Below are 72,089 nucleotides of genomic sequence, written 5' to 3'. Positions count from 1 at the left end.
CATTGGCAAGAAAAAGTATGTGAACCCTTTGGAATTACCTGGACTTCTGCATAAATTGGTCATAAAATGTAATCTGAACTTCATCTAGGTCACAACAATAGACAAACAAAGTCTGCTTAAACTAATAACACACAAACAATTATACGTTTTCATGTCTTTATTGAACACACCAAGTAAACATTCACAGTGTAGGGCAAAAAAAGTATGTGAACCCTTGGATTTAATAACTGGTTGACCCTCCTTTGGCAGCAATAACCTCAACCAAATGTTTTCTGTAGTTGCGGATCAGACCTTGCACAACGGTCAAAAATAATTTTGGACCATTCCTCTTTACTAAACTGTTTCAGTTCAGCAATATTCTTGGGATGTCTGGTGTGAACTGCTCTCTTGAGGTCATGCCACAGCATTTCAATCGGGTTGAGGTCAGGGCTGACTGGGCCACTCCAGAAAGTGTAGTTTCTTCTGTTGAAGCCATTCTGTTGTTGATTTAGTTCTGTGTTTTGGGTCGTTGTCCTGTTGCATCACCCAACTTCTGTTGAGCTTCAATTGGCATACAGATAGCCAAACATTCTCCTGCAAAATGTCTTGATAAACTTGGGAATTCATTTTTCCGTCGATGACAGCAAAGCAGCCCCAGACCATGATAGTCCCTCCACCAGACTTTACAGTTGGGATGAGGTTTTGATGTTGGTGTGCTGTGCCTTTTTTATGCACACATAGTGTTGCGTGTTCCTTCCAAACAACTCAACTGTAGTTTAATCTGTCCACAGAATAGTTTGCCAGTAGCGCTGTGGAACATCCAGGTGCACTTTTGCAAATTTCAGACAGTGCAGCAATGTTTTTTATTTGGACAGCAGTGGCTTCTTCCGGGGTGTCCTCCCATGAACACCATTTTTGTTTAGTGCTTTACGTATCGTAGACTCGTCAACAGAAATGTTAGCATGTTCCAGAGATTTCTGTAAGTCTTTAGCTGACACTAGGATTCTTCTTAGCCTCATTCAGCATTCTGCACAGTGCTCTTGCAGTCATCTTTGCAGGATGGCCACTCCTAGAGAGTAGCAACAGTGCTGAACTTTCTCCATTCATAGACAATTTGTCTTACCGTGGACTGATGAACATCAAGGCTTTTAGAGATACTTTTGTAACCCTTTCCAGCTTTATGCAAGTTAACAATTCTTAATCTTAGGTATTCTGAGATCTATTTTGTTCTAGGCATGGTTCACATCAGGCAATGCTTCTTGTGAATAGCAAACTCAAGTTTTGTGAGTGTTTTTTTATAGTGCAAAGCAGCTCTAACCAACATCTCCAATCTCGTTTCATTGATTGGACTCCAGGTTAGCTGACTCCTGACTCCAATTAGCTTTTGGAGAAGTAATTTGCCTAGGAGTTCACATACTTTTTCCAACCTAAATGATGTATTCAATATAGACAAGAAAAATACAATCATTTGTGTTTTATTCGTTTAAGCTTGGATATTATTGTGACTTAGATGAAGATCAAATTTGATGACCAATTGATGCAGAAATCCAGGTAATTCCAAAGGGTTCACATGCTTTTCTTGCCACTGTACAGCAGAACCTGATGAACAACTAGGGAAATTGGCCATGTTTTGTTGTCCTAGCAGATCTGAGATGAGAAGGTTCTATGTAGTATATCCCTCTGTCCTTCGACTCTTGTTGGATGTAGTTTTCCGGTTTATCAGGTCCCAGGCTCCCATGAATGTTACAACTATTTATTTACCATTTAATTACAATTAGCTTTTTGCTTTGCCTGGATTGTTTCATCAAAACAATCCAAGCAATGTTCACATGGTCTATGCACCCACAGAGGCAGAGCTGCTGCTGGTGGCAGTCACTGAGGGGCAGAGCAGTAAGTAACAGAACAGCTTGTATTGAATAATATATTTTTGAAACAGGAAAATGTACACATTTACTGTACTTTTATGAGCATTTAAAACATAATCCATGAATTATATAATATGTATATTATATATATATATATATATATATATATATATATATATATATATATATATATATATATATATATATATATATATAATTATTTTTTGGAGGGGGGCAATCACAAGTGTGTCGCCGCCCCTAATGCCCTTATGGGCAGGCCGACGCTGACACCAACACAGTCATGAGGAGAGAACGACAATGCTTCTTCACCCTCAGGAGGCTTAAAAGATTTGGCCTTGTCCCTCAGATCCTGAAAAAGATCTACAGTCGCAGCATTAAGAGATCTGGAGTGGCTGCATCACCACTTGATATGACAACTGCTTGGCATGAGACCTGCAAGGTGCTACAGAGGGTAGTGCGTATGGCCCAGTACATCACAGGCGCCGGACTCTCTACTATCCAGAACCACTATACCAGCCATGTCAGAGAAAGGCCCTAGAAATTGTCATAGACTCCCGCCACCCAAGTCATAGACTGTTCTCTCTGCTACTAAATGGCAAGTGGTACCAATGCACCAAGTCTGGAACAAACAAGACCCTGAACAGCTTCTACCCCAAGCCATAACACTGCTTAACCCAATTAACCCAATAGCTACCAGTACTATCTGCGTTTAGCATATTTTCACTAGCTTTTTTGACTCATCACATACACTGTGTAACAGTATAATTTTTAAACCGTCCCCTCGCCCATACCCGGGCGCGAACCAGGGACCTTCTGCACACATCAACAACTGACGCCTACGAAGCGTCGTTACCCATCGCTCCACAAAAGCCGCGGCCCTTGCAGAGCAAGGGGAACTACTACTTCAAGGTCTCAGAGCACTGATTGAAACGCTATTTAGCGCCCACGCTAACTAAGCTAGCCGTTTCACATCCGTTACACTCACCCCCCTTTTGACCTTCCTCCTTTTTCCGCAGCAACTAGTAATCCGGGTCAACAGCATCAATGTAACAGTATAATTTTAGACCGTCCCCTCGCCCATACCCGGGCGCGAACTAGGGACCTTCTGCACACATCAACAGTCACCCTCGAAGCATCGTTACCCATCGCTCCACAAAAGCCGCGGCCCTTGCAGAGCAAGGGGAACTACTACTTCAAGGTCTCAGAGCAAGTGACGTCACTGATTGAAACGCTATTTAGCGCCCACGCTAACTAAGCTAGCCGTTTCACATCCGTTACAACTGCTGCTACTGTTCATTATCTGTTACTCTATCCCTAGTTATATGTACATATCTACCTCAATTACCTTTGCACATTGACTCAGTACTGGTACCCCATGTATTTTCCCAACTCATTGTGTATTTATTATACATTTTATTATTACATGTTTTATTTTCTTTCTTGCTGCATTGTTAGGAAGGGCCTTAAGTAAGCATTTCACTGTTAGTGTACACCTGTTGTTTACAAAGCATGTGAATAATAGCTGGTTGAGAGAATGCCAAGATTGTGCAAAGCTGTCATCAAGGCAAAGCGTGGATACTTTGAAGAGTCTCAAAAAAAAAAAAAATATTGGGTTACTACATGATTCCATATTATTTCATAGTTTTGATGTAATCACTATTATTCTATGATGTAGAAAGTAAAAATAGTAAAAAATAGTAAAAATAAAGAAAAACCCTTGAATTAGTAGGTTTGTCGCAACTTTTGACTGGTCTGTACCTTTAAACCTAACTTTGCGGTGATAATTAATGGCTGGTGTCATTTTTGTTTTGTTTTTGCTCTTCCCCAAATATCATTTTCTGAGTTTTTAAAATTGTGTAGTGTATGCAGTGAATGAGCTTCAATCCCCCCCCCCCCCCCCTCCCCTGACGTCACTGGATATACAGTATGTGAAGTATGTGACTGTATGACTGTTCTGTAGTATCAACGTAGACAGGTGTAAGTCATCTTTAGTGTTTACGACAAAGCTCCGCCAGCAAATGATGTCATTGTGGCCTAATTGAATTAATGAATGATGTCTGTTAGATTGGATTTCAGCATGAGTTCAGCCTATAAAAATGTAAATTGTTAATTTCTCAGCAGGACAAACGCTGCTCTAAAACAATAAACTCCTCATCATTGGAAATGTATACTGAACAAAAATATAGAAGCAACATGCAATCATTTCAAAGATTTACTGAGTGACAGTTCATATCAAGACATCAGTCAATTGAAAGAAATTCATTAGGCCCTAATCTATGGATTTCACAACTGGGAATACAGATATGCATCTGTTGGTCACAAATACCAACAACAACAAAAAAGTAGGAGCATGGATCCGAAAACCAGTCAGTATCTGTTGTGACAACCATTTGTCTCATGCAGCGCGACAGATCTCCTTCACATTGAGTTGATAAGGCTGTTGATTGTGTAATGTTGTCCCACTCCTCTTCAATGGCCTTGAGAAGCTGCTGGATATTGGCGAAAACTGGAACACACCGTCGTACACATCGATCCAGAGCATCCCAAACATGCTCAATGGGTGACATGTCTGGTGAGTATGCAGGCCATGGAAGAAATGGGACATTTGCAATTTACAGGAATTGTGTACAGAACCATGCGACATGGGGTTGTGCCGTATCATGCTGAAACATGAGGTGAGGGCGGTGGATAAATGGCACGACAACGGGCCTCAGGATCTCGTCACAGTACCTCTGTGCATTCAAATTGCCATCGATAAAATGCAATTGTGTTTGTTGTCCGTATGCCCGCCCATACCATAAACGCACCGTCATCCATGAGGAACTATGTTCACAACGTTGAAATCCGGAAACCGCACACCTACACGACTTCATGCACGCTGTTTGCCATCTGCCTGGTAGTGACGGCATACAGCGTTTCTGGCAGCGTCATTCAGAAACCGGGATTAATCTGTGAAGAGCACACTTCTCCAGCGTGCCAGTGGCCATCGAAGGTGAGCCTTTGCCCACTGAAGTTGGTTACAACGCCGAACTGGTGAGGACGACGAACACGCAGATGAGCTTCCCTGAGACGGTTCTGACAGTTTGTGCAGACATTCATCGGGTGTGAAAACCCACAGTTTAATCAGCTGTCGGGGTCGCTGTTCTCAGACGATCCCACAAGTGAATAAGCCAGATGTGGAGTTCCTGGTCTGGCGTAATTACACGTGGTCTGCTGTTGTGAGGCTGGTTGGACATACTGCCAAATTTTCTAAAATGATGTTAGAGGCTGATTGTGTTAGAGAAATTAACATAAAATTATCTGGCATCAGCTCCGTGGACATTCCTTCAGTTAGCATACCAATTGCACACTCCTGTGGCATTGTGACAAAAACGGCACATTTTACAGCGGCCTTTTATTGTCGCCAGCGCAAAGTGCACCCGTGTAATGATTAAGCAGTTTCTTGATATGCCACATCCGCCAGGTAGAGAAATGCTCATTAACAGGGATGTAAACAAATGTGTGCACAATATTTCAGAGAAGTATGTTTTTTGTGGGTATGGACATTTTCTGGGATCTTTTACTTCAGCCCATGAAACATGAGACCAACAACTTTACGTGTTTATATTTTTGTTTGGTGTAGAAACAACTCATGATACTGGTGCTTTAGGACCCAGTAGGCTACAAATTGCTTAACGATGTCTAAATAGCTAATGGTTTTTCTTTTTCCTCCACGTTGACTGGATGATGAGGAACCACTGATCTAGTATACACATTATGATCACTTCCAATAACCAATAACTGAAGTTAACAGTCGCAGTTGTACTCTTTGCTGATTAATTTGACATAATGGGAAAATAATGCTGTTACCTCTATACATTTTTTACTTGTCTAAACATGTTTTTTCACTGGAAGGCAAGCAAAACAAAAAGCAAGCAGACTCAAGACAAATATAAAGATTAAAGCAGAAATAATCATCAGAAGGTTCTGGCACATTCATAGTTTATTAGTAGGTAGAAGGACCATGAAATGAGGTGTCAGTCATCAGTGTCTCAGTGATGTGCCTTTACTGCCTCTGCCCAAGGACCTGTAACTCTGTCGACAATTATTACAAAACCATTAGCAGTGCTACCCATGTCTGGACATGTGGAGGGAGACTAATGTGTTGCTGTGATGAAAGAGGGATCCTTTTTAAGGGGCATACTAGTAAGGAGTGTCGGCGAGAGGTGATGAAAAATACTAGATGTGAGACAGTGAGTAAAGGTTGTGTGTGTGTGCGTATTTGTGTTATGTGTTGCATGTGTATGTGTGTGTGTGTGTGGGGGGGGGGGGGGCAGTATACACTGCCTTCAGAAAGTATTCATACGTCTTGACTTATTCAACATGTTGTGTTGCAGCCTGATTTTTTTTTTATCTCACTCAATCTCCCATAAAGACAAAGTGAAAAGATGTTTTTAGAAATGTATGCACATTTATTGAAAATGAAATACAGAAATATGTCCTTTACATACTGTAAATATTAACATCCCTGAGTTAGTGGGCTTTTAGCATGAATGTTTGATTCTAATCATGAACAACTTTAGCATTAACCCTTTAACCTAACTCCTAAACTTAACCCTAATCCCTAGCCTTGCTAACGTTAGCCAGCTAGCTAACATTAGGCACCTAGCTAGAATCCGCTAGAATACATTTTGACATTCGTAACATATAATAAGAATTGTAATTCGTAAGATATCATACGAAATGGGTGATGGACCTCCACAAATTAATACTTACCATGCGAAACATAACATATCATACCAAATGAAATGCCTCGGATTTCCGTACAGAATAACTTGAAATGCTCTGAGACCAGGTTTGTGATACAAGTCAGTATTCAATGTCTGGGGGCATTGGGAGACGATGTGGAAACAAGCCACTAGGGGCAACAGTGAGTGTTGTTACCTTAAAGTAGGTCTCGGTTTTGCTAGGGCATAAACATCTACCTCTGATTCCAAAGAAGCTCAAATCCAGCAATAGAAAGTTGTTTTAATGTTTTTGTTTTAAGCCTATCCAAAACCTTAACCCTTACCTTAACCATTCAGAGTTAATGCCTAACCTTAAGAATGTGGAGTTGGAGTTAATGCCTGAACTTAACCCTAAGCTTAAAAATGTGATGTTTGAGAAACATAGATGATGTTGGGATACAGAGATGAGGCAGTCATTCAAAAATCATGTTACACACAAATTTTGCACACAGACTTATCACATGACTTGTTAAAAGCTGATTTTTACTCCTGAACTCATTTAGGCTTGCCATAACAAAGGAGTTGAATACTTATTGACTCAAAACATTTCAGTTTTATATTTTTATTAATTTGTAAACATTTCTAAAACATAATTCCACTTTTGACATTTTGGGGAATTGTGTGTAGGCCAATGACTATTAATCTCAATTTAATCATTTTAAATTCAGTCTGTAACACAATATACTTTCTGTTCTATGTTATTCTGGTACTAACTCGTTTGAGTAAATGTGAAGCTCCAGTTCATTTGCTTGTATTCAGAGTCTTTCTTATTACATAAATAAGTACTAAGTGTTAAGACACCACACTTTCTGAAGGCACTGTATGTCTAGGTGTCTTTTGGCTTATCTCTGGGTGCATATAATTGCACAACATCCATGTGATGCTGCTTGGGATGGTGGGTTGTGTTAGCAGTACAGTTGGGGTCCTCTATCATCACAGAACATAGGGAGGAGCTGTTCAATTGACATCCACATAGTGATCCCATGGAGGGTTTGACATGAGTTGTGAATTTAGGTGGACCACACTGCTGAATCAGCCAGCCCTGTGACGGCATGACGGGTGGATGCCCTCTTAGACCATGGTGGACAATGGATTCAGGAAACGCTATTCTAGTTGGATAAGAAGCACTTCATCTTGATTGGGTGGTGGTCATAATAGTTATATTGGCTGACGTCACCAAGAGGGACTAACATAATAAAGTCATTGTTATCATTGAGTTAAATTGCACACATTGTTTGACATTGTTAAGTAGGCTTGTTTGAAAGATTTAAATAGCATTGTAAGAAAATGTTCTGTTGGGATTGTGAACGCCATTTTACTGTATTTAAAAGTTCAAACATCGTAAAGTATACATTCACAGAAATGTTGTATTGGGTTTGACGTATTGAACAAATCTGCCCAAAGGCTGACTTTATTAAGAGAATGCATTAATAGAGCCAACTTTTCATCTAATAAAAACTAGCCGTCTAGACAACTTCATTGTTGCAACTGTTTCTGTCAAGCTAAATGTTGGACTTTCACATCTGTCTTTATTTTCACATGGTTTTTCACTGTCTATCACTGTGTGGTTTCCACATTTGCTGGGTGTTTCTCAATATCCTCACATGAGTCTTTCCAAGACTCTATAATACATTTATTATCATATTTTCTCCATGGTTAACCATATATACTTTATTAATTCCTTCAGATATTGTTCAATAAACAGTCAAAGACATAAACATGTATCAATTTCTTATGGTCAGAATCTTTGCAAAAACCATGAAATGCTCTCAACAGCTAAGCCTTGGCAAAACCATGAAATGCTCTCAACAGCTAAGCCTTGGCAAAACCATGAAATGCTCTCAACAGCTAAGCCTTGGCAAAACCATGAAATGCTCTCAACAGCTAAGCCTTGGCAAAACCATGAAATGCTCTCAACAGCTAAGCCTTGGCAAAACCATGAAATGCTCTCAACAGCTAAGCCTTGGCAAAACCATGAAATGCTCTCAACAGCTAAGCCTTGGCAAAACCATGAAATGCTCTCAACAGCTAAGCCTTGGCAAAACCATGAAATGCTCTCAACAGCTAAGCCTTGGCAAAACCATGAAATGCTCTCAACAGCTAAGCCTTGGCAAAACCATGAAATGCTCTCAACAGCTAAGCCTTGGCAAAACCATGAAATGCTCTCAACAGCTAAGCCTTGGCAAAACCATGAAATGCTCTCAACAGCTAAGCCTTGGCAAAACCATGAAATGCTCTCAACAGCTAAGCCTTGGCAAAACCATGAAATGCTCTCAACAGCTAAGCCTTGGCAAAACCATGAAATGCTCTCAACAGCTAAGCCTTGGCAAAACCATGAAATGCTCTCAACAGCTAAGCCTTGGCAAAACCATGAAATGCTCTCAACAGCTAAGCCTCGGCAAAACCATGAAATGCTCTCAACAGCTAAGCCTTGGCAAAACCATGAAATGCTCTCAACAGCTAAGCCTTGGCAAAACCATGAAATGCTCTCAACAGCTAAGCCTTGGCAAAACCATGAAATGCTCTCAACAGCTAAGCCTTGGCAAAACACACATGGAGTAATACAGCTCTTCTATGAACAAATATATATTTGTTCAAATTGAAATAAAACAAACTACAATACTTACACGGAGAAAGGATAAAAGCCTTTTTTATACAACCATCAAACACAGCTATTGTGCCAAATGTCAAACCATCCACCAGAATACTTAACATAAGATGGCTGAATGATAACTTTTTAGTCTCAACAGACCAAAAATGTTTTCAGTCAAAGTGTGGCAGTGTCCAGTCTTGTAGGCTGTGACCAGTAAGGGTGATGTTTTCTTCTGGGCCTTTTCCACAGGGATAGGTTTGCCCTCATCTTTGATAGTTAACCCAGGGTGATCCCATCCCCAGGGCCCATCCAGTTCCCACCTCCCAGGCCCTGCTTCTCATTACGGCCTGTCCACTGATGTGACCACAGTACATGAACCTCAGTCATGCCTCCACAACCAACACCAAACCAACATGGATTTAACATACAGTATGAAGATTTTATTTCCAAAATGCTACAGTATATCCACCAATTTTTCACATTTGTGTGAAATGAATGCTTATGGGTTCCTTCATGTGTGTGTGTGTACATTTTTGCTGTTCTCAGATGTGTTATTCATAGATGTTATATGTGTATAATAACATTTAAAAGAAATTGCAATAGGATGTTTCAAATGTCAAATGCAAATGTTTTACAGACAAATGTCATATTACTGTATTGATACAAATGTATAATTTGTACATATCTATATGAAAAATATAGTCATTTGTCACATTTGATGTGTGTAAAACTTAGCAGTACTACCTACTTATTGTTTGGAGAGTGAGGCAGATGGATATATATATAGCATTTTGCAAAAAAACATTATTATTTGTCTCTCTTAAATGAAATTTCTAACAAATACATGTCTATCATTGAACAACCACACCAATCTCTTTCATAAGTTCTTTAAACAATTAAAGCTCCTTTACCAACATTTCTGTAAATGGATATATAGCATTTTGGAATGAAACTCTTCAATATACTGTAAAGTCTATTTTGTAGCTTCACCGCCACAAAAGGAAAAATAAATAGTAGTGGGTTGTTCTGATTCCCTGTTTTGTTTTGAAACTGATATCTGCAGAGGAAAACAAGCAGCGAGAGCCAGTCCCAAGACGTTATATTCTCATGACATCTCTAACTACATTATTACTTGACACTTGAAGCTTTGTATGGGTATATTGCTTCCCAATTGAATTTAAGGCTTCGTGTAAATGAGAAGAATATATTACTGCAATGACAATACCTAGCCTTTGTCTGTTTAATTGTTTACTTGTCAGTTTTGTGTGTGTGTGGGTTTTGAATGGGAGTGAATTGTCCCCACAAGGTCAACTGTACAAGACTGTGTGTGTGTGTGTGTGTGTGTGTGTGTGTGTGTGTGTGTGTGTGTGTGTGTGTGTGTGTGTGTGTGTGTGCTCGCGCGCTTGTGCATGTGCATGCACGTGCGCGTGTGTGTGTCTGTATGGATGTGTTTAACTATTCCAGAAGTCCACACAATAATTATGACCAAACAAACATTTGACCAACTGGGGAAATGTTGTTTGATCCCACAAGGTCAAATGCTATTTCTAGACGGTTTAAGGCTAAGGTTTTAATTAGTTTTAGGGTTAGCATTAGGTTTAAGGTTAAGGTTAGGGTTAGGAGCTATGGTTAGTTTTAGGGTTTAGGATTAGGAGCTAGGGTTAGGATGAGGTTAGGGTTGATGTTGTGTTCTGGGGTAAGGGTTAGGTTTAAGGTTAGGGAAAATAGGATTTTGAATGGGACTGAATTTTGTGTCCCCACAAGGTTAGTTGATAAGACATCAAATCAAAGTTTATTTGTCACGTGCGCCAAATACAACCTTACAGTGAAATGCTTACTTACAGGCTCTAACCAACAGTGCAATTTTTAAGTAAAAAAAAAAGGTATTGGGTGAACAATAGATAAGTAAATAAATAAAAACAGTAAAAAAGACAGTGAAAAATAACAGTAGCGAGGCTATATACAGTAGCGAGGCTATACACAGGCACCGGTTAGTCAGGCTGATTGAGGTAATATGTGCATGTAGGTATGGTTAAAGTGACTATGTATATATTATAAACAGAGAGTAGTAGTAGCGTAAAAGAGGGGTTGGCGGATGGTGGGTGGCGGGTGGCGGGATACAATGCAGATAGTCCGGGTAGCCAATGTGCCGGGGCACCGGTTAGTCGGGCTATTTGAAGTAGTATGTACATGAATGTATAGTTAAAGTGACTAAGCATATATGATGAACAGAGCGTAGCATCAGCGTAAAAGAGGGGTTGGGGGGTGGCACACAATGCAAATAGTCCAGGTAGCCATTTGATTACCTGTTAAGGAGTCTTATGGCTTGGGGGTAAAAACTGTTGAGAAGCCATTTGGTCCTAGACTAGTAGAGAGAACAGTCTATGACTGGGGTGGCTGGGGTCTTTGACAATTTTTAGGGCCTTCCTCTGACACCGCCTGGTGTAAAGGTCCTGGATGGCAGGCAGCTTAGCCCCGTACTGGCCCGTACGCACTACCCTCTGTAGTGCCTTGCACTGTACTGGCCGAGCAGTTGCCGTACCAGGCAGTGATGCAACCAGTCAGGATGCTCTCGATGGTGCAGCTGTAGAACCTTTTAAGGATCGGAGGACCCATGCCAAAACTTTTAGTTTCATGAGGGGGAATGGGCTTTGTTGTGCCCTCTTCATGACTGTCTTGGTGTGTTTGGACCATTCTTGTTTGTTGCTAATGTGGACACCAAGGAACTTCAAGCTCTCAACCTGCTCCACTACATCCCCATCAATGAGAATGGGGGTGCTCGGCCCTCCTTTTCCTGTAGTCCACAATCATCTCCTTAGTCTTGCTTCCGTTGAGGTCTCGTCGTTGACGGTGATTAGGCCTACCACTGCTGTGTCGTCTGCAAACTTAATGATGGTGTTGGAGTCGTGCCTGGCCACGCAGTCGTGGGTGAGTACAGGAAGGGACTGAGCACGCACCCCTGAGGGGCTCCAGTGTTGAGGATCAGCGTGGCAGATGTGTTGCTACCTACCCGTCAGGAAGTCCAGGATCCAGTTGCAGAGGGAGGTGTTTAGTACCAGGATCCTTAGCTTAGTGATGAGCTTTGAGGGCACTATGGTGTTGAACGCTGAGCTGTAGTCAATGAATAGCATTCTCACGTAGGTGTTCCTTTTGTACAGGTGGGAAAGGGCAGTGTGGAGTGCAATAGAGATTGCATCATCTGTGGATCTGTTTGGGTGGTATGCAACTTGGAGTGGGTCTGGGGTTTCTGGGATAATGGTGTTGATGTGAGCCAATACCAGCCTTTCAAAGCACTTCATGGCTACGGACGTGAGTGCTACGGGTCTGTAGTCATTTAGGACGGTTGACTTAGTGTTCTTAGGCACAGGGACTATGGTGGTCTGCTTGAAACATGTTGGTATTACAGACTCAATCAGGGACATGTTGAAAATGTCAGTGCAGACACCTGCCAGTTGGTCAGCACATGCCCGGAGCACACGTCCTGGTAATCCGTCTGGCCCCGCAGCCTTATGAAGGTTGACCTGTTTAAAGATCTTACTCACGTCGTCTATGGAGAGCATGATCACACAGTCGTCCGGAACAGCTGATGCTCTAATGCATGCCTCAGTGTTGCTTGCCTCGAAGCGAGCATAGAAGTGATTTAGCTCGTCTGGTAGGCTCGTGTCACTGGGCAGCTCATGGCTGTGCTTCCCTTTGTAGTCTGTAATAGTTTGCAAGCCCTGCCGCATAAGACGAGCATTGGAGCCGGTGTAGTACAATTCAATCTTAGCCCTGTATTGACTCTTTGCTTGTTTGATGGTTCGTCGGAAGGTACAGCAGGATTTCTTATAAAACTTCCAGCTTAGAGTCCTGCACCTTGAAAGCGGCAGCTCTACCCTTTAGCTCAGTGTGAATTTTGCCTGTAATCCATGGCTTCTGGTTGGGGTATGGATGTACAGTCTCTCTGGGGACGACATCATCGATGCACTTATTGATGAAGCCAGTGACTGATGTGGTGTACTCCCCAATGTTCCGGGATTATTCTGATGGCATGTTCCAATCTGTGATAGCAAAACAGTCCTGTAGTTTAGCATCTGCTTCATCTAACCACCTTTTTATAGACCGAGTCACTGGTGCTTCCTGCTTTAGTTTTTGCTTGTAAGTAGGAATCAGGAGGATAGTATTGTGGTCAGATTTACCAAATGGAGGGTGAGGGAGAGCTTTGTACGCATCTCTGTGTGGAGTACAGGTGATCTACATTTTTTCCCCTCTGGTTGCACATTTAACATGTTGATAGAAATGAGGTAGAACTGATTTAAGTTTCCCTGCAATAAAGTCTCCGGCCACTAGGAGCGCCGCCTCTGGGTGAGCGGTTTCCTGTTTGCTTATTTCCTTATACAGCTTACTGAGTGCGGTCTTAGTGCCAGCATCCGTCTGTGGTGGTAAACAAACAGCCACGATAAGTATAGACGAGAACTCTCTTGGCAAATAGTGTGGTCTGCAGTTTATCATAAGATACTCTACTTCAGGCGAGCAAAATCTAGAGACTTCCTTAGATTTCGTGCATCAGCCATTGTTTACAAATATGCACAGACTCCCCCCCCCCGGAGTGTACTGTTGTATCTAGCCGGTGCAGCTTATATCCCGCTAGCTGAATATCCATGTCGTCATTCAGCCACGATTCCATGAAACATAAGATGTTACAGTTTTGATGTCCCGTTGGTAGGATATTCGTGATCGTACCTTGTGTAATTTATTGTCCAATGATTGCACGTTTGCGAGTAATATTGACGGTAACTGCAGCTTTCCCACTCGCCTTCTGCGGATCCTCACGAGGCACCCCGCTCTGTGTCCTCTGTACCTGCGCCTCTTCCTCTTGCCAATAACTGGGTTGTTGGCCTTGCCGGGTGTTAGCATATATCCTGTGCGTTCTGCTTGTTGAAGAAATAATCTTTGTCCAATCCGAGGTGAGTGATCGCCGTCCTGATATCCAGAAGTTATTTTTTTGCAGTAAGATACGGTGGCAGAAACATTACGTACAAAATAAGTTACAAATGACGCAAAAAACCCACATAATAACACAATTGGTTGGGCGCCCGTAAAACTGCTGCTATTTCTTCCTGCGCCATTTTAGCTAATGTGTATGCATTAGTGTGTGTGTATGTGTGTGTGTGTGTGTGTGGGGGGGGGGGGGGGGGGGGGGATAGATAAATCCCAAATGGAAACATTTCAAAGAAACACATCCAGATCTGATGTTGATCATAATATATTTGAAATTATAAACTGGATGGTTCGAGCCCTGAATGCTGGTTGGCTGAAAGCCGTTGTATATCAGATCATATACCATGGGTATGACAAAACAGTTCTTTTTTACTGCTCTAATTATGTTGGAAACCAGTTTATAATAGCATTAAGGCACCTCGGGGGATTGTGATATACCACAGCTAAGGGCTGTGTCCTAGCACTCTGTGTTGCGTTGTGCCTAAGACCAGCCCTTAGCCATGGTATCGTGGCAATATACCACACACCCTCGTGCCTTATTGCTTAAATACTGTATATATTGTAACCACTTTTCTCTCAATTACCTGGAGAGGGAAATCAGCAGTGTAGTTTGATCGTACCACTCACTGAAATGTGACCATATGATTTCAACATATTGTTTATGACTGTATATCAAATTCATACAATCAAATATAAAAGTAACCCTTATTTTTCACTACCTTGGCACAGCTAAGAAAGTTCCTCTGTTCCACCCACTGCTCACTGTATTATCAAAGTATAACATTCACATTGTAGTTGTCTAGTTCTGCATCAACCTTATAACATTTCATTGAAGACAATGGTAATCAACACAATACAAACCACTGCATTAACATAAACATGCTATAATATTGTGTCTCATGAAATGACATTTTATGGATATTAGATAGGCCTAGGATATTAGATAGATTTAGAGAACAAGATTTAGAGAACAAACAAACCATGGATGTACTAAAGACATCTGAGTAACAAGTTGCACAGTAAAAAAAAAAACAGCAAGCTCCAAAAATACCCAGCTAACAATTGTCCTGGCTTGTCTCGTTGTTGACCACACCATATTGTGATCTCTGAAAAGCAGCTGAAAAGAAGCCAGCACAACAGTGGTTAAAAGCCGGATCACAGCTGAGGCCAAGGCACTCCAGTCACATACAGACTCAGCCGGTGAGATGGACAGATGAGATGCAACGGTTAGATATTAGAGTAGGAGAGAGCAGGATATGGCTGGGCTGCAGATGAGGCTTGGCAGATAGGGGCAGGCAGCTCCAGGGAGAATAGGCCAGCAGTACCATGCAGGTGGCTGGCTGGTGGCCCTCAGATGGGCCTGCCGCCAGCCTTGCCCTGGGCCCCATCCCGGGCTGCCTGCTCTCTATTCAGCCCTTTGTGTTACTGTGGGGCAAGCCAGACAAATCCATGTCTCATCATCATCACACACTGTGATAGCAGTGACTCAGCGTCAATATCCCCTGTCACCTGAATCAATAGTGATGACTGAATCACACAATGCACGTGTGCGCACACACACCCACAAAACACACACTCATCTCACCTATTAAACCCAACTAGGCCCACCTTCTGAAAAGTAAAATAGCTTAATCTGAAATGAGAATAATTCTTATTAGAATAAAGATGAAAATAATTCTTAGAACTACTTTGAAGATGTTTCTTTGAGATCTAGTCATGCTTGTCAAAATAGTAATCATCAAATTAAAGATGAAAGGTAAGTATTACTCAAATGTTTGTAGTTTTCAGTAATGACACTATGACTTATTCTTGTCATACTGTATATTCCAACAATAGTTGACTTAACCTGCCACAAGGAAAGTGAAATAACGACCAATCACATGTCAATGTCACATTTCTGAAGTTGGTAATGCAGTAAGGCAGGAGAATGTAATTCTCTAGCAGGATGCTGCTGATACAGTCTTCATGAAACAGTCAATTTGTGGTGAAGTATTTGTGGTGAAAGTGTCTAAGCTATAGATTAGGGTTTGATTATTTTCTGTCTTGTCTGTCTGTATGTTATTTCTGCGGTCAACCTGCAGTGGGCCAAGTTTATCTCTGCCAGGCCAATACTGCCCCCTGGAACCCACTCACTGTACTGCAATCATGGTCAAAATTGAATTGTAGGTTGACTTGGAAACACTAATAAAGAATGTCCAGAAAGTGTAAATATTTTGTAAGCCTTTTGTAGTAATCTCTCCGAAATCATTTTAGAAATAAGCACACATCTTAAAATGAAACCTGTTAACTTCTTACTGTAACAATTAATGTTGAGCCTCTGACTCATGACTTTGTCTAAGTGCTGGTGATGGTTTTCATGTCTTGATAATGTCATAATCTCCCATTATCTGAAACTATTACTACAGTGTTTCATTTGGCTTTGTTCATCACCATATTATATAATACCAATATGCATGGCTCAGTACGTTGATGTACTGCCATTTGTGTCTAATGTTGAGGCCAATATTGATTTTAAACTAAGAATGGTGATAAATCCCTGAAGGCTACCACATCCCTTCAGCTATCGAGGGTATTGATTCCAAGTAATACTTCAAAATACAATTATGGTGAAACATATGTGTTTAGTAATAAAGAAATAAGTATTGTTGCATACTTACCTATACATTGCAAGAGACATTTATTCCCAAAAATCATCAGTACAGACTCATTGGCTGCTTCAACCTTACAAACCTGTGTTACATTTATCATTTTTAAATGTCGTAAAGCTGCATTATGTAAGTTTTTGGGGCAACCACCAAATTCACGTAGAAATGTGTGTTATAGTTCTGTCATTCTCATTGAAAGCAAGTCTAAGACGCAGTAGATCTATTGTATGTATTTCTATGCTTCCCTTTCTTCAGGTTGGTTTTTGCGTCTTTTACTTTCGGTTTTGTACACCAGCCTCAAACAGATTAAAATACAATACTTTTGGTTATTGAAAATATATTTTAGGTTTAGATGGTACAATGATTCTCTACACGATGCTTGTTTTGTCACATAAACTCAAATTAGGCGATCCTATAGAATTTTAGCAACTAGGACAGGGATTTCTGCATATTTCACCATTCATCTAGTGGAATGATATAAATAACTAGATATTAATTCCATAAAGGGACACCCTGAGAGATGGCCACATCTGAAGTATTAGTTCTGTTTTATGCCCCTCAATTTTCCTGTAATGCTTGGGGCACCTTTATTGGCATTCTGGTGATATTCTAGTCAGACAATGATGTCTTATGACCCCTGAGACCCAACAAACAGTGCATCCAAAAGTGTGATTTAGAGAAAAATAAAGGCAGACCGAGCTCACCGGGATTCACATCCCAGACAATAAGAAGCTGAAACAGAGGAGGAGAGAAATCCCCCTTCAGCTGTAGGCCTGGTCGGATCCCCATGCTAAATTCCTGAGCCGTCTGGAGGAGCCCCCAGGGCTGGCAGGCTGGCAGGGTGCGTTGTGGGAGTCTGTCCTGTTTCTGTAAGCCCAGGCAGGGGGTACAGGGAAGCTTTTGGGGATCATTTGATAACTTGTGCATTTTTGACCCCCTCACGCTCCCACTGTCTCTACTACATGGGAGCTTGTCTGGGTGAGATGGAGCCACCAGCAGGCCTTCAGTCTATCTTAAACATTCATGCCAGTGCTAATTCACTAACCTGTCATGCCTGGGTCTCTAAATAAACACAGAGCCTATAATGTTAGCCATTGTGTGTCAACCTCCAATGTGCAGTGAAGACAAAGTTCATGACAAGGTCATGATGGTGTACTTTAATACTGCTCAGGTCTTGATCATCCAAACTTATTTTGAGAGGGAAGGTACACCGAGACCATTAGCCTAGGGCAAAGACAAGGCTGGTACAGATACTTTCTGAGACTGTCCGAGTGCTGCTCGCACTTTCATGTACAGTATGAGACCTGTCTGAACAGGTTTTCAGATCTACGTTTGTACCAAATAAAAAAAGTATTACAAGCCTGAAGGAGAGGGTGTGTGTTTAAAACTAATCTAAAGTTCCATCAAGTTACACACTGAAATGTAGTATCATTTAAAACACAGACTAGAGGCAGATGTGTCTTTTTGTGAGGGGGAGAAATAGTTCTGGCCTGATGGAAACCAAATCCTGTGCATTGCTGTTTCAGCAGATATATCAAACAACTGCAGAGAACCGTTTATATGAGCGGAACTCACCAAACCTTTGGCAATTGTTCCATTTCTTTGATGTTCCAACAGTTTCTGCATTACAATAAATAAACAGTCACGGGAGAGAGATTACAGACCAAAATGGCTGCTACAGGGAGGAAGCTTGTATGAATCTAGTGAATGTTAATGATTCACTTTCACTTGCATGTAGATATAAGACTCAGCAATGTTTGTATTGTACATTGTCCTGTCTGTCATACTACATGTTATCATATGATGTTCCAGGGGGAGAGTTACTGCAGCCGTAGCTCTGACTGGCTCTCTGTGTGTGTGACCAGTTCTGAAAGGGGGCGGCTCTGGCGGCTATCCATTATCAGTAACAGGTCAGAGTTGCACAATGGGGGCACTTGTTAGATCTGTCGGGGATGCACTGCGGTAGGCACAGGGGTCACTTTGATCTCCATGTATATGTTCACCGGAGTGTGCCATGTCAGAAAACTGATCCACTCTAGACATTTCCCTCCCGTAACCATCTCAGAATCAATCTCTCTCAGACAACATTAAAAAAAGGAAAAAAGAAATCTGCTAATTACTAAATGTAGCCTTGAACTGACTATTTCTCCGAGAAGTAGCCTGCAATCAATGTCATGCCACCAACCTTGGGAGATCTAATGTTTTGTATTCTTCTTTGTACAGTATGTCTTAATTAAATCAAAGGAAAGTGAGTTAGATAAAAGGATGTGTGTGTGTGTGTGTGTGTGTTTCAGATGGGAGACTGCCCTGCCAATGTTTGTGGGCCTGAGTGCTCATGGTTGGTGTGTTCACTTTAAAGGGCTCAGTGAACTGTGAGGACCTGGGACATGAGAAAGTGCCGCCCAGCTGGTCCCGGGACACGGGTTCACCCAGAGAATGTGAGCCACCGGGGAACAGGGCTGAGCCTGGCTCCCACAACCCTCCAATCCACAAGTCAACAGGTCCTTTTGAACCTCCCTATGTTTTTGCTTGCTTGCCAGTGGGAAACAGAGTTCTGGTATGGTTGCTTTAAGTACACATTACACTCAACCATTCTCCTGCAGTGGTCAGTTTTTGTGCTATTTACAAAAAGTATTTTAGAGAAGATATTAGGAACAAGTAGTGTCATTAATGATCATTGATTGGTTGATTAATTCATTGGCTGATTGATTGGTCATAGTCCTGCCAGTTCATATTGAATCTGCTGTACAATAGTAATTGAATGTTGGAATAAGAGATTTGTTTAGCAAACCATTTCTCAACTTACAGTAAATGTAGTTATCATAATAAGCGTTTAAACTTTTAAAATATATTTTCAGACAAGGTGTTTAAAGTTTGAAGTAACACTATTCCTCCAGGATCATATCAATCCCAAGAGAAGCACTGTACAGACAGTGTTATGTCCCAGTCACTGTCTGACTCAAGCTGAGTATCTGTATCAGGTTATAATGTTTGCTGTTTTAACGTGAGGATCTGTCTTCTTTTCTCTCTTTGTGTCTTTTCTCTTTAGGACAGCAAGGCACACAGAGCCCGAGGGCCAACTTCCAAGCTGGGATCTTTGGAAGTTTCCAGACAACCATCCGCCCCCGAGGACCCTGCCGTTACTCTGGGTGAGGTTTGACGGATGTCAATTAAAGCAGTTTTTAAATATTTAAGCAACAAACTTTACAAGTCCTCCCTTGGGTGCAGTAATAGGGTAATGCATCCGCAGCACTACCCAGAGCAGCTGAATGGCAGGCAGCGTGGATAGTTGTGGGGCATCATGGCTAGGATTACAGTGTGAATTAAAGCTGACACTAAGAAGCGCTCCCCACAATGACCTGCAGAAACCAGTAGACAAAAGGTTTTATTATAGTGCAGGACAAAAGGGAGGTTACTGGAGATACCTGAGCCCACGCCTAGTCAGCGTGTCTGCTAGAGGAGGAATGCCTGGTGCTGCTGGACCACCACACACACACCATCCATTCTGCCAGAGGTTTAAATGATCTGATATCATAACATGTGATCACACAGAAAAGTCAACCATGATCTGTGCCAGTGTCATACTGTAATGACCTAGTGGCCAGTGCCCTGTCTTTTTTAAAACCTTTATTTAACTAGGCAAGTCAGTTAAGAACAAATTCTTATTTACAATGACGGCCTAGGAACAGTGGGTTAACTGCCTTGTTCAGGGGCAGAACGGCAGATTTTTTTTTTTTGATCTAGCAACCTTTCAGTTACTAGTTCAACACTCTAACCACTAGGCTACCTGCCACCCCAGTGAAGAAGTATGGTGTGAAGAAGTGTGAAAAAGTATGATGCTAATATATGCCTATTTTGGTGTCAAGAGGTTAGAACAATATAAAATATATCTATTATCTCTATTAGAGGTCGACCGATTAATCGGAATGGCCGATTAATTAGGGCCGATCTCAAGTTGTCATAACAATCGGAGATATTATAGTATTTTTGGGCACCGATTTTGCCAATTATTTATTTTTTAAATATATTGTTTTGATACCTTTATTTAACTAGGCAAGTCAGTTAAGAACACATTCTTATTTTCAATGACGGCCCAGGAACGGTGGGTTAACTGCCTTGTTCAGGGGCAGAACGACAGATTTTCACCTTGTCAGCTCGGGGGATCGAATCTTGCAACCTTACAGTTAACTAGTCCAACACTCTAACCACCTGCCTCTCATTGCACTCCACGAGGAGCCTGCCTGTTACGCGAATGCAGTAGAAGCCAAGGTAAGTTGCTAGCTAGCATTAAACTTATCTTATAAAAAACAATCAATCATAATCACTAGTTATAATTACACATGGTTGATGATATTACTCATTTATCTAGCGTGTCCTGCGTTGCATATAATCGATGCAACGCTGGGGGATGATTTAACAAAAGCGCATTTACGAAAAAAAGCACAATCGTTGGTTGACTGTACCTAACCATAAACACCAATGCCTTTCTTAAAATCAATATATGTCACGCCCTGACCATAGTTTACTTTGTATTTTCTATGTTTTGATTGGTCAGGGTGTGATCTGAGTGGGTATTCTATGTTTCATGTCTTGTTTGTCTATTTCTATGTTCAGCCTGATATGGTTCTCAGTCAGAGGCAGGTGTTCGTCATTGTCTCTGATTGGGAACCATATTTAGGTAGCCTGGGTTTCACTGTGTGTTTGTGGGTGATTGTTCCTGTCTATGTGTTTTTCACCAGATAGGCTGTTTTAGGTTTTCGTTACGTTCATCACGTTCTTTATTTTTGTAGTGTTTGCATTGATTCGTGTTTTACGTTTGTTCATTAAAACATGGATCGCAATCTACATGCTGCATTTTGGTCCGACTCTCCTTCACATATAGAAAACCGTTACAGAATCACCCACCACAAAAAGACCAAGCAGCGTGTCAACGGGCAGGAGCAGCGCGAGGAGACGCGCAATAAGGATTTCTGGACATGGGAGGAAATCCTCGACGGGAGAGGACCCTGGGCTAAACCAGGGGAGTGTAGCCGCCCAAAGGTGCAGCAGGAGAAGAGGCAACAGGAGCAGCCCAAAGAGGAGGTATGGACATGGGAGGACGAATTAGAAGGAAGAGGACCCTGGGCTCAGCCAGGAGAATATCTCCGCCCCAAAGAAGAACTGGAGGCGGCGAAAGCGGAGAGGCGCAGATATGAGGAGGCAGCACGACGTAGCGGATGGAAGCCTGAGAGGCAGCCCCAAAAATTTATTGGGGGGGGGGCTAACAGGGAGTATGGCTACGCCAGGTAGGAGACCTGGGCAGACTCCCTGTGCTTACCGGGGGGCTAGAGAGACCGGACAGGCACCGTGTTATGCAGTGGTGCGCACGGTGTCTCCAGTGCGGGTGCATAGCCCGGTGCGGTATATTCCAGCTCCGCGTGTCGGCCGGGCTAGATTGAGCGTCGAGCCTAATGCCATGAAGCCGGCTCTACGCAGCTGGTCCCCAGTGCGTCTCCTTGGGCCGGCTTACATGGCACCAGCCTTGCGCTCGGTGTCTCCGGTTCGCCTGCATAGCCCAGTGCTGGCTATTCCACCTCGCCGCACTGGCAGGGCGACCGTGAGCATTCAACCAGGTAAGGTTGGGCAGGCTCGGTGCTCAAGAGCTCCAGTGCGCCTGCACGGTCCGGTTTTTCCAGTACCACCTCCACACCCCAGCCCTCCGGTAGCAGCTCCCCGCACCAGGCTTCCTGTGCGTGTCCTCGGCCCAGTACCACCAGTGCCAGCACCACGCATCAGGCCTACAGTGCGCCTCGCCTGTCCAGCGCTGTCGGAGCCCTCCTCCTCTCCAGCGCTGTTGGAGTCTCCCGCCTGTTTAGCGCTGTTAGAGCCTTCCTTCTCTACAGCGCTGCCGGAGTCTCCCGCCTGTTCAGAACTGCCAGTTAGCATAGAGCTGCCAGTTAGCATAGAGCTGCCAGTTAGCATAGAGCTGCCAGTTAGCATAGAGCTGCCAGTTAGCAAGGAGCTGCCAGTCTGCAAGGAGCTGCCAGTCTGCAAGGAGCTTCCAGTCTGCATGGAGCTGCCAGTCTGCATAGAGCTGCCAGTCTGCATGGAGCTGCCAGTCTGCAAGGAGCCGCCAGAGCTGCCTGTCTGCAGGATGCCGCCAAAGCTGCCAGTCTGCAAGGAGCCGCCAGAGCTGCCAGTCTGCAAGGAGCCACCAGAGCTGCCAGTCTGCAAGGAGCCGCCAGAGCTGCCAGTTAGCATGGAGCAGCCAGGGCCGCCAGTCAGCATGGAGCAGCCAGGGCCGCCAGTCAGCATGGAGCAGCCAGGGCCGCCAGTCAGCATGGAGCAGCCAGTCAGCATGGAGCAGCCAGAGCAGCCAGTCAGCATGGAGCAGCCAGAGCTGCCAGTCAGCATGGAGCAGCCAGTCAGCATGGAGCAGCCAGAGCTGCCAGTCAGCATGGAGCAGCCAGTCAGCATGAAGCAGCCAGAGCTACCAGTCATCATGGAGCAGCCAGTCAGCATGGAGCAGCCAGATCTGCCAGTCGACCAGACTCTTCCAGATCTGCCAGTCGCCCAGACTCTTCCAGATCTGCCAGTCGCCCAGACTCTTCCAGATCTGCCAGTCGTCCAGACTCTTCCAGATCTGCCAGTCGTCCAGACTCTTCCAGATCTGCCAGTCGTCCAGACTCTTCCAGATCTGCCAGTCGTCCAGACTCTTCCAGATCTGCCAGTCGTCCAGACTCTTCCAGATCTGCCAGTCGTCCAGACTCTTCCAGATCTGCCAGTCGTCCAGACTCTTCCAGATCTGCCAGTCGTCCAGACTCTTCCAGATCTGCCAGTCGACCAGACTCTTCCAGATCTGCCAGTCGTCCAGACTCTTCCAGATCTGCCAGTCGTCCAGATTCTCCCAGATCTGCCAGTCGACCAGATTCTCCCAGATCCGCCAGTCGACCAGATTCTCCCAGATCCGCCAGTCGACCAGATTCTCCCAGATCCGCCAGTCGACCAGATTCTCCCAGATCCGCCAGTCGACCAGATTCTCCCAGATCCGCCAGTCGACCAGATTCTTCCAGATCTGCTAGTCGACCAGGATCTGCTGAAACCGCCAGCCAGCCAGGTTCTGGTAGTTTCTACTACCTGCCTGGGCTTCTTCTCAGTGCTGAGCTTCTTCTCAGTGCTGAGCTTCCTCTCAGTGCTGAGCTACCCATCTGTCCCGAGTTACCTCTGTCCCGAGCTGTCCCTCTGTCCCATGTTATCATTGTGGTGGGTAACCTATTTAGGGACGTTTAGGAGGGGGATTAAAACTGTCATGGAGTGGGGTCCACGTCCAGCGCCAGAGCCGCCACCGCGGACAGATGCCCACCCAGACCCTCCCCTATAGGTTCAGGTTTTGCGGCCGGAGTCCGCACCTTGGGGGGGGGGGGGGGTACTGTCACGCCCTGACCATAGTTTACTTTGTATTTTCTATGTTTTGATTGGTCAGGGTGTGATCTGAGTGGGTATTCTATGTTTCATGTCTTGTTTGTCTATTTCTATGTTCAGCCTGATATGGTTCTCAGTCAGAGGCAGGTGTTCGTCATTGTCTCTGATTGGGAACCATATTTAGGTAGCCTGGGTTTCACTGTGTGTTTGTGGGTGATTGTTCCTGTCTATGTGTTTTTCACCAGATAGGCTGTTTTAGGTTTTCGTTACGTTCATCACGTTCTTTATTTTTGTAGTGTTTGCATTGATTCGTGTTTTACGTTTGTTCATTAAAACATGGATCGCAATCTACATGCTGCATTTTGGTCCGACTCTCCTTCACATATAGAAAACCGTTACAATATACAGAAGTATATGTTTTTAAACCTGCATATTTAGCTAAAAGAAATCCAGGTTGGCAGGCAATATTAACCAGGTGAAATTGTGTCATTTCTCTTGCGTTCATTGCACGCAGAGTCAGGGTATATGCAACAGTTTGGGCAACCTGGCTCATTGCGAACTAATTTGCCAGAATTTTACATAATTATGACATAACATTGAAGGTTGTGCAATGTAACAAGAATATTTAGACTTAGGGATGCCACCCATTAGATAAAATACCGAACGGTTCCGTATTTCACTGAAATAATAAACGTTTTGTTTTCGAAATGATAGTTTCCGGATTCGACCATATTAATGACCAAAGGCTCGTATTTCTGTTATGTTATAATTAAGTCTATGATTTGATAGAGAAGTCTGACTGAGCGATGGTAGGCAGCAGCAGGCTCGTAAGCATTCATTCAAACAGCACTTTTGTCCGTTTTACCAGCAGCTCTTCGCAAGCACAGCGCTGTTTATGACTTCAAGCCTATCAGCCTAATGGCTGGTGTAACCGATGTGAAATGGCTAGCTAGTTAGCTGGGTGTGCGCTAATAGCGTTTCAAACGTAACTCGCTCAGAGACTTGTAGTTATTCCCCTTGCTCTGCAAGGGCCGCAGCTTTTGTGGAGCGACAGGTAACGCTGCTTCGAGTGTGGCTGTTGTCGATGTGTTCCTGGTTTGAGCCCAGGTAGGGGCGAGGAGAGGGACGGAAGCTATACTGTTACACTGGCAATACTATAGTGCCTATCAGAACATCCAATAGTCAAAGGTATATGAAATACAAATGGTATAGAGAGAAATAGTCCTATAAATACTATAACTACAACCTAAAACCTCTTACCTTGGAATATTGAAGTCTCATGTTAAAAGGAACCAACAACTTTCATATGTTCTCATGTTCTGAGCAAGGAACTCAAACTTTAGCTTTTTTACATGGCATATATTGCACTTTTACTCCTCCAACACTTTGTTTTTGCATTATTTGAACCAAATTGAACATGATTCATTATTTATTTGAGGCAAAATTATTTTTTATTGATGTATTATATTAAGTTAAAATAAGTGTTCATTCAGTATTGTTGTAATTGTCATTATTACAAATAAACAAATAATCGTCCGATTAATCGGTATCGACTTTTTGGTCCTCCAATAATCGGTATCGGCATTGAAAAATCATAATTGGTCGACCTCTACTTTCATATATATATCTATCTATCTATCTCTGCATCTCTCTCCCTTCCTCATGTAGATACCATTTGCAAATTCCAGGAGAGTTTATCCAATCTCTCTCCATCTGCTGTCACCATGGTCCTCAGTAGGCTTTCACTTCCACCCTAATCCTCCACTTCATCTGAGAGTCAGGATGACACGCCTGGTCCTTCTCCTCTCCATTTCTCTGTCTGCCCTGCTGTCCCCACCCTCTCTCTCCCCGGCATCCAGCCAACCTCAGTCCAGGGACGAGGCAGGTGACAAATTGGTCACCTGAGATGCCCACATGACAGAAAATATTATATCATTAGTTTGAATCAAAAGATCTCCAAAAGTATTTTTTGAGTTCTTAAAATTAACTCAATTTTACTTAAAGGATTTCCCAAAATGTGATAGGCTGTCACAAGCATAGAATTAGGGATTATAATAATTTAATAGGATCTCTATGGTCACAAGACTATCGCAAACACAGAGATCCTACAAATCACAGAGTTCTACATGTAATTGTATGTTCACAAAGACACCATAAATTCAACATTTCACTGCTTGTACTTGATGCTGGCTGTGTCGTCATGCCAAAACCACATTATGAGGACAGCTGGGTGATTTTTAATAGAGCCCTATGGAGGGAGAGGATTACAGGAGTGTAGAGGCCACTGGAGGGATCAACAAACAACAAGTTTAATAATACATAAGGTCTTGCAGTGGTCAGAAAGTGTCAGGTGCCAATACCAATCTTGTCACTTATCCACCTTTACTTAGATTAGAGCTATATACAGCCATTATTTATAGCTATCCCTATTGATTTTGGACAATTGTTCTCATAGATTTTTCCCTTTGTCCCAGTTGAATGGTTATTAATAATTGATATGAACTATTGGCATCCCTGTTCACACATGCAGCTGCATACAGTATGTATTGCCATATTCGATGTAGCCCTATATACTGTAAGCTGGAAATAAAAGTCCAACAAGTCTAAGTCAAATTGTATTAACTTGGTATAGACTTTCTTGTGTCATTGATTCCAACGTAGCTCTGTCTATTTTTCCAATGCTGGCCACTTGCTTACCGAGATATTTTATTGCAAAGTACTGCAGGCGCCCCCAATTTAGGTTCAACCTGATGGTAATGGTACAGACTGAGGGGAACCGACTGTTATTGAAAAGATAAGGGGCTATGAAATCACATCCAGGAAGATACATGGTGCGGAGACAGTGGAATGTGCATCCTATCTTTAAGACATCAGGTCTTACTGACAGAGAGAGGTCTCATACAGTCAAGCAATGCACATCATTCCAGTTTAAGATACACTCCTGTGCAATATACATCACATCAAGACCCCACCTACTATTAAAGCTTGAAGTACATGCTGCCTTTGGGATGTTTCAAAGTCTTCAGTGGGAAGTTGTTACGTTGGGAATAGAAATAACAGGCCAGGGGAAATAACATGCCATCTGTCAAAACAGAAAGGGTTTAGTGTGAGGATGGCTTGCGGCAAAGCGCTAACTAGCATTTTTTTTGTCTCACTAAAGATACATCTAATGTGGAAGCCTTGAAATAAATACAGGCCCAAGAAGTTGTTCATTGGTTTAATATTTTCTGATTTCTTGTTTCATACTCATATATATACACACACACACGCACATACATACATACAATAATACGTATATATTTATTTTAACCTTTATTTAACTAGGGAAGTAAGTTAAGAAAAAAATATTTTTACAAAGACAGCCTAAGAACATTGGGTTAACGGCCTTGTTCAGGGGCAGAACGGCAGATGTTTACCTTGTCAGCTCGGGGATTCAATCTAGCAACCTTCTGGTTGCTGGCCCAATGCTCTAACCACTCTGATACCTGCTGTAACGGTTCTCCTCATCATCTGAGGAAGAGTAGTCAAGATCGGACCAATGCGCAGCGTGGTATGTGTCTATGTTAATATTTAATAAATTAACTGAACACTGAATAACAACAAGAGTGAAACGAAACAGTCCTGTAAGGTGCAAACACAAAAAACAGAAAACAACTACCCACAAATCAAGTGGAAAAAACAGGCTACCTAGGTATGATTCTCAATCAGGGACAACGATTGACAGCTGGCTCTGATTGAGAACCATCCCATGCCGAACACAGAGAATCCCAAATTATAGAAAAAAGAACATAGACAACCCACCCAACTCACGCCCTGACCATACTAAAACAAAGACATAATAAAATAACTAAGGTCAGAACGTGACACCTGCTGCCCCATATATACTATATGAATATGTTTTATTTATTTATTTTTTGTGTACTTGTTTGATATTTTACTGCATTGTTAGGAGCTAGTAACATAAGCATTTAGCTGCACCCGCTATAACATCTGCTAAACTGTGTACTTGACCAATAAACTTTGATTTGATTTGATATCAATTAACAACAGGTGCATCAAGCCTCAGAAGCCCACAACACATTTTGGAGTATATTCAGTACTGTAGATGTGACTCAAATTGTATTGCTTGGTTTATCCGTGTTGGATCGGACTCAAGGTAAGACACAGTGTGTCTCTCTGGGTTGGATTGATAGCAGATGGTTATACTGTACATGTGCTTTCCAACAAGGTAAGAGCTACACTGAACAGGGGCCGTTACAATCTACTGATTTATTCATGTCGCTTGGTGCGCTGTCAGCCTCTTTATCCTATGCAATTAATGATATTTTGTGTATAACTTATTTTCGTTTTCTCCTGAACATTTGATCCTGCAGGGCAAAGCAGCTGTGGTTTGTGTCAGGTGAAAACGGCTCTGCTTGAAAATGTTTGTAACAACTGAACTCTAATCAATATTTTGTTCCCTCATCCTGTAGCTTTAAATCCTCATTGTGGTTTGTGTGTGTACACAGGTGATATAACTTCTTGATATTTCTAGCAGAGAGAGTCAATGTCTGTCATTGCCATTGTCAGTCCAGTCTGACCAACCCTGATAGGAAACCAGCGGAGCTCAAACGTCTCCAGTCTCCCACGATGAACATGGAGGTTAACTTTGACCCACAAACAGAGTGGGTAGGGGTCCTTGTCTAATTTAATTACTTTCTTAATCACACTCCCACATTGTAAATATTGTTCTGAACTTCTCCCCCTCAGTGTCTTTAGTTCATCGACTTTATTAAACACAGTACACATGATTTTACCTCAACTTTGACTTTGCAAAATAATAAGATTAATTCATTTAATTTCAGGATATAAAGTATAACTGTATTACACCAGATTAGGCTTTCAAATAACTTCTTGTTAACTATAAATAACGATTGAATTGGTTCCTTCTTTTTTGGAATAATGGACAAATTATTAGATGTTTAGTTTCAGCTTTCTGGCATCGCCACCTGATGGTATAGAAAAATATAACATAGACTGAATAGAAGGGAGGGGCTGTGAGTCAGTATGTCTGAACATGGGGCAGAGTAAAGGCTTCGGTCTACAGTACAAAACACTTGCTGTTTTGGGGCCTGGGATATATTCTATGTTGAGAAGGCCTAAGGATATGTATCCAATTATGGAGACCCTGTGAGGGCATACAGTTAATCAGTACAGTGTAATCTATAGAAATGATCTAGGTTAGATATGAAATGTGGAGATGTATTCAAATTATGTAGACAACACTACGATCATTTACAAAGAAAAATCATAAACGTTTGTTGTCTGTCACGAATGGATACAATTGAATAAATGAATAAAATTATATTTAAACTTCCTCAATACTTTCCAGTGGATATTTTGTCTCAAATTTTAAGCAGCGAAGGATCAACACCACATACAATCGGCAGAGTAAAGTCAATATCATTTTTTATTCAACATACTTAGATTAGATTATTTGATTGTTATGTTTGGGACTGATACTTCAACATCTCCTGGACCTCATTCGGATACTTAGATTATTATTATTATTAGCTATGTGATTGCCATGGTGCCTTGAGGTCACCTAGGCAGAGAGCTGCTGTGCATTTTGTAAATATTTGTAATAATTAATTGTTTTATAGCATTTTCCATTACATACTTTTTGTTTTAGGAATGAACTATTAGCTTATTATTAGAGTCTAAATAGTTTGAATCCAGCATTTTCAAGACTGAAGTTAGCAGTTGATTTTTGGCTAGCTAGCTAGCTAATGTTGGTTGGCTAGAAGGCAATGTTTTGATTGGATTACACCAACTACTATGTTGAGGATGGAAAGAAGCCAGAAGGCGGAGGTTGTAAATAGATTATAGATGACCATTAATTATTATTTATTTGTTTTACCCTTATTTTACCAGGTAAGTTGACAGAGATCACATTCTCATGTACAGCAACGACCTGGGGAATAGTTACAGGGGAGAGGAGGGGGGATGAATGAGCCAATTGTAAGCTGGGGATGATTAGGTGGCCATGATGGTATGAAGGCCAGATTGGGAATTTAGCCAGGACACCGGGTTAACACCCCTACTCTTACAATAAGTGCCATGGGATCTTTAATGACCACAGAGAGCCAGGACACCCATTTAATGTCCCATCCGAAAAACCCACTCTGCGCAGAGCAATGTCCCCAATCCCTGCCCTTAGGCATTGTGATATTTTTTTTAGACCAGAGGAAAGGGTGCTGTAGTGTGCTTTCTGGCCCTTGTGACTGCATTAGCATCACTCAAGTGGGTGCTGCATTTTGGTAGTAGTGAAGACTAACTAGCTAATTTAGTGGCTAGTGTGGAACTTTATCGTCATCTGAGTCTTACTACGAAGCCACAGACGGCGTGAATGGCAAGACACCATAATTACAAAGCGTGTTGACTGCTGCTCCCAGCTCTCCCCTTGACTACCTCCTTCCTCCACTAACCTAACTCAAGCTATGAACTTTCTCAACCATCAGTCTCTTGACCGTCAATCAACTCATGATGATTAATGACGTTGTTTTTAAATTGCTTGTTTTGTTGTTGTTGTTGCTTTAGAGCACTTTGAGATGTCTTTATGTAAGGAATAGCACTATATATGTTGAATAAATTACGATGATAATTATTATTATTACATTCAAAATATTTCAATCACCTTTCATGGCAGAGTATCTTAATTTACATTATCCTTGTAGAGGGTAGTATGAGCATAATACGATCAAGGCAAATGTTTTTGTATACCTTCAGAGCATACTGTATTCCTTCAGTCCACGGCTGATTCCAATCTGGAGTTTCAAAAAATTTATGGCCACCATTGACCCTCATTGCTTTGCTGGCTTCTTCGAGAGAACCTGCCTTAGGGTGTGTGCCAAACGCTTACACATTTAAAGAGGTGATGAGGAAACTACCCAGAGGAGTCAAGAAACACATCAGTTCTAGCACAATACGTCTTCTTTCTTTATTCCATTCAACCTCACCATTTGAACCAATTCTCTTCCCCTTGAGCACTCACTGCCAGACATTTTAACCTGTTCTTGTGTTGGGGGACTTATGTAGTCATGAGTCAGTGGCCACTTAAAGTGATGCTCCAGAACTTTTGTTTAATTTCAGCCAATAGTTTTGAAAGTGGTGCTTGCGAGCCAAAATGTGTCCCCATTTTTTGTGTACTACATCATCGAATTGTGTACTACGTCTTCCAGTTTGTACAATATGTTACACATTTGTTGTGCTTAAGATCCCGGACTGCATATTTAACTAATGGCGAGGATAATGTTTATGGAAGGACTGGGGGAAATTATTTCAGTGAGAACTGGGCATTCTGTCTAAAATTTCACTAAAGCCTCCACTTACGAATGGAAATCACAAATTTGTCAAAGCAAGCTGCATATAATGAGGTGAAACAGAACAAATCCTCCAGGGTGGCAGTCAACAGATTGTCCTGCGGTTCTATGAGGTGTGAACGACTAGCAGCCTGTTCTTGGCAGAAGAGTTGAATCACAGTATATGAGAATGATACCTTGTTGGAAACTGCATCATGGATATCATGTTTGCCATGTGAGCGTGAAGCATACTGTAGCTCTGCTTATGGCTGCTAGAGAGAGCCTGGGGTGGGGGTGGGGGGTGGGGGTGGGGGATGAATTTTCTGGCAGGGATTTTGCTGCAAGCAGAACACCTGCATGCTTGGTGGGCTCTTTTGATGGCTCTGAACTTGGGGTGAGGGTAAGTACAACACTGTATCTCCTTCGTCAAATCTGTCTGAATGTCACATAACTCTATCGCACCTGACATGCACTTTCAGGGAGGGAGGAGAGAACAGACATGCCTCTGTGGGATCAATCACTAGCTCATTACAACCCATTACAAGCCTTTAAAAAGAAATGGACTGACAGAGGAAGCAAAAACCATAGATAGCGCTATAGTGTTGTGTAGCCTATATTGTAAAAGTTCAACAAGTGCTCTGTATGAGGACTTATGAACCAGGCGAAGAGAAGAACTGCAATGTTATAGATGGCCCAGGCCTCTAGATATAATGTCAAATAGGAACTACAACAAAAATAACTGTGCTGATAAACATTACATGTGTGACATTGTAATTATGAATGCCTTTCTCTACCATTCTGTTGAAAGTGTCCTTTTCATTTTCTGTCTGATAATGTTTAGCTTTTTGCTGTCTCAGAATCTGGCGAGTGAGAGATCACCCTCCCATGATCCATCACCCACTCCCTCTCTCATTCCGATAACATGACAACACCTCCACATTGAAGTCATAGGTCAGGGGTCAATGCAATAAAGTGGTCACCCTGGTTCACACACTATGGAGAGTGGATGGAATGCTACCCTGCAGAGGCTCCCTCTGTGTTAGCATTGACCAGCACAACATGACTCCTAACATGGCTTTCTTTCTGAACGTCTGTAGGTTAACACAGCCTACTGGCTGGACCATCTACAGGAGGCCATGCTCCCCTGTAAGGGGGAGATGATTTTCTCTGCCTGCAGGTACTAGAGAGAGAGAGCACTGTCTGGTCCTCCCTCGGCTGACTTTCTACAGCTCCAATATTACTGCCCCGGACCTCTGCATGGCCCCTGGTCTGTAAATCCCTCCTCTGAGTCTGCAGGCCGGTGCCAGATTGGGTTCCAGGCCCCCTCTCTCTCCCTGTACTGACCCAGCCCATAAACAGGGGGCTTTCATGAGAGATCACAGGTGCTTATTTACAAAATGGCAATTTTCTTCTTCCATAATTCCATGTTACTGCATTACCAGATCTTATCACTAGGCAAGTATCATATTCCTGAGGTTTTAGACTTTAATGAAAGATGCTTTGCCTCCGGCTGTTGGAGGCTAAAGCAACAAGCCCAGGATTCCCGCTGGTCTTTGTCAGGGAATACCAGAGGCAGACAGAAGGCAGGTCTGGGGTCAGGGACAAGTATAGAGATTTAAGAGGGAATGCTGTGTAGCAAAACATTTAAGGTGATGTGTCCATAGCCAACCAATCATGTATCTCTATTTCAATTTCAGCCCATTAATGTTTAATTTACACTTGTTGTTTTACTTGTAAGATCGATGACATTGTTTGCCAGTTTCACTAAATTGTCCATACTATAGTGTCTATAATTTGTTAACTATCTGATGGATATTTGTATTTTATGTTACTTTTAGTGTTAATTGTAATACAATATTGTAACAGAAAATGTTGTTATGGAACATTATTTTAAACATTTATAATTTCCTTAAGACTTTGGTAACAAAGAGGAAGCCTGTCATTTCTGTAAATCTGGAACACTCCAATTAGTATGATATGTTCCGTTTCTTATAGAATGTATAAGGAACATGAAGCCGATTGAGAGAATGCCAAGAGTGTGCAAAGCTGTCATTGAGGCAAAGGGTGGCTATTTGAAGAATCTCAAATATAAAATATATTTTGATTTATTTATCACTTTTTTGATTACTACATGAGTCCATATGTGGTATTTCATAGTTTTGACGTCGTCAGTATTATTCTACAATGTAGAAAACAGCATAAATAAAGAAAACCCTTGAATGAGTAGGCATTCTAAAACTTTTGACCAGTAGTGTATATAAAGTCGAAGTCGGACGTTTACATACACCTTAGCCAAATACATTTAAAGTCCGTTTTCACAATTCCTGACATTTAATCTTAGTAAAAAGTCCCTGTCTTAGGTCAGTTAGGATCACAACTTGATTTTAAGAATGTGAAATGTCAGAATAATAGTAGAGAGAATTATTTATTTCAGCTTTTATTTCTTTCATCACATTCCCAGTGGCTCAGAAGTTTGCAAACACTCAATTAGTATTTGTAGCATTGCCTTAAAATTATTTAAATTGGGTCAAACGTTTCAGGTAGCCTTCCACAAGCTTCCCACAATAAGTTGGGTGAATTTTGGCCCATTCCTCCTGACAGAGCTGGTGTAACTGAGTCAGGTTTGTAGGCCTCCTTGCTCGCATACGCTTTTTCAGTTCTGCCCACAAATTTTCTGTCGGATTGAGGTCAGGGCTTTGTGATGGCCACTCCAATACCTTGACTTTGTTGTCCTTAAGCCATTTTGCCATAACTTTGGAAGTATGCTTGGGGTCATTGTCCATTTGGAAGACCCATTTGCGACCAAGCTTTAACTTCCTGACTGATGCCTTGAGATGTTGCTTCAATATATTCACATAATTTTCCTGCCTCATTATGCCATCTATTTTGTGAAGTGCACATGATGCTGCCACCCCGTGCTTCACGGTTGGGATGGTGTTCTTCGGCTTGTAAGCCTAAACCTTTTTCCTCCAAAACATAACGATGGTCATTATGGTCAAAAAGTTATATTTTTGTTTCATCAGACAAGAGGACATTTTTCCAAAAAGTACGACCTTTGTCCCCATGTGCAGTTGCAAACCGGTTTTGGAGCAGTGGCTTCTTCCTTGCTGAGCGGCCTTTCAGGTTTTGTCGATATCGGACTCATTTTACTGTGGCTATAGATACTTTTGTACCTGTTCCTCCAGCATCTTCACAAGGTCCTTTGCTGTGGTTCTGGGATTGATTTGCACTTTTCACACCAAAGTACATTAATCTATAGGAGACAGAACGCATCTCATTCCTGAGTGGTATGACGGCTGCGTGGTCCCATAGTGTTTATACTGCGTGCTACTGTTTGTACAGATGAACGTGGTACCTTCAGGCATTTGGAAATTGCTCCCAAGGATGAACCAGCCTTGTGGAGGTTTACCATTTTCTTCTGAGGTCTTGGCTGATATCTTTTAATTTTCCCATGATGTCAAGCAAAGAGGCACTGAGTTTGAAGGTTGGCCTTGAAATACATCCACAGGAACACCTCCAATTGACTCAAATTATGTCAATTAGCCTATCAGAAGCTTCTAAAGCCATGACATAATTTTCTGGAATTTTCCAAGCTGTTTAAAGGCACAGTCAACTTATTGTATGTAAACCACTGGAATTTTGATACAGTGAATTATAAGTGAAATAATCTGTCTGTAAACAATTGATGGACAAATGACTTGTGTCATGCACAAAGTAGATGTCTTAACCGACTTTCCAAAACTATAGTTTGTTATCAAGAAATTTGTGGAGTGGTTGAAAAACGAGTTTTAATGACTCCAACCAAAGTGTATGTAAACTTCCCACTTCAACTGTATTTTCCTTTATTATTTTCCATTAACCCTACCAGCCCTAAGTCCTAATTGGAGAAAACTGATTGACAACAACACTTAGGCTTCTACTTCCAGCTTATTCATACTGTATACATATTACGGACACAAAGTATTTTACAATAGTTATTTTTAGTTTGTTTTAATCCCACCCTTGAGCTACACTCAACCCTCCCATCCGTTTTGGATTTCTATTTGCCAAATATTTTTGTATGAGCTGTGATTTTTCACAAATGTTCTGAACCTTTCTAATCTTTTTACAGATTGTAAATTAAAGACACAACTTTTAGCTAAAAGTAATATAATATTATTGATCCATTGACTATGACTTTTCAAATCACAGAACAGTGTTATTAGCAGAGTTAGCTCCAGGTAAATGTTGCAATTCTTCAGCAATTCCTGGACCTGCGACCAAAAACAAGCTACATATGGACAGTACCAAAACAATTGATCTGATGATTCCGTCTGTTCACAGCAAAATCTGCAGAGCTGGGATGGTTGTATCCCCTATATATATATATATATATATATATACATATATAATATTATATTGGTTGCAAGACATTTGTATAATAATTACAACTTAAAAAGTCTAGAATCCAGTGTTGTTTTGCATATCAGTTCATAAAGCATGTGCCTTGGAATCGGTACATTGAAAATCTCTTCCAAACTATTTTGCAATCTATATGGCACAGCTGTCCATTTTATGGTCCTTAAATGAAATTGGTATCCTTTTTATTTATCACAATTTCCTTTAACCAATTTTTTCTTTAATGCAGGGCCGACAGACAAGTCCCCTACTTTCCCCCCTTTCCACTTTCCTCTTCCATTTTTGTGGTAATGCTGCAATTAGTTGGTTGTAATTTTGAGTAGAGCAGGCATTTCCATATGTTTTTGTTAGCTGCATGTGTGACAACTCCATCAGTCCTATTTATGATATAATTTACAGACTATACTTATTTTCATACTGTGTATATATATATATATATAATGTTTTTTTAATCAATAATTATATTTCAATTTAAACATACTATTTGTTGTATAATTGTTTCAGTCTTTTCTGGTGGATTAAGCTAAAATCACAACCAATTTTCCATGGCTTGTTTTAAAAATAGAGATATTTGAGGGATTATTTCATTTTCAAATAACCGAAAGTGAGAGGTTGAAATCTGAATAAAAGGGAAAAAGGCTGTTCTTGAACACGGGGTGCGACATTCTTACTAATCTACTAGAGAACCCGTTCGGATTTAAGTATAACTTTTGTTTGACTGAAGCCTTTAGTGAGAGGTCAAATGCTTTAATATTTAATCATTTCTGCCCTACTAATTCATATTTATTATATAAATAGGCCTGTAAAAAAAATGTCTGGCTTGCCATTCCAAATAAAATGTAGTATTTTTTATCTCGTAATAATAATAAAAAACAGATCGCTAGGTGTAGACAAGGCCATAAGCAAATAGGTGAACTGGGATATGTCTACAGAGTTAATCATGGTGATTTTCCTTTCCATGGTAGAAATGTGTATTTCGGGATATGAATACAGAATATGTACACATCACAGTCCGACCATTTCATTGGTAAACTACACGGTAGTGATAAAGTTGTATTTTTTTGTGATCCAGTATGTAATATACTGTAGTACACTTATCATAATTTGGTTGTAATCCAGAGAGGGTAGGAAAAGTATCTAGATCCTCATTGAGGATGTGGAGGGATCCAAATTGTGTATTTAAAAGAAAACATGACTCATCAGTGTACAATGACATATTTGTTTTTAAGCCCTGGATTTCTAGCACTTTGATATTATTGTTGGATCTGATTTTAATAGCTAACATTTCGATGGCCAGAATAGATAGATATGCCGATAGTTGACAACCTTGTTTTACTCCTCTTGACAGTTGAATACTTTCTGAGAAGTAGCCCTTATTTACTATTTTACACCTAGGGTAACTATACGTAACTTTAACGCATTGTATAAGAGATTCTGCAAAATGTAAATATTCCAGGCATTAATATACACATTTCAGTCATACTTTATCAAAAGCCTTTAAACTTTACACTTTATACGTAATGCTTTCTCAAAAGATTTTTCACAGTGTCCTATTTTCCAGTACTTGCCTTAAATTATCTCCAATGTATCATCCATGTAAAAAATATGGTATGATTAGGATGAATAATAGTCAACTATACCTTTTTAATTCTATGTGTGATGCATTTTGCTACAATCTTTTGCATCACAACACTGAAGTGTAAGGGGTTTCCATTTTTTTTCAAAGAACAGGATCTTTATATTTACCACTTGTTTCCTGTTTCAGTAATAATGAAATCAGATCTTCTTGTTGAGTATCTGATAATTGACCATTTTTATAAGAGTGGTTAAAACATGCTAATAATGCTCCTCTGTGTACATCAAAAAAGGTTTGTTATACCTCAACTGTTATGCTATCCAGCCCTGGAGTTTTCTAAGGCTTAAAGGCTTTAATTGCATCAACAAGTTCCTCCTCTGTAATTTGGCCTTCACATGAGTCTTCCTGTACAGCTGTTAATTTTACATTATTAATATAAAAAAAATCCATACAATTAGTTTTGGTTAGTGGAGACGGAGGAGACTGAAACGAAAACATGTGCTGAGAGTACTTTGCTTCCTCTTTCAAAATATATTTTGGTGAGTCATGGGTGGTCACCAACATTTGTAATAAGTTTCAGTAAATTATTTTTGTTAGTATTTCTATGTTGAAGATTAAAATTAATTTGTTGCATTTTACCCATATTGCATCCAGCTCGCTTTATTTTTTATAATATATTACACTTGATCTTGAATAAGTTCCTCCATTTATTTTTGTTTTTCCTCTAACTTATTCTGAGCCTCTATGGGACAGTTTTTTACTGCTATCTATCTGTACTGTTAGTCCTTTTCCTTTGTTAAAATTGACTCTTTTGACCCAAATTGCTTTTGTTTTAGAAGTGACTATTGAATTGCATAGCCTCTAAAGGTACATTTAAAAGTGTTCCACATAATACAGGGATCTGCTGTACCTATGTCGGAAAAAGTAAGTTCTTCTGTCCCAGTTCAAAACCAATTATTATCCAATAGGCTTTGATACATTTCCAACATCCTTGCCCACGTGAAATGTCTGTAAGAGTAATGTATGTGCCTAATTATTTGATGGTCCGGTCGTATTCCGTCCCCAATCAATACTTTAAAAATGTTTTGGTGCCAGCGAGAGTGAAATAAAAAAAAACAGTCAATACGACTAGCTTGATTGAGCCACCGACATGTACAACGTATTCGCAAAGTATTCAGACTCCTTGACTTTTTCCACATTTTGTTACGTTAGGTTCTCCCATGTGGAGATGGGAGAACCTTCCAGAAGGACAACAATCTCTACAGCACTCCACCAATCAGACCTTTATGGTAAAGTGGCCAGGCGGAAGCCACTCCTCAATAAAAGGCACATGACAGACTGCTTGGAGTTTGCCAAAAGGCACCTAAAGGACTCTCAGACCATGAGAAACAAGATTCTCTGGTCTGATGAAACCAAGATTGAAATCTTTGGCCTGAATGCCAATTGTCACATCTGGAAGAAACCTGGCACCATCCCTACGGTAAAGCATGGTGGTGGCAGCATCATGCTGTGGGGATGTTTTTCTGCGGGAGGGACTGGGAGACTAGTCAGAATCGAGGGAAAGAGGAACAGAGCAAAGTACAGAGAGATCCTTGATGAAAACCTGCTCCAGAGCGCTCAGGACCCCTTAAAACCCATTTTTGCTTTGTCATAATGGGATATAGTGTGTAAATTGATGAGGGGAAAAAATGATTTAATCCTTTTTAGAATAAGGCGGTAACGTAACAAAATGTGGAAAAAGTGAAGGGGTCTGAATACTTTCCGAATGCACTGTATACTGTATCTCACTCGGTCAGGATATATAAGCCTCCATGTATCCACTAGTTCCAATATATGCATGATATTCGTGATTTCGAATGGTAAGTTACAAATTAGAATTTTACTAATTGCAGTTTGTACGATATGTTAAGAATTTACAAAACCTATATAATATGTTGCGAATTCCAATTTGTTTTGGCTAACATTAGCTAGGTGGCTAACGGTAATATTAGCTAGGTGGTTAACGTTAGCTAGGCTAGGGGTTAGGTTTAAAGGTTAAGGTTAGGTTTAAGGTTAGGTTCAGGAGTAAGGTTAAAGGGCTAAGGTTAGGGTTATGGTTGGGGGAAGGTTTAGCTACAGTGGCGGTCAGTGCAGTTTATGATGAGGGAGGACAATATTTTTTTCATGAGCAATACCTTATTTCTATTACAGCATGTTGGACGACTGTCATTCATATTCCATTCACCCAGTGCAATTTAACACCAATAGGTTTAGGCTACTACATGATACTTTATACCCATCATGAGGTTGCTACAACCTAGCCTATGAATGAAAGTTTACAACGTAGGTACACGCAGGTCGACAGAAAATTTTTAGATAACAGACAGTGACACATTCAATACTGCCTTGCACGCTCTTGCCTGCATCTAGCTTATTAGTCCAACAGTTGCAAACGAGAGTTTCTATTAGACAAATTCAGATGTTTTAATCGTATCGTTTGCTTCCAATTAAGAAATGTTTTTCAACAGAATAGGCATAATGAATACACCCCTGATCACGCATAAACACAGTTCACTGTCATAGCAGCTATGTTGTATTCCCTCTCACCTTTTCCCTTTGTTTGTGGACTTCAACGAACAACACAGCAGCTGTATGAGACCAGGTGAAAAAACCTTTCCAAGCCAAACCATGTCATAACTGCTACTGTACACACAGCCTACATTGTTGTCCCCATGTTAGCTAAAGTAATGTCCTAGTCAACATAGCTAATAGAGCTAATGTGCTAGTAAACCCGCCACAATCATGCAGTAACGTTACAGTGTAAAGTTAGTTAGCGGTTACACCAGCAGTCCCCGGTAGCAATAAATGAATAAATCCAAAAGCTTACCTTGACTTGGAAGAGTTCCAGTGTTGTTGGATAGTCATAGCCAGCTCCCTCTGTTTGAGCTGGGTGTTTGAGTGACTTAACTAGTCAGCTGCATTTGCTAGCTAAGTAAGTGAAACTGAAATAAAGAAATTATGAAATCTCTCTTTCTCTTGCTTCTCCTTCATTTTTGAATAAATTAATTTGTTGAAAACTTTTCAACTATTGTCTTTCTCTCTGAGTCAACTACTCACCACATTTTATGCACTGCAGTGCTAGCTACCTGTAGCTTATTATTTCAGTACTAGATTAATTCTAGATTAATTCTCTGATCCTTTGATTGGGTGGACAACATTGGAGGACGTCCTCTGGAAATTGTCATAATTGCTGTGTAAGTCTATGGAAGGGGGTGAGAACCAAGAACCTCCTAGGTTTTGTATTGAAGTCAAAGCACCAAGAGGAGGAAGGAAGCTCGCTGTCCTCCGGCTACACCATGGTGCTACCCTACAGAATGCTGTTGAGGCTATTGTAGACCTTCATTGCAAACAGTGTATTGTAATCAATTATTTGGTGATGTGAATATATTTAGCATAGTTTTATCTAAAAAGATAACCTCTTTAATGTTTTTACAATTTTTATATTTATTACAATTCACTGAGGAGGATGGTCCTCCTCTTCCTCCTCTGAGGAGCCTCCACTGGTTAGCTAACATGTTAAGTAGTTGCAAAGCAACTAAAAAGTAGTAAGTAGTTGCTAAGTTGCTAATTAGCTAACCTTTGGGTTGTTAGACATTCACATTATACACCCACCCATCCACCTTCTGTCTTATATAACAATACCAAACGTAACATATCATACTAATTTGAGTGTTTTACGTTTACTATGTTACGTCTTATCTATGAGACCAGACTGGTCATTTTTCCTACTTACATGTTTTGGGGGAGATGTAATTTCAGCCACTTAAGGATCATTAAAAAGAGATCATATTAAATATCACTTCTAGAGAGGGAGAGGGAAAGCGAGAGAGAAATAAAGAGGAGATTTCTTTGTCAGTCAATTCTGACTGACCCAATCCCCACAGCTCTGTGAAAGAGGGGGGAGTGAGGGTCGGGGTCAGCTTTCTGTAAATCTGCCGATGAAATGTTGACAAAACAGCCAATTTTCTGTAATTTCATCACAGCCTTCTTTCAACAGCCCAGTCACTCAGAACCCCTTCATTTTAAATAGCGACCTTTGACATGTATCTCATCCCTGACTTCTTTGGCCTGGCAGAAAGACGTAACAGTTGTGCCTTTCAGGTCAGGTGGATGCCGTTTAAGGCCCTGAATTCATAAAGGTTGCCTTTGTCTCTCTAGCCTGCTCTCCTGGGCTCGAGTAAGGATAAGAAATGTAGTTAATAGCTCAGGAGTGGCCTAATCATCAGCTGTCATTACTGCTCCAATATCAGCAGGGATGACAGACTTATCAATAACAAAGGCCCAGCTGAACCCTCCACCGGTCCGTCATCTTGATCTCTGCTCCACTAAGCAGGGCTTTCATTTGGGCTAAGCACCGGGCAGCACACCTCTCCTTCTCTTCATGGTGTGCCAGATATCACTCATCCCCACAGGTCTCTCTGTGTTCCCTTAAAACCCAGGCCATTATTTCCACAATGTGCCTTAATTTCTTAGGCAAATGCGATATGATACATCTGAAGAAGAAGCATTTAGAGTTTCATTATCATTTATATCCATCTAGTTACACTGAGACTAGTGTGCTGTATGTTTGTTCATCATTGGTAACTCAGAATTTCTGAACAAATTAAGATATCTAAGCTATTCACTTTCGTCAAAGGCACTTAAATATTTGATGGAACAGATAAAGCACAAAACAAAAGATGCAAATGCATGGTTTGTGGTTTTTGAATCATCATAATAATTTACCTATGTTATGAATCTTTAGTCTTGCCCAATGACAGGGAAAATGTACTGTGTGCTCTCTCACAACCTTTTACTTTCTGATATCAGCTACATCCTCCCCCAAAGCCTCAACATATTCAAGGAGTAAGCTGAGAGGGCCCGAGAGGTGCTCCCACACCTGGCCGAGCTGGCCCTTTCATTGACAGTCATGGTGAGGACCAGGCACTGACAGACTCAAACACCTGCTATTTGGAAATATGTTCTCCATCAGTGAGCTATAGCTTCTCTCTAGACTGAAGAACTAGGAGGCCATTGTTTCCCCCGAGTACTGACAGCCAAGGTATTTATGGACTCCTGTTACACGTAGAGAGCAATGTGTTTTTCATGTTATATTTACAAGGAGACAAATATAATGTCCTCCATTGATATTCAATCTTTTTAACCTGTCAAATTGTTCAAGTGTCAACAGTTTTCAATATGTTGTAGTTCAATCATGTTTGACATTGAAAATTAAAGTGACAGCCGTAAGACAACAATGATTTCCTTGTTCAGGGATTTTTGTTTTTGTCCTGAAACAAAGACAAGAACTGTGACATATGTTAATCTATGTTCTTTAGTCTGCACAGCAGAACAGTAGAGCTCCCTATTCCTTCACACTGTTACCTGAGATCTGGACTTTGAACAGATCCTAGCAAACTTTGCTCTCCAAAGCTTTAAGACGAGGGGGGTCATTGAGGAATTTGCTAAGTCACCTGAATAAAAAAACTAGTGAGTCACCTCAAAGATCCAAGCCACCCCACCTGGAGCCCCCTCCTGATTCTTGCCCTGCACGTCTCAAACCCAGTCCCATTAGCTTACTTACTTATTGGTCAAGTAAATGGCACTGCCCCTAACAAAGCCTGTTTCAAGAAAGATTACAACTTCAACAGAAAACCCCTTGATTAGGAGGATGTTTGAAATGTTATCAATACCATGATCACCCCTGCAGGTCAACAAAACCATTTGTCATCACCATACCTTGGCTGCACCTTCAGCTGTGTGTCAAGCTCTTGAAAAAGCAAATGACTGTTGAGAATAGAGGAGCATCTTGTTTAACAAGGAGCACGTGCAATGACAAAGCCATTCTGCTCCTTATGTCAATCACCCACCTGCAACCAGATTATGTCAGAAATTCACTAGAGCTGCCAAGCTGTAACTCACACAGAATGAGATAAAATACACACAGGATCACATTCAGCCCTCTCGTCCATAAATACAGCAGGCTAAGAAGCCCAGAGTCTACCGTAGTCTAAAAGAGTCATAAAGACAATACCTTTTCCATTTTTGCTTCATGGGAAGGATATACAGCTGAATATTGAAATATTATGATAATTACAAACGCAGGTTTGTGAACTATAGTTTGTTTATCATCAAAATCAAAAAGTGACAAACCTTGACAACAACATTCGATATGTTCCAAATTCAAGCATATAGTGCATAGCACACAAAGTGTATTCATGTTTTGAAAGATGTTAATTATGTGGTGGTAGGACACGTTTCTGAGTCCAAACTGACTCCAAATTGATGTCTTTATGTCTCTTTGATAAATTCCCATTGTGAGGCAAACCTGTGGGAGTTCTTACAGAAATATTTACTTTTGACAAATTAACATTTTATATACATAGATCCATACATATGCAAGATTTCAAACTCACCTCTTTGCATACATTCGTCCATATCCAAGTAGAGAAAAAATAAATGTAGTTTCTGTTTTTTGGATGAATGTATTTATTTTGTATTATGGTTCATATGTAAAAATGTATTTATTTTAGTGGAACACCATCTTAACCTGCAATATTGCTATATTGGATAATATCTGAAACACTATGTAATGCAGTAACTGTAATTGTAATTAATACTGGAAATTACTTTTGCATTTCAACATCAAATCTGGAGGGAGCTCCTCATCAATAATATTTCATACTATTGCATCGCTCTGAGATGCAGTGTCCTACTGTAAATCACAAAATAACCTTACACTCAACATCTACAAAACAAAGGGGATGATCGTGGACTTCAGGAAACAGCCGAGGGAGCACCCCCCCTATCCACATAGACGGGACAGTAGTGGAGAGGGTAGTATGTTTTAAGTTCCTCGGCATACACATCACGGACAAACTGAATTGGTCCACCCACACAGACAGCGTGGTGAAGAAGGCACAGCAGCGCCTCTTCAACCTCAGGAGGCTGAAGAAATTTGGCTTGTCACCAAAAGCACTCACAAACTTTTACAGATGCACAATCGAGAGCATCCTGTCGGGCTGTAATACCGCCTGGTACGGCAACTGCTACTTGCCCTCCAGGACACCTACATCACCCGATGTCACAGGAAGGCCATTAAGATCATCAAGGACAACAACCACTCGAGCCACTGCCTGTTCACCCCGCTATCATCCAGAAGGCGAGGTCAGTACAGGTGTATCAAAGCAGGGACCGAGAGACTGAAAAACAGCTTCTATCTCAAGGCCATCAGACTGTTAAAACCACTAACATTGAGTGGCTGCTGCCAACATACTGACTCAACTCCAGCCACTTTAATAATGGAAAAATGGATGTAAAAAATGAATCACTAGCCACTTTAAACAATGCCAATTAATATAATGTTTACAGACCCTACATTACTCATCTCATATGTATATACTGTACTCTATACTGCATCTTGCCATCTTTATGTAATACATGTATCACTAGCCACTTTAAACAATGGCACTTTTATATGTTTACATACCCTACATTCCTCATCTCATATGTATATACTGTACTCGATACCATCTACTGCATCTTGCCTATGTCGTTCTGTACCATCAATCATTCATATATTTTTATGTACATATTCTTCATCCCTTTACACTTGTGTGTATAAGGTAGTTGTTGTGAAATTGTTAGTTTAGATTACTCGTTGGTTATTACTGCATTGTCGGAACTAGAAGCACAAGCATTTCGCTACACTGACATTAATATCTGCTAACCATGTGTATGTGACAAATACAATCTGATTTGATTTGATTTGAGATTGTGGCAAAGTTCTACCGCAGACACATTAATGCATTACACATTCAATATCAACAACTGCTTTTCTATAACATTTTTAATCAGGACAACAGTTTTCAGCTGTGCTAAATTAGGGTTTTCTAATGATCAATTAGCCTTTTAAAATTATAAACTTGGATTAGCTAACATAATGTGTTTCCAGCTACAATAGTCATTTACAACATTAACAATGTCTACACTGTATTTCAGATCAATTTGATGTTATTTTAATGGACAAAAAATGTTGCTTTTCTTTCAAAAACAAGGACATTTTTAAGTGACCCCAAACTTTTGAACGGGAGTGTATATTGAAAGCAGGTGCATCCACATACGTTTTTGATCCTCTGCTGATTTTGTACATTTGCCCTCTGACATAGAAATAATCAGTTTATAATTTTAATGGTAGGTTTATTTGAACAGTGAGAGACAGAATCACAACAACAAAAAATCCAGAAAAACACATGGCAAAAATGTTCTAAATTGATTTGCATTTTAATGAGGGAAATAAGTATTTGACCCCTCTGCAAAACATGACTTAGTACTTGGTGGCAAAATCCTTGTTGGCAATCACAGAGGTCAGACGTTTCTTGTAGTTGGCCACCAGGTTTGCACACATCTCAGGAGGGATTTTGTCCCACTCCTCTTTGCAGAACTTCTCCAAGTCATTAAGTTTCGAGGCTGACGTTTAGCAACTCGAACCTTCAGCTCCATCCACAGATTTTCTATGGGATTAAGGTCTGGAGACTGGTTTGGCCACTCCAGGACCTTAATGTGCTTCTTCTTGAGCCACTCCTTTGTTGCCTTGGCCGTGTGTTTTGGGTCATTGTCATGTTGAAGTACCCACCCACCCTCAACCCATTTTCAATGCCCTGGCTGAGGGAAGGAGGTTCTCACCCAAGATTTGACGATACATGGCCCCGTCCATCGTCCCTTTGATGCGGTGAAGTTGTCCTGTCCCCTTAGCAGAAAAACACCCCCAAAGCATAATGTTTCCACCTGAATGTTTGACGGTGGGGATGGTGTTCTTGGGGTCGTAGGCAGCATTCCTCCTCCTCCAAACACGGCGAGTTGAGTTGATGCCAAAGAGCTCCAATTTGTTCTCATCTGACCACAACACTTTCACCCAGTTGTCCTCTGAATCATTCAGATGTTCATTGGCAAACTTCAGACGGGCATGTATATGTGCTTTCTTGAGCAGGGGGACCTTGCGGGTGCTGCAGGATTTCAGTCCTTCATGGCGTAGTGTGTTACCAATTGTTTTCTTGGTGACTATGGTCCCAGCTGCCTTGAGATCATTGACAAGATCTTCCCGTGTAGTTCTGGGCTGATTCCTCACCATTCTCATGATCATTGCAACTCCACAAGGTGAGATCTTGCATGGAGCCCCAGGCCGAGGGAGATTGACAGTTATTTAGTCTTTTTCCCATTTGCGAATAATCGCACCAACTGTTGTCACCTTCTCACCAAGCTGCTTGGAGATGGTCTTGTAGCCCATTCCAGCCTTGTGTAGGTCTACAATCTTGTCCCTGACATCCTTGGAGAGCTCTTTGGTCTTGGCCATGGTGGAAAGTTTGGAATCTGATTGATTGATTGCTTCTGTGGACAGGTGTCTTTTATACAGGTAACAAACTGGGATAAGGAGCACTCCCTTTAAGAGTGTGCTCCTAATCTCAGCTCGTTACCTGTATAAAAGACACCTGGGAGCCAGAAATAGTTCTGATTGAGAGGTGGTCAAATACTTATTTCCCTCAATAAAATGCAAATCAACATATAACATATGTTTTTCTGGATTATTTTGTTGTTATTCTGTCTCTCACTGTTCAAATAAACCTACCATTAAAACTATAGACGGATCATTTCTTTGTCAGTGGTTAAACGTACAAAATCAGCAGGGGATCAAATACTTTTTTCCCTCACTGTAAGTGTGGTTCTTGAGAGTTAAATGTGTGTGTGTCTGTGTGTCTGTGTGTCTGTGTGTCTGTGTGTCTGTGTGTCTGTGTGTCTGTCTGTCTGTCTGTCTGTCTGTCTGTCTGTCTGTCTGTCTGTCTGTCTGTCTGTCTGTCTGTCTGTCTGTCTGTCTGTCTGTCTGTCTGTCTGTCTGTCTGTCTGTCTGTCTGTCTGTGTGTGTGTGTGTGTGTGTGTGTGTGTGTGTGTGTGTGTGTGTGTGTGTGTGTGTGTGTGTGTGTGTGTGTGTGTGTGTGTGTGTGTGTCTCAGTCACCAAATCTCAACCCAATTGAACCCTTATGGGAGATTCTGGAGCAGTGCCTGAGAAAGCATTTTCCACCACCATCAACAAAACACCAAATTATGGAATTTCTTTGGGGAAAAAGGGGTCTCATCCCTCCAGTACAGTTCCAGACACTTGTAGAATTTATGCCAAGGCACATTGCAGTTGTTCTGGCTGCTCGTGGTGGCCCAACTCCCTATTAAAACACTTGATGTTGGTGTTTCCTTTAAATCAAATAAATGTTATTGGTTGTGTACACCGTTTAGCAGATGTTATAGTGAGTGCAGCGAAATGCTTATATTACTAACTCCTGACAATGCAGTAAAATGTTAAACAAATAAACAACTAGCAAAAAAATAAACACAAGAAATTTCAAAACAAAGTCAATTAACACTGTCATTTTGACTGTTACCTGTACAACACCACTCTCCAGTTGTTTCACACAATGTATGAATACCCTCCACCATTGATACATTTTTTTAACCTTTATTTAACTAGGCAGGTCAGTTAAGAACAAATTCTTATTTTCAATGAAGTCCTAGGGACAGAATGACTGATTTTACCTTGTCAGCTCAGGGATTCAATCTTGCAACCTATCAGTTACAAGTCCAATGCTCTAACCACTAGGCTACCTGCCACCCCATTAAAGGGGGAAAAAACTATTCATAATGTACACAAGCATTTCAGATACATTTTGTGCATGTACATTCAATTAAATATTTCAGTGTTGAGTTATTAACTAGTAATGTATTTTTTCTCACAGTTAATTTTAGAATAAAATGTACAGTAATTTTTTTGAATTAAAGTTATTGAGTGAGGCTATGAGTAATTGGCAGTAAAGGAAATAGTAAGGATAAATAGAGATAGTTGTTTTACTCAGCTTGATATTAAAACAAATGATAGGAAAGGTCACAAAACATATATTGTGGCATTACTGTAAGTTATATGTTTCTCTTTAACAAAAACATGCAAGTTCTTTGTTTCTGGCCATTTTGGGCCTGTAATCGAACCCACAAATGCTGATGCTCCAGATACTTAACTAGTCTAAAGAAGGCCAATTTTACTTATTTTTTTAATCAGGACAACAGTTTTCAGCTGTGCTAAATTAGGGTTTTCTAATGATCAATTAGCCTTTTAAAATTATAAACTTCGATTAGCTAACACAATGTGCCAGTGGAACTCAGGAGTGATGGTTGCTGATAATGGACCTCTGTACGTCGACGTAGATATTCCATAAAAAATGTCTACACTATATTTATAATCAATCCACCTGACAGGTGTGGCATATCAAGAAGCTGATTAAACAGCATGGTAATTACACACCTGCACCTTGTGCTGGTGACAAAAAAAGTCCACTCTAAAGTGTGCAGTTTCGTCACAATGCCACATATGTGTCACGTTTTGAGGGAGCTTGCAATTGGCATAATGACTGCAGGAATGTCCACCAGAGCTGTTGCCAGAGAATGTAATGTTAATTTCTCACCATAAGCCACCTCCAATGTCGTTTTAGGGAATTTGGCAGTACGTCCAACCGGCCTTACAACCGTAGACCACGTGTAACCACACCAGTTCAGGACCTCCACATCTTAAACTGTGGGATCGTCTGAGACCAGCCACCCGGACAGCTGATGAAACTGTGGGTTTGCACAAGCAAAGAATTTCTACACAAACTGTCAGAAACTGTCTCAAACTTTCTCAGGGAAGCTCATCTGAGTGCTTGTTGTCCTCACCAGGGTCTTGACCTGACTCCAGTTTGGTGTTGTAACCGATGCGTGGGCAAATGCTCGACTTTGATGGCCACTGGCACACTGGAGAAGTGTGCTCTTCAATGATTAATCCTGGCAGACAGCTGTACCATGCCCCATGGTGGCGGTGGATTTATGGTATGAGCAGACATAAATTACGGACAACAAACACAATTACATTTTATCATTAGCAAATTTTAATGCACAGAGATACCGTGACGAGACCTTGAGGTCCATTGTCATGCCATTCACCCGCGGCCATCACCTCATGTTTCAGCATGATAGTGCATGGCCCCATGTCGCAAGGATCTCTACACAATTCCTGAAAAATGAACATTTCCCAGTTCTTCCATGGCCTGCATACTCACCAGGCATGTCACCCATTGAGCATGTTTGGGATGCTCTGAATCAACGTGTAGGACAGGGTGTTCCAGTTCCTGCCAATATCCAGCAACTTTGCGCAGCCATGGAAGAGGAGCGGGACCAGTGGCCATTTTCGCATGTGCATCTTGGTGAGACAAACTCCCCCCCAATTGTTTTGATGCATTCCAGCAAAGCCACTACACAACACAACACTAAACAATGCATTATAATGGTGACAAACGGTGCACACAAACTGTTAGAACCTACATAAAGCTGTCCCAACAGCAGAACTTTATTTCCAGCACCATGAGGTGAATACTTACCACTATTACACCTGGCTATCAGCAGAGCCTTGTCTGGCATTCGAAACAGTTCATTCAGCCTCATTTAACATAACTGATATGGATAAGTTGCTTAAACAAATGTGGTTTCTAATGACAATTGAGATGTACAAACTATGGCATAAGGGGACGACGAGCGGATAAGAGGCAATCCGTAATTTTGATCAAGACATTAATGAGCGAGCTAGGACGGACGTAATAATATAACAACTTGTTAAGCACTTTTGAAATGTACAGCGACAGAATTCCGAACATGGGCCGTTCTTACAGTATTTTCCCTGTACACCAAGTCAGAAACGTAGGATAAATAAAGTTATGAGGGAGAAAGGGACCAAATTTTTAGGGTGAGGCACATCGGCTACTAAGAGCTTACCACACAACATACACTAAGTATAACTTTCTTAGCTACAGTCCACATATCTCCCTGGCATATTACATAATTTATGCAGCAACGTACAATACATTTTTGGACACATCTTGTTGTGTTGTGCTCACTTGAACAGGAAGGTGGCACGACGGTCCTTGTGGGAAAATGTTGTCTTCAAACTTTGTCATCCAAGTCTGGCATTCTATGGATGTATGGTGCTTTCAAGACAACTGGGAACTCAAAAAACAAAAAAAACAAGGTAGAATCATGACGTCAGTGATCTTCAGATTGGAGTTCTAGTAAGAGGCCCAAGTTCCCGACTTGGAATTCTGAGTTGGGTGACCGTCCAAAACATATTATCCCAGTTGGAGCTAGTTTTTTTCCGAGTTCCCAGTTGTTTTGAACGCGACAGAAGCCCTGATGACTGACAGCATGAATGTTTATAATTTAAGCTTGGAAAAGAGACCCATAAACCCAGACTTGGACCACACATCCGCTCCACTGAATAGCAGGCTAGTGATTGCTTTGCAATGATTGCAGGTAGAATTTGCGATTTCCAACTTGTTGTGTAATGTTTATTTATGTCCAATGGCCGATGAGCACCTATACGTTTTATCTATAATTTATTTTCATTTGACATGAATTGAAAAGGATTTGCCAGAAGATTGTCAGCGTGATGCATGATGATGACTGCTTGTCTAGCTTGCTAGTTAAGATTTTGAAAGAATGTGTTGCCATGATCAGTCCAATCAAAACCACGGTAAATATAATGTGATTTGAAGTAATTTTATCTGTGGCCAATGACCTTGAGCCTTCTTGGATGGGCACTTCTAATGTAACTCTATGGCAGCATCCAAAGAGCTTGAATTTTCGAGCTCACCCCATAGATTTTGCGGTGAGTGACAGAACACTGAGCCAATCACGGTACAACTAGAGAACATTACCAACCCTTATAATCTGTATTTTCCACTGGCTTTCCCACCACCATAGAAAGCACTGAGATGGGCTGAAACATCTGCGTTTTGGAGCTGCCTTACTCAAAAATGCAAAAAAGAGACCATGTTTGTATGCGGCTTTATTAATTCAAATATATTTTTTGCATTGATAGCAAACTGATATGTGACACGTATTACTGCCAAAATAGCATGCAAAACAGGCTAAAAAAAACAAACGAATGATGGGTCGCCACTGAGTGGGACAACATTCCACAGGCCACAATCAACAGCCTGATCCACTCTTTGTGAAGGAGTTGTGTCGTGCTGCATGAGTCAAATGGTTGTTACACCAGATACTGACTGGTTTACACCTCTACCTATTTTTTTAAGGTATCGGTGATGGGGCCAAGCTTCCTGCCATCCAGGACCTCTATACCAAGCGGTGTCAGAGGAAGGCCCTATGAATTGTCAAAGACTCCAGCCACCTTAGTCATATAATGTTCTCTCTGCTACTGCATGGCATGCAGTACCAGAGCACCAAGTCTAGGTCTAAAAGGCTTCTTAAGAGCTTCTCCCCCCAAGCCTTAAGACTCCTGAACAGCTCTTCAAATGGCTACCCACCCACTACATATTTTACACTGCTGCTACTCTCTGTTTATTATCTATGCATAGTCACTATACCTTTACCTACATGTACATATTACCTCAACTATATAGCCTCGATACTGTTATTTTGCTGCTGCTCTTTAATTATTTGTTATTTTTCTATATATTCTTCATTTTTTAAATTTGTACTTATCTCTTTTTTTTTACTTAACACTTATTTTTCTTCAAACTGCATTGTTGGTTAAGGGCTTGTAAGTAAGCATTTCACTGTATGGTATACAGTACCTGTTGTTTTCGGCACATGTGACAAATAACGTTTGATTTGGTTTGATTTGATCTCTGACCAACAGATCTGTATTCCCAGTCATGTGAAATCCATAGATTAGGGCCCAGTGGATTTATTTAAATAGACTGATTTCCTTGAATGAACTGTAATTCAGTAAAATCTTTGAAATTGTTGCATGTTGCATTCATATTTTTTTTTCAGTGTACTTTGTATCCCTAAGTTACTCAAGTGATTGTAAATAAGATGTTTTTATTTAACCGACTTGCCTAGTTAAATGATGGTAAAATAAAAAATGGTTTATTTTATTTTGGAAGTAGCCTTTAGAGTGCAGTTGTTTCACAGCACTGTCTTTATTTAGTCTGTGGCACCCCATGCTGGAGAGACTACAGAACTACATGCAGCACCTTTATGACCTGTTCATAAAGGGTGGTTCATTGAGTTTGCATTACATAAATCCCCAGACAGTATGATATAGCCCATTTCATGTCATTACACTCAGGACATCTGCTTGACATTGTGTTTTGAAATGACGGTTAACGATTTCTTGGCAGGAATAGATCAGCACATATGTGGTATGATAGAAGAGGTGTGCCGAAGATAGGGGCCTTGGCCTTGACCTCTTGTCCAAATGCAGCCACTGACCCCCACTTTCAAACAGTTTTGCACTCCTGCGCAACCTGTATTTCTCTGAAAAAACTAATTAACTGTGAGAGGATTCTCTTTACGAATCCCAAATGTTATTTTTCTTGGAGTTGTATGTTGTGATATGCTGTAGGTAAGCGTTATTAATATTGTAGCGAATGGTGGGGCAGGGACGCAAACTCAGGTTGCTGGCACAAAGCGCAAACACCCCAGGAATCGCGCCAATAGGGTTAATCCGCTTGGTGGAAATTGTAATGTGGCTCATATAGCGAAGATTGCTACACTGTAATTTCAAGGGTCTTCCATGTATGAAGGCTATTTGGTAGGGCAGGCCATATATGCTATCTGCTTTCTATAAGGATAGAATCTAAAAAGCAACACAGAAATGCGTTTTGTGGTCCCACACCCCACAAATAAAGGTCTTAAATACTGTTATTAAAAACTTTGATCGTACCTCAAACAGAGGTGCATATAGTTTGTAACGTTAATTTAGTATATAGATTGAATAATAGGATATGCTACAAATGTGTTACTTTAAATAATGTATCACTTATATACAGTGGCGCAACTTTCATTGGAGACGTGGTATATAATATATCAGAAATTGTTGGGGACATGGTATATCAGAAATTGTCTTTTTGTGCAAACCCTATATGGTGCAAACGCAGTAGACCCAGCAGGTCGGGCACGGAAACGTATAGCTACACTTCCGGTTGCAGTTTTTTTTTGCAGTGACTGACACAGCTGGAGTGGGGGGAGGCCTGGCTCAAGTGAAAGCGAGCTACTGGGGGAAATGGGCGACGTTTGATTGGGAAAAGGTGAGTTCGACAGACTTCAACATTGATTTGGACACAAACGGAAGATAATCTCATAATCAAAACGTTGTTTCTGCTTGTGTCATTTTCTGAAAAGGTTGCCCGCTAGCGGCTCGCGCTAGGTTGCTGTCCAACGGTAACATTAGCTTGCTGACGCACACGCTTAGCTAATTTTGGGGGAATTTGCCTGTAAAGCAAGGCTTCCAAGTAAGCTAGTCATCTTCGATATACGTCAACAGCCATGATCTCCGCGCATCCCGCACTGTTTTATTTGTTCTGCATCACCGTTCTAGCTAGCATACTTGCTAACGTTAGTCAAATAACGTACATTAGCTAGCTCGCTAACCAATAACTTGTTTTGGTAGCCTTAACTGTCAGCCTGGTGTTTTATGCCGTTTGATGTAGCCACCTATAGTACCTAGCTAACTAACTAGCCTGTCAGAATTTGTAGCAGGCTAAGTGGCTAATGTCAGATCGGGCGGCAGCAAGCTTGTCTCTAGAGACAGACACAGTAAGGTTATACAGAAGTTATACTAAGTAACGTTACAACTTTTCGACGCCAATTAGTCCGCCTTGTTATCCCCCACTAGAAGGAAAAGTCGAATCTAACTTTCTGAACATGACTATCTTGTCAGATAGTGTATCAAGAAAAGGAATAGCCTAGCTAGTTCGTGTAGATAACGTTAGGCTAAAACAATGTTCCATTTCATTTTGCTGGGACCCAAAGTGGCACCATAAAACGCTCGTGTTGTGGAAATGGAATGGTTGCTTTAGTTGGGTAACATTTGTTCAAACCGCTGTAAAATAATTAACTATAGTAGCTAGCTAGTTAATTATCTAGTTAGTTATTGTTGCAACTTGTAAGTAAAGTTGACATTATTTTGGGACTAGCTAGCTCGTCTCCTGTATTCAGTCAATTGATAAATAACATGCGAATTAGCTGCACTGATTGAAAACAAACCTTAAAACTGAAATATATAAAATGTAGGCGAACGTTATTGGATTACACATAAATGATAGGTCTTTTTTTAATCTTTATGTTGCTCATCTGGCTTTGATAAAAGGCCAGATAAAACTACTGGTAGTCTGGTTGTATGTTGTAGACACAGCAGTACAAAGTGCAGTTTCATCTAGGGTCATCCAGGTGTCCTTGAATTCCAGGATTTTCCAAAGCTTTGTTACATTAACTTGTTAGATAGTACCTTTGTTTTTCACTAGGTAATGCATACTGTATTAATAACATGGACTTGGTTGAGCAATACCACAAACATAAAGGGAAGCACAATGTAACAGTTGTTTTTCAAATAAAAGGGAAGACAGAACAACACCCTAGCACCCTGAAATTCAAATCTGGACCTAGAAGACGACAGCTTTTTTCAATCTACCCCTCTAGTCAGGGAGTGATTTATACCCAGAACACCAGGTGTGTGTGTAATTAATTATCAGGAAGAACAGAACAGTACTCCGGTCCTCTTGGGCTAGGGTTTACTGTGGGCGAAAACCCCTTGTTGAGATGGTCGAAAGAGAATCGTGCAAGCTAACAGGTGAGCCACAAACAGGCAAATAACAGCGCAGAACGGCATTTGGGAATGCACAACTTGCTGGTCTTTGTAACGGATGGGCATTTGCAACAGACGACTACACCGGGTTCCACTCCTATCAACTAAAAACAACAAGGAAGCGGCTCCAGTGGGCACGCAATCACCAACACTGGACAATTGAGTGGAAAAACATTGCCTGGTCTGATGACTCCTGATTCTTGTTGCGTCATGCTGATGGCAGAGTCACAATTTGCTGTAAGCACCATGATTCCATGGCCCCATCCTGCCTGGTGTCAACGGTGCAGGCTGGTTGTGTAATGGTATGGGGAATGTTTTCCTGGCATACGTTAAGTCCCTTGATACCAATTGAGCGATGTTTGAACTCCACAGCGTATCTGAACATTGCTGCTGACCAGGTGCATCCCTTCATGGCTACGGGGGTCTGACCCGGCACTAGATGGGTGTACCGAATAAACTGACTACTGAATGTATTAACTGCATTGGGAGGAAGGATGTTTGTCATACTTTTTACATGTGTATATTTTTTTGTTGTGTATTTAAAATCATAAGTGTTCATTTTCGTCCCTTTCTGAACCTAGGCCTTTACATGCCTCCTGTAAGACCTTATGGTCTGAGAACTGTACATGATGGACATCTTGGGTGTCCTTATACTTCTTACAGTGTGCTCTTAAATATGCACTGTCTAGATTCTGAAACACATTTTTTCACAATTTATTTTTACATACAGTGCCTTGCGAAAGTATTCGGCCCCCTTGAACTTTGCGACCTTTTGCCACATTTCAGGCTTCAAACATAAAGATATAAAACTGTATTTTTTTGTGAAGAATCGACAACAAGTGGGACACAATCATGAAGTGGAACAACATTTATTGGATATTTCAAACTTTTTTTAACAAATCAAAAACTGAAAAATTGAGTGGCTGCTGCCAACACACTGACACTGACTCAACTCCAGCCACTTTAATAATGGGAATTGATGGGAAATGATGTAAATATATCACTAGCCACTTTAAACAATGCTACCTTATATAATGTTACTTACCCTACATTATTCATCTCATATGCATACGTATATACTGTACTCTATATCATCGACTGTATCCTTATGTAATACATGTATCACTAGCCACTTTAACTATGCCACTTTGTTTACATACTCATCTCATATGTATATACTGTACTCGATACCATCTACTGTATCTTGCCTATGCTGCTCTGTACCATCACTCATTCATATATCCTTATGTACATATTCTTTATCCCCTTACACTGTGTACAAGACAGTAGTTTTGGAATTGTTAGTTAGATTACTTGTTGGTTATTACTGCATTGTCGGAACTAGAAGCACAAGCATTTCGCTACACTCGCATTAACATCTGCTAACCATGTGTATGTGACAAATAAAATTTGATTTGAGATGCAGCCAAGAGGCCCATGATCACTCTGGATGAACTGCAGAGATCTACAGCTGAGGTGGGAGACTCTGTCCATAGGACAACAATCAGTCGTATATTGCACAAATCTGGCCTTTATGGAAGAGTGGCAAGAAGAAAGCCATTTCTTAAAGATATCCATAAAAAGTGTCGTTTAAAGTTTGCCACAAGCCACCTGGGAGACACACCAAACGTGTGGAAGAAGGTGCTCTGGTCAGATGAAACCAAAATTGAAGTTTTTGGCAACAATGCAAAACGTTATGTTTGGCATAAAAGCAACACAGCTGAACACACCATCCCCACTGTCAAACATGGTGGTGGCAGCATCATGGTTTGGGCCTGCTTTTCTTCAGCAGGGACAGGGAAGATGGTTAAAATTGATGGGAAGATGGATGGAGCCAAATACAGGACCATTCTGGAAGAAAACCTGATGGAGTCTGCAAAAGACCTGAGACTGGGACGGAGATTTGTCTTCCAACAAGACAATGATCCAAAACATAAAGCTAAATCTACAATGGAATGGTTCAAAAATAAACATATCCAGGTGTTAGAATGGCCAAGTCAAAGTCCAGAACTGAATCCAATCGAGAATCTGTGGAAAGAACTGAAAACTGCTGTTCACAAATGCTCTCCATCCAACCTCACTGAGCTCGAGCTGTATTGCAAGGAGGAATGGGAAAAAATGTCAGTCTCTCGATGTGCAAAACTGATAGAGACATACCCCAAGCGACTTACAGCTGTAATCACAGCAAAAGGTGGCGCTACAAAGTATTAACTTAAGGGGGCTGAATAATTTTGCACGCCCAATTTTTCACTTTTTGGTTTGTTAAGAAAGTTTGAAATATCAAATAAATGTCGTTCCACTTCATGATTGTGTCCCACTTGTTGTTGATTCTTCAAAAAAAATACAGTTTTATATCTTCATGTTTGAAGCCTGAAATGTGGCAAAAGGTTGCAAAGTTCAAGGGGGCCGAATACTTTCGCAAGGCACTGTAAATATCTCAAGCACCCTTTTTTAAAAATGTTGCTTTTTTTTAGACCATATTTGTCAAGATATTACATGTCACATTTCCAGAGGGGATTCTCTGGTACTTAAAAAAAAGATGACACGTTTTATACATCAAAATGTACATTAAAGGTCACTAACCAATCACAGCCCTCCTTTAGGATTGTACATTCCGCCAATCACCAGCAGAGGGAGTTCCCTTTGAAGCCATTTTCCCATTCACTGTGTTAGTGGTGCTAGTGCTTTGACGGTCATGGAATTTTGGATGATGGTAATTGGCCATGACTGCGGTCCTAATAATACATATATTTTTTATTATAAATAAATAAATAAAATATTTTATCCTCTTCTCTGCATGTGCTGCCATTAGGGCTGTCACAGACAACCCCACCCAAAATCTTATTTCAAACTAACCTATTATATATGTAGTTTACTGAGCTTGTCTGATGCTATAAGCACATTGTGATTTTTAAATAATTAAGACACACAAATGATTCGAGGCAGCCAGACAGAGCCTAACCAGAAGGAAAACAACCATGTTCCCCAACCACTACCTCCCGCTGCTGCTGGCTTTTGCAGATTCTGCCATTACGCTCCTGAAGTTGCCGGTCATAGGCTACTCCAGGCATCGGCAAATATTTCCATTAGGAGTGCCAATTTATCTTACCATTTTTACCGATCTGCATGCCAGTTATGATTTTCATATGCCCATTTTCGTAGGAACAGTTTAATTTATTTTATAATTATCTTCGTATCTCAAAATCATTGTCATGTGATTGAGAAGTATTCAATCTAAATAAATGTATACAAATCTACATTTCTGTTGCCTATATAATTGCAGCCTGACTATATAAATATAGCCTACAAAAATTGCAGCCTGCATGTAAAATATCCTGATAAAAAAAAAAAAAAGCTTGTCTGCAAGAAACTTGAAATATTGTATCAGCTTGGTTCAGCCCAAAACTTGTGCTAACAAACTTGCAACTTGAATCAAATATTCTTGTTCCTCAGTTTCTTGCACCAGTGAGCTCCTGACAGACACCGCTGTATTTGTGCAAGGGATAAGAAGTAATCAGGTTTTAAAACGTTTCCAAAAAAAAAAACTCTTTTGGTTTGATTTTGGCTTCACACACAACTTATGACAGTTATTTTATTTTCATGACCGTCTTCATCCATGGCTGTCGGTTATATGGTAATTGTGCCAGCCCTAGGTATGGTGGTGCTCATAAAATGTATCATAATGTCACAATTAGCAGGGAACCCACTGAGGAAATGTGGTGTACTTCTAGAATATATTGTTCCAGACAATGTCTAAAAATAAATAAAATAAAATAAACAAAATCAAAAAGGGTGCTTTTTTTAAAAAGTGTTTTAATATTTAAGGTGAATAAATTAATGATTGTATTTCAGAATTTAGACACTCCATATGTTAGCGCACACTATAAGGAGTATCATGACACCAAGATGTCTGTCATATAGGTTCACGGATCATGAGTTCTTATAGGAAACAAGTAAAGGTCTAAAAATAGCCTCATTTTCTCAAATGATTTGTGATGCAAATGTAAAAAGCATATCAAACAGCCTTCCTCCCATTTAAATTTGTTCTGGCAATTCTCACATATAATCTGAGATTGCCCCAAAAATATTTTGGCGTTGATTCGCCCCACTAGGTTGCGAATTGCCGGTATTTCCTTTTTAAAGCAGCTGAGCCAGTCACATGTTTGTTTACAAGTAGTATCTAACTTAGTAACTAGTTAAGCTTGATTTTGCAAGAAGCTAACCATATCTTGATAACAGTGGAAAAATCCAACCTTACTGTCTACTTTGTTTTGTGTGTGTTCAGGAAAGTTGGAAGAGCATGGCGCTTGCAACGCGAGGGTTGTGGGTTTGATTCCCACGGGGGACCGTTATGAAAATTTATGCAATCACTACTGTAAGGCATCCTGGATAAGAGCGTCTGCTAAATGACTAAAATGTAAATAACTATAAGCTGGGATGTCTGACCTGCAAATAGTTTGTCAGAGGCTGTATAAATTGTTTGTATTCACTAGTTAGCATTTAGCTAGCATTGGCTATGGGATTTGACATGTACTTGTTAGCATTGCTAACCTTTGGCTTACTGATGATGCTCAGTGGGGTTTTTTTGTGTTTGAAAATAGCAGCCCTTGTGTTCAGGGTTGGTGATGCCATACAGTGGGGCAAAAAAGTATTTAGTCAGCCACCAATTGTGCAAGTTCTCCCACTTAAAAAGATGAGAGGCCTGTAATTGTCATCATAGGTACACTTCAACTATGACAGACAAAATGAGAAAAGAAATCCAGAAAATCACATTGTAGGATTTTTAATGAATTTATTTGCAAATTATGCTGGAAAATAAGTATTTTGTCAACTTTTGTTATTGACAAAACACATTGCTCACTATATGTGATCGGTCAGGATAAGAAATGCTGCAAGCATGTTGGCTCACTATTTAAAAAGGTGGAGAACGAGCTATAGGATGAAAAATACTGGGTTTTGGCGCAGGTACAACCGACTAACACCACCTACAGTAGCAACCGGTAGTTAGCATAGTGATTTACTCAGCTCAGCACTCAGTTTGGCTGAGTATAAAAGAGACCGATTTGACTTCTCTGCCCAGCGACTTACAAGCAACAGGGAAGTATTTTTATCTGTACTGATTAGGCTATGCCCAGCGAATATGCAAAGCCTTATTTCCCTTGCTAGTTTTGTAATGTCCATTATTTTTAATTAGTCCTGTACTTCTTGTAATTGTGCTGCAGTAACTCCACGGTAGCTTGGTTATCAGTTTCTCTGGTCATTGAAATGTTCTTTACCCAAAGGGATTGGCCAGAACAGAAATGATTGAATGGCAGGAATAGCAGCCCATGTCAGTAATTGACAGTAAAAAGAGGTTTGTGATGACCTGTCAATGGAATGAAGCTGACATTACATCCCGACTGTATTGTTATTTTCATTGTGTTGGTCACATTTTGATTAGGTTAGTAGCGAAAGGATTGCGTTGTCTTCCAGTGCTTTTTCTTCAATGCCTGGGGAATTCTAATACAACATGGATGATAGGAGTCAGAATATAGGCTAATGGATAATGTCTTAATCAACCCAGAAACCCAATTTCCTGTGGGTCAATGATAAATGTATTAATTCCCTGTTATTTCCATTGCTCAAATTCCGTGTGCTTGCAAGTTATTCTGCTCACACCAGGGCAAATAAGATAACCCCCCCCCCATGTACTCCCCCCTCCAATTTCACAAGATCCATTTTCTCAGAAGTCTCCCACTCCCGCCCATTTTGTATTGCTTTGCCATGTCTTGCTTGTTTTGCAATTTTGGCTTGGTTCGGGCTGCATGCTGTTTTGCAAAGTAGGCAAAACACTGCTTATCTTGAAGTAAGCATTCATTGCTTGTTGTTTGCCAGTGCTGACATTCCTGTTTTTACAATATGCTTTTTTAAATTGAGTGATGGGCAAGTTTTGTAGTGCAGTCTTTTGTTAAGTTACAGGCCCACATTCCGACTAGTCATAGGCCTACCTACAGCAGAGGAAACACCAGAGTTCCACTTACCTGGTCTCAGGTCACTTCCTGGTACCTCAGTTTGTTCTGTACTCAGACAAAGCAATATGACTAGAAAATGGGTGTTACACTAGTCAAAGTTAATTTCACTTTTAGACTTCAGATTTTTATTTTTTATTTTGGGCTTAATCAAACCTGCTAAATAGGGATGTGTACGGTTATTCAAATGTCAGAATATCCGAACGGACGTTAGAATTCGAGAACTTGTGAGTACACTAATGCAATGTAAGATGCAATAAAATGACAGAATTAAAAGTTAGCAAAAGGAGTAGGCTACAACAGCCTACCTATTGGTTGCTCATTTTAATTGAATGGGTAGCTGGCTACTCTAATCAAGACAGGCCCTGTTATATGAGATGATTTAACATTGTGGCAGCTACAAGTTAGATTGTCTTGGCTGTAGCCGAGTTGCCTTGGCTAACATTACTTAGTCCCCCTCTCCCTTGCCTGCTCGGCTCGGTCCCATCTCACACCGGCCCCTCTGCAGCTGCAGCGATAGAGTGTCAGTGTCTCCTTCACGCAGCAATGCTCAGGTTAAAAACGTACATCTAAAAAAGACGCATGTATTTCAAACATCTGGATATCCAACAGGAATTCATGATACTATTCGAGTAGTGAAACTATTTCAAACCCCCATTCCTACTGCTGAACTTAAGTGAGTTTGTGTTTCCAATCCAGTCCGTTTTGACCCTTGCTTCTGTGACCCTTGCCGCTTTGGGTTCAGCTCAGCCACTCGGCATACGTTCTTTGGCTGCCCTTCAACTTGGCTCTCAGTTTAGTTTGCAATGCATGATGTTGGGAGTGGGACAGGCCACTGACACGTTTTAATATGCATGCTATATTTGAAAGCCTCATGATGGCAGAGGGGAAATAATGCTCTTCCATTTTCTCTTTCTGTCTTTTTGCCCTCAGTCTCCTGTGCCAACCAGGATGAGAACATATGGGTAGTGGCACAGGTGTCTTGGCAAGCCTAGGCAATCAGAGAAAGTGTTTACGTTCTCAAACTGCTGACACTCAATGCGCAGAAGATCATACTGAATTTCCAGGGAGAGGCAGGCAGGGTGAGAGAAAGGTAGGAGGAGAGATTGAAGTGGGGGGAGTAGAGGGCAGAACTGTAGAACGGACTGAGACGGACACGTTTTTGTAAAATAGCTCAGGCCTAAAAACCGGATACATTTGTACCTCGTGCACTACATGACCAAAAGTATGTGGACAACTTCTCGTCGAACATCTCATTCAAAATCATGGGCATTAATATGGAGTTTGTTACCACTTTTTTTTTTTTTTTTTTTCTGTAACAGCCTCCATTCTTCTGCGAATGCTGTTGGAACATTGCTACAGGGTCTTACTTCCATTCAGCCACACGCATTATTGAGGTTGGCCACTGATGTTGGGCGATTCAGGCCTGGCTCGCAGTCAGCGTTCCAATTCATCCCAAAGGTGTTCGATGGGGTTGAGGTCATGGCTCTGTGCAGGCCAGTCAAGTTCTTCCACACGAGCTTGACTACCATTTCTGTATGGACCTCGCTTTGTGCACGGGGGAATTGTCATGCTGAAACAGGAAAGGTCGTTCCCCAAACTGTTGCCACAAAGTTAGAAGCATAGAATCGTCTAGAATGTCATTGTATTCTGTAGCATTAAGATTTCCCTTCACTGGAAGTAAGGGGCCTAGCCCGAACCATGAAAAACAGCCCCAGACCATTATTCCTCCTCCACCAAACATTACTGTAGGCTCTATGCATTCGGGCAGGTAGCATTTTCATGGCATCCACCAAACCGAGATTCGTCAGTCAGACTGCCAGTTGGTGAAGCGTGATTCATCATTCCAGAGAATGCATTTTCACTGCTCCGGAGTCCAATGGCGGTGAGCTTTACACCACTCCAACCAACGCTTGGCTTTGCACGTGGTAATCTTGTGTGCGGCTGCACGGCCATTGAAACCCATTTCATGAAGCTGCCGACGATCAGTTCTTGTGCTGACTTTGCTTCGAGGCAGTTTGGAACTCGGTAGTGAGTGTTGCAACCAAGGACAGATGATTTTTACACGCTACGGTTTTCAGTACTCGACAGTCCAGTTCTGTGAGCTTGGGGTGGTTTTGGTAGTTCATTCTGTGTTGGTGTCTGTCACAAAATTTTCCTTTGAATGGATGTTACTTTTTTAGAGTTCTTTTATATTTTTTTAATTAGTCCACAGTTTCAACTAGAGGTCGACCGATTAATCGGAATGGCCGATTAATTAGGGCCGATTTCAAGTTTCGGAAATCGGTATTTTTGGGTGCCGATTTGCCTTTTTTTTTATTTATTTTTTTACACCTTTATTTAATCTTTATTAACTAGGAAAGTCAGTTAAGAATACATTATTTTCTATGACAGCCTAGAAACAGTGGGTTAACTGCCTCGTTCAGGGGCAGAAAAACAGATTTTCACCTTGTCTGCTCGGGGGAACCAATCTTGCCACCTTACAGTTAACTAGTCCAACGCAATAACGACCTGCCTCTCTCTCGTTGCACTCACTAGTTAACTACACATGGTTGATATTACTAGATATTATCTAGCGTGTCCTGTGTTGCATATAATCTGACTGAGCATACAAGTATCTAAGTATCTGACTGAGTGGTGGTAGGCAGAAGCAGGTGCGTAAACATTCATTCAAACAGCACTTTAGTGCGTTTTGCCAGCAGCTCTTCGTTGTGCGTCAAGCATTGCGCTGTTTATGACTTCAAACCTATCAACTCCCGAGATGAGGCTGGTGTGACCGAAGTGAAATGGCTGGCTAGTTAGTGCGCGCAATAGCGTTTCAAACTTCACTCGCTCTGAGCCTTGGGGTGGTTGTTTCCCTTGCTCTGCATGGCTAACGCTGCTTCGATCTGGTGGCTGTTGTCGTTGTGTTGCTGGTTCGAGCCCAGGGAGGAGCGAGGAGAGGGATGGAGGCTATACTGTTACACTGGCAATACTAAAGTGCCTATAAGAACATCCAATAGTCAAAGGTATATGAAATACAAATGGTATAGAGGGAAATAGTCCTATAAAAACTACAACCTAAAACTTCTTACCTGGAAATATTGAAGACTCATGTTAAAAGGAACCACCAGCTTTCATATGTTCTCATGTTCTGAGCAAGGAACTGAAGCGTTAGCTTTCTTACATAGCACATATTGCTCTTTTACGTTCTTCTCCAACACTTTGTTTTTGCATTATTTAAACCAAATTGAACATGTTTCATTATCTACTTGAGGCTAAATTGATTTTATTGATGTATTATATTAAGTTAAAATAGGTGTTAATTCAGTATTGTTGTAATTGTCATTATTACAAATACATTTTTTATAAAAATCGGTATCGGCTTTTTTGGTCCCCCAAATTATCGGTATCGGCGTTGAAAATCATAATTGGCCGACCTCTAGTCCCAACATACCTCACCTTTTTTGGGGCTGCAGGTAGCCTAGTGGTTAGAGCGCTGGACTAGTAACCAAAAGGTTGCAAGATTGAATCCCCGAGCTGACAAGGTAAACATCTGTCATTCTGCCCCTGAACAAGGCAGTTAACCCAATGTTCCTAGGCCGTCATTGAAAATAAGAATTTGTTCTTAACTGACTTGCCTGGTAAAAAAAAAAATATATAGGATTTTCAAGAAGCAAAGTCTCACTTGCCACATCATAATGAAGCAGTGTTCAGTCCTGCTCTGGGTGTGACCAAGTGACTTGACATTTACAGCTAGCCTGGGCCGGCTACCACTTTGTTGCCAAATAACCAGATTTTTCTTTTTTCTTTGCCTGAACAGATTTTTAAAATGATTAAAATGTAGAACTGCTTTTAGAACACATTCTGCTTCACATGGAGGACTACTGTTCTTGTCATATTCCTACTGAATAATTCAGTAATTTGATGATTCTTTTCAATTTGCTTCAGAGTGCTGTCATGGTAGCCTATCTTGTTATGACCACTCAAGGTTCAAGGGCCTGCAATGTTAGTGCAGTGAGGATTTTCACTCCAGATCTGCTAGTATGTTTTGTTGTTTTTGCTCGCTGGCTGTTTTTGCTGTGGTGCAGGCTACTTGTTTTCTGAGTGCTTTTGTATTTTGATCTTGTGCACTCCCAACAATAAAGATGGCCTGAATCCTGAAATGGGTGGAATGACTATGCTCTTGCACGCCATCTCCAAACTTGGATGAGGCTGCAGTTATCCCTACAGTCATTCCTTTGCTAGATTACTGTGAAATTGCCCAGATGCTGGATCTTATTTCAAGTCAAGATTGTTCTCTTATGAGTCAGTAAGGTCAACCTTAACTTGGCTACAACACTCAACGCTTTTTGCTACAATAGGTCAAATGCACACGATTATTTTTGTCCAGGCATTTCTTGTATGAATATACTCAACACATATTTGTTGAAGCACCAGGGAAGTGTACAGTACTGTTTTTTCATAAAAAATTGACATCCTTTTATGCTGTTGCTGCTAAAGATTGAGGGTATCTTGTTGAAGCATTGTTTTTTTCCCCCAGGCCAGTGTGAATGTGAAATGCTGTAGTCTAGGTTGCTCAGTGTTGGCATATTTCTGGCACAGACAGCCAACGTTTGCTCATATAGCGTGCTTGTTTTTATTTGGCTGTTGTGGCACACCATTATTGTACTTGTAAAATAAAATTAACCTCACCTTTAACTGTCAATGGATATATATTTTGTATGTGAAAATGCCACTGATTCAGTGGATGACTGGTGTTCTAAGATGTGTCCTGATTCTTATTCATAATGATTTTTTTGTTTTCTCCGTTTCTGTCACAGGCAGCCTACAAACTGGAAAGACCTATCCAAGAGATGGACGACGGCAGTGCCTACATAGAGTTTGACGTGCCAGAGTTCAGCAACACCGTTCTCAACCAACTCAATGAGTTGCGACTGCAGGGGAAACTATGTGACATAATCGTTCACATCCAGGGCCAGCCTTTCCGTGCCCACAAGGCCGTGCTGGCGGCCAGCTCACCGTACTTCCGCGACCACTCGGCCCTGGGCACCATGAGCGGCCTGTCCATCTCCGTCATCAAGAACCCTGAGGTGTTTGAGCAGCTGCTGGCCTTCTGCTACACTGGCCGCATGTCCCTGCAGCTCAAGGATGTTGTCAGCTTCCTCACAGCAGCCAGCTTCCTGCAGATGCAGGCCGTCATCGACAAGTGTACCCAGATCCTGGAGGGCATCCACTCCAAGATAAGCATCCCCTCCAGCGCCACAAGCCCAGACAAGGAGGGCTCCCAGGCCAGCCGCAATGGTGTCAAAGACAGCAGCCTTTTCATCAACCCCACACAGATCTCCCCCCCATACTACTCCAGGCACAGCATAGAGGCCCGCTCTGAGCTGGCTGCAGGGAAAGGCCATGGCAGGGCGCGGTACCAGGAGGAGGGCCAGTCAGATCGTGGCAGCAGTGACGGTGTGTCAGAGCAGGAGGCAGCCATGGAGGGAGAGACAGAGCAGGTGGAGCTGATTGGGAAGGACGGCCAGGTGACAGACGTGCACGTGAAGCTGGAGAAGGCAGATAGGCCCAGCTACTCAGACAGCTCCTCGGCAGGCGACGATGGCTACCACACAGAGCTGGTGGATGGAGAGCAGGTGCTGGCTGTCAGTGTTGGCTCCTATGGTCCCGTCATCCAGCCAGCCGGCTACACTTACTCAGGCCTGTCATCCCCCTGCTTTGTGAGCCTCAGCAGCTCCAGCCCCTCCCGCTCCATGCTCAGTGGCTTCAGGGGCGGCAGAGCCAGAGCCAAGCGCCCCCCAGTGACCGTCCCAGCAGAGGTCCTTGGTCATATCAAACCGGGAAACACTGAGGACAGCAGCGAGGTGGTGTTGGGCCAAGTAGGTTTTGAGAATGATGTGCGAGAGCGGAGCCTGCGCAGCCAGTGGTACCCCTACAACGAGAGGCTCATCTGCATCTACTGCGGCAAGTCCTTCAATCAGAAGGGCAGCCTGGACCGCCACATGCGCCTGCACATGGGAATCACACCCTTCGTCTGCAAGTTCTGCGGCAAGAAGTACACGCGCAAAGACCAGCTGGAGTACCACATCCGCGGCCACACGGACAACAAGCCCTTCCACTGCCAAATTTGTGGCAAGTGCTTCCCCTTCCAGGGGACCCTCAACCAACACCTGAGAAAGAAGCACTTGGGGGCCTCAGAGGGCCCCAACCACATGGACTCTCCAGAGAGGACGGAGGGCATCTCTGGTCAGAAAGACCCAGAGGATTCCTCAGAGGGGATGGCCTTTGAGACGCAGTATGCTGAGGAGGCTCCGGCCAACGACATGGAGGAGAGCTCAAAGTGCAGCCCTGAGGAAGCCCAGGCGTCCAGATGTGATTTTTAGGCCCTGGCTCTGGTTGAGGAAGCTTTAAGATATGTTCTTTAAACGTTTAGGATTTGTTTTGGAACCGGCTCCTTTCAATGTTGAACCTACTTTGTGCATCCGTTTTCTGCCTGTCCATCCATTTTTGTGAAAGTCAACTGTTGCTTAATGTAGAAGAAGAGGAGAAAGGGGTACTTTTTAAAAATAGATTTCAAAGGGAAGGGGTATCAACTTGCTATTGATAAGGTGCCCTCAATAATCAAGGCCTTTTGTTTTCGCTTTAAAAAATATATATGTTTTTAAAACATATTTACAGAGTAATATAGGCATGTTGCAATAATTGATAATGTGAAAGCTCTGATAAGATGCTTATCATATCATGTTTTTACCTGACCTGTTTTTGCACATGTGGCCAACTAAGGTCACTTTACTCACAAGGAATTATTTTTCTGCCAAGTGCAAAGCTTTGTGTGAAATATCCGTTCAATACCTCATGATACAACTACATACTCATAACAGACAGTATTTTAGCTTTTATGAAACTCCACCGGGTTCTACCTCATATCCAAGAACCTACCAAGAACAGAAGTGTTCACCGTTTTAAAAACAAACCGTTTTGCTTTAGGGTCTCTGTTTCATTTGCCAAACTCTAGGCAGAACATCCTCAGTCCCAATGCTAAGCCTTGATACTTTAGACTAATATTCCTTGCTGATTGTATGAACGCTGGACCGTGTCCTTGTCCGTTGTTTCATGGTCAGACAGGATGTAATGTGGGCAAAGAACGAAGGTGCTATATTGATGTGTTTTAAGAAATATTAAGTGTGTTTGCCTTGAGCATGTGCAAGGAGGACAGTGGATAGAATACAATAATATAGGATAATACATGACATATATGATTTCCACTGTCTCTACAGCCAAGATCTATTTAAGCAATAAGGCCTGAGGTGGTGTGGTATATGGTCAATATACCATGGCTAGGGGCTGTTCTTAACGCATGATGCTCCGCGGAGTGCCTGGACACAGCCATTAGCCATGGTATGTTGACCATATATCACAAACCCCGAGGAGCCGTATTGCTATTATAAACTCGTTAGCAACGTAATTGGAGCAGTAAAATTTTTTTTTTTTTTTCATACCCGTGGTATACGGTCTGTAATACCATGGCTTTCAGCCAATGAGAATTCAGGGCTTGAACCACCCAGTTTATAATTGTTTTTAGAACACACAGGACAAATTCCTCTTGTCTGTCTCTTTTCACCACTGAAGGTCACATGCAGTTGGTCAGTTCTTTTTTCTATATTCTCTTCTTAAGCAATAAGGCCCAAGGGTGGTGTGGTTTATAGCCAATATTCCAACGCAAATGGCATGTTCTTATGCACGACGCAAAACAGAGTGCCTGCATACTGCCCTTAGCCATGGTATGTTGACCATATATCACAAACCCCCGAAGTGCCTTATTGCTATTATAAACTGGTTATCAATGTACTTTGATCAGTAAAAATACATATTTTGTCATACCTGTGGTATACGGTCTGATATACCACGGCTATCAGCCAATCAGCATTCAGGGCTTGAACCACCCAGTTTATAATATAGTTTAATCATACATGGAATCAATGATTTGATCCTCATACACAGTGAAGTCATTTGGAGTGTCTTCCATTCTCTTGATGTTTTAGTTTGTTAATTCTCAACCTGTTTATGTGAAACTCTTAGTTTATTTGTGTGAAGATTATGCTCAGTGCAGAGTCCCAATCATTAGCTTGGTACAGCAAGGGCAGTACTGCCCTGAATCTGCATAGAATCAATATGCAAATAACAACTAAGGAATATCAGCCATCTTGTCATGGCATTTCTTTATTCACTCTCCATTTCATTAGGACTCATGTTCTGCTCTCGTCCTCTCATTCACTGTTTCTGCCCTTCCCTGATCCGACATCACTGTTGAGATGAGGGAATCAAATGGGAAACTCATTGATGCCTCATTATAAAATAAGCGCTTGATGGTATTTTGAGAGAAGCTTGTGATCCAAAGTAATGGTGCACTTTTTGTGTTTCAAATAGAATTGTCTGAATGGAGACTTGGTGATAGTTTTGTTAATTTTTTATGTCTTGAAGATCAATGGTGACCATAAATGTATTCGGCACTATGCTACTGCTTTTTAATAGTCAGGAATCAAATTGGAATTGGAATTGCTTCGGTCAGTGTAAGCCCTTTTGACAACTGATGTTGATAGCTAGCTATTTCAGTGTTAATAGGTAAATAATCATTGAAGGCACTGTTGGTCTTGATCTGCTTGTTTCGAGATTAGCTGGGCTGGCAGGGCCTAGCAGTTGGACGAATGTCATTGACCACATTTCAAAATGTTAATTTCGTTATTCATATCGTCATAACTCACAAATGCACATATGGTGGTGATGGGTATGTTTGTTAGACTTATATTGCATTTCATGACTAAGCATTGCAATGCAGAATGCCATGGCATAGTACAGGCCCAGGGATTAGCTGAACTGGCTTTCGACTTATTGTATGTCGAAATGCTTCTAACTACGGTAGTTTTGACAAATACAGGAATAAATTATTGCGCCAACATGCTAGTCCAGAGTAAGCTCTTTTTAAAGGCCCCGTGCAGTCAGTGATTTTCCATACCTCTTTGCCAATAACATAGTTTTCCCTTCCCATTCAGACCACTCCCAGACATTCCTAGCAAAATACTTGCTTGAAAGTTTGTTTGCTAAAAAGCCATTTTTGTCAATTTTTATACAAATCTATTACAGTAAGGTACTTAATTGTTACCCATAAATGATTTGATATTGATATAAAAACAGTTGCATTGGGCCTTTTAAGATCAGGTGGAAAGCTGATCCTTAAAGAGCACTTTTTGACAAGTCATTTTGCCCCCTTATCCCTCTTCTTGCTGATTTGCTATTTCAGCAGTGTGATGCTTTCCTTGTATCCTATGTACCTTTTTTTAGTTTTTACACATGATCACATAACTACAGTAAGCCTTCCAAGGTGATAGAAGGCTCAAATAAAATGTTAATTGTCACATGGTTCACTGTTTAAAAGTGTCCTGAAAACACCAGAGGCCCAGGTGGGTGTGAAAGAGCATTTCCTCTTCATTTAATGTAGCACCACCATTTATGATACCTGTTATTTTTTCGGTTGTTAGTGCCCTTTAAAAAAAAAAAAAACGTTTATTTTGCAGTGATTTTTGTTTTCATATTGGAATTGAGCAGTTTTGCATGCATGTCCAGTGTTTTACCCTATTTATTTAGCAGTGTCGGCCACTTCAAAATAACTAAAATAACTAAAATAATTATATTATGACACTTCCACTGTGGGGCTCTATTTGTCTCTGCAGTTTGAAGGAAGTAGAAGGTAGTTTTGCAAACCATTGCTAACTAGTGTTAGCACAATGACAGGCATGCTAGCTGTTGAGCTATTGCTAGTTAGGAATCTTCCTTTAAACAGCAGCGCGTCTTCGCAGAAATACGTGTGTTTCTGCCCAGACATGCTTTTAAAGTGATGGTGCGAGATTTTGCCAAATAAGCACTTTTTCTACATACCCAGTCAGATGAACTCATGGATACTAGTTTTGTTTCTGCATGCAGTTTATTGAAGGAAGTTTCTAACTAGTGTTGGCGCAATTGCTACCTAGCGTAAGCGCAATGACTGGAAGTCTATGGGAACAGCTAGTATGCCTGTCATTGTGCTAACACTAGTTGGCGATGGCTTGCAAAAACACCTTCTACTTCCTTCAAACTGCACGCAGATAAATAAATATAGCCCCACAGTGGAGGTGTCATAATAACCATAAAACCTAGCTGTCAAAAGAGGGAAATGGTTCCAATTGTTTTTCCATCATTCGTTTTTCCCATAGGGAATTTTAGAAACACTTAATATAAGGGCTGTTTCTCGTGTAGGCTTACCCTGGTGTTTTGACCATGTAAATCTCTCTCTCGGACAAGGAGACTTTTATCAATATATTAGACTCTATTTACTCCTTTTCAAAAATTTGAATTTGCTTCAAAGTAGACATCATGCAAAACTACATCTCTGCAAGCTCCTGCACTTCATTTCTAGCTGATACCTTTGCGAACAGGTATAGTGAATTTAAATCTTGCGTAGTCTTGAGACGGTTAACATAATTGTCCATTTAAAGAAATGTAGCTGTTTTATTGATTACATTTAACTAACTTTAGATTGTTAATCCAGAGATTCTTACCTTTGCCTCGATTTGGCAGTCTTGTCCAGATCATCATGGCATTTAGTTCTTTATGATAGCCACATTAGCATCTATTTAGCATTTCATTTTTGTGGGGTAAATACAGACAAATATATTGATTAAGTCGCCTTGTCCTAGAGAGATTTACACTTGGTGAAAAATGATTGGAACAATTTCCCTGTTTGATCTCTAGGTTTTATGGTTATTATGACTCATACTGTGGTACTCTATTGTATGCACAAAT

At 41.2% G+C, this 72,089-nt stretch overlaps 1 protein-coding gene across 1 annotated transcript; it reads left to right on the top strand.

The window, feature by feature from the left end:
- Window positions 1-53,576: 53,576 nt before the first annotated feature.
- LOC110535966 (zinc finger and BTB domain-containing protein 34) lies at window positions 53,577-70,664 on the top strand. The gene is made up of 2 exons (XM_021621385.3): window positions 53,577-53,704; window positions 66,071-70,664. The coding sequence occupies exon 2, from the start codon at window positions 66,104-66,106 to the stop codon at window positions 67,634-67,636; it is 1,533 nt and encodes a 510-aa protein (XP_021477060.1). The 5' UTR covers window positions 53,577-53,704; window positions 66,071-66,103; the 3' UTR covers window positions 67,637-70,664.
- The last annotated feature ends 1,425 nt before the right edge of the window (window positions 70,665-72,089 follow it).

This window comes from Oncorhynchus mykiss, chromosome 11 (genome assembly GCF_057628025.1).
Source record: "Oncorhynchus mykiss isolate SJ-2025 chromosome 11, ASM5762802v1, whole genome shotgun sequence".
NCBI classification, from domain to species: domain Eukaryota; kingdom Metazoa; phylum Chordata; class Actinopteri; order Salmoniformes; family Salmonidae; genus Oncorhynchus; species Oncorhynchus mykiss.
The sequence above is the reverse complement of the archived record's forward strand: the minus strand, read 5'-3'. Positions and strand labels throughout refer to the sequence as shown.

Bases quoted from the DNA above. Each gene is read 5' to 3' on its own strand.
- LOC110535966 (XM_021621385.3), top strand. From the start codon at position 66,104: ATGGACGACGGCAGTGCCTACATAGAGTTTGACGTGCCAGAGTTCAGC.